At 39.3% G+C, this 72,089-nt stretch overlaps 4 protein-coding genes and 1 pseudogene across 4 annotated transcripts; 2 read left to right on the forward strand and 3 right to left on the reverse strand.

Moving 5' to 3' along the window:
* Positions 1–3,265: 3,265 nt before the first annotated feature.
* Positions 3,266–7,811, reverse strand: LOC139187231 (olfactory receptor 52R1-like). The gene is made up of 2 exons (XM_070803246.1): positions 7,787–7,811; positions 3,266–4,230 (listed from the first exon to the last, which is right to left on the reverse strand). The coding sequence occupies exons 1-2, from the start codon at positions 7,809–7,811 to the stop codon at positions 3,266–3,268; spliced, it is 990 nt and encodes a 329-aa protein (XP_070659347.1).
* Positions 7,812–18,489: 10,678 nt separating this feature from the next.
* LOC139187232 (olfactory receptor 52R1-like) lies at positions 18,490–26,459 on the reverse strand (annotated as a pseudogene).
* A 5,682-nt stretch (positions 26,460–32,141) lies between these two features.
* Positions 32,142–33,092, forward strand: LOC109569449 (olfactory receptor 51F2). Its single transcript, XM_019974807.2, has one exon. The coding sequence runs from the start codon at positions 32,142–32,144 to the stop codon at positions 33,090–33,092; it is 951 nt and encodes a 316-aa protein (XP_019830366.2).
* Positions 33,093–41,696: 8,604 nt separating this feature from the next.
* On the forward strand, positions 41,697–42,647 carry LOC109569334 (olfactory receptor 51A7-like). Its single transcript, XM_019974673.2, has one exon. The coding sequence runs from the start codon at positions 41,697–41,699 to the stop codon at positions 42,645–42,647; it is 951 nt and encodes a 316-aa protein (XP_019830232.2).
* Positions 42,648–48,285: 5,638 nt separating this feature from the next.
* On the reverse strand, positions 48,286–49,254 carry LOC109569481 (olfactory receptor 51S1). The gene has a single exon (XM_019974841.2). The coding sequence runs from the start codon at positions 49,252–49,254 to the stop codon at positions 48,286–48,288; it is 969 nt and encodes a 322-aa protein (XP_019830400.2).
* Between the last annotated feature and the right edge of the window lie 22,835 nt (positions 49,255–72,089).

Here is a 72,089-nt window from a genome sequence, read left to right on the forward strand (position 1 = left end):
AACTAGTCAATCTAAACACACTAGGACCACAGCCTTGTCTAACTTAATGAAACTAAGCCATGCCTGTGGTCATGGTGGAGAGATCTGACAGAATGTGGTCCACTGGAGAAGGGAATGGCAAACCACTTCAGTATTCTTGCCTTGAGAACCCCATGAACAGTATGAAAAGGCAAAATGATAGGATACTGAAAGAGGAACTCCCTAGGTCAGTAGGTGCCCAATATGCTACTGGAGATCAGTGGAGAAATAACTCCAGAAAGAAGGAAGGGATGGAGCCAAAGCAAAAAGAATACCCAGCTGTGGATGTGACTTGTGATAGAAGCAAGGTCCGATGCTGTAAAGAGCAATATTGCATAGGAACCTGGAATGTCAGGTCCATGAATCAAGGCAAATTGGAAGTGGTCAAACAAGAGATGGCAAGAGTGAATGTCGACATTCTAGGAATCAGCAAACTGAAATGGACTGGAATGGGTGAATTTAACTCAGATGACCATTATATCTACTACTGTGGGCAGGAATCCCTCCGAAGAAATGGAGTGGCCATCAAGGTCAACAAAAGAGTCCGAAATGCAGTACTTGGATGCAATCTCAAAAACAACGGGTAATAACTATAGGCTTGCTCAAACCATATACTCCTATCTGGATTATAGTGACATTCAGAAATACACACCCACTATCTAGGGTTTTATTTCCTTCTGCCTGGCCTGACCTTTGCAAATAGTCATATATTCTGTTTGAGCTACAGGCTCTCTCCCTCCTTTTTGCCTTCTGTATATCACTCTTCACTTGTGAGGATGTAGTCTCTGAGCCTCAGATGCACCAGCAAAAGCATAACTTGTACCATCTTCATCCCTGCCCTGAGCACTGGTGGAGAGTCTGGCTAAAGATATAATTTATCAGAGTGAACAATGATCTCTTTGATTGACTGTGGAAAGCATTGCTGTTTTTGTAGATATTACACCATACACTTTTACATTTTATTGTTTCTCTCACAAAACCTCTGCATCTGTATTTAAAATGAGAAAAACAGAGCTCAGTGCAGTTACATGATTTGCCCAAGACCACATAGTAAATTTGTGCCAAGTGCACAGTGCCATATCCAGTGCTCTGGGTGGTCCACAGCACTGCCTCTGCTAGGAAGTGATTGATTGGAACACCCACTCTGGTTGGTTACAGCAGAGATTGTTGCCCTGTCATCATGAAAAAGCCAGATAAAAAGGAGGTCTGTGAAACTGTATACTGAATTACATATAGATCTGCATTTAAACCTGGCTCCTTCCAAGTCCTGGGCTGGATGACTCTACAATAGGTTCCAGGCTGCTCTTCTGAAATCTCAGATTACATACTGCTTTCTCTAGGAAGGCATCTTTATCAGTGTCTGCCCATGAGCCTTAATAGCAAACTCACCTGTTCCACAAACTCTTTTAGGGGTGGTGACTCTCTTCTCAAGCAGGGTTCAGCTACTCATTTACTGTAGTTGCTTTCAAAAGCCAGTTTCTCTCTGCTGATTCTATTTCCCAGATTCTCCATTGGCCTTTTCAAAGACCAAAGTTCCCTCCTAAGAGATGCTTCTCAGCTTCCTCATTCCATTCACTGGCTCTGATTTTCAGCTCTCAGATCAGGAGCAGAGCTGAGTGGGAGATGGGAGCCCTTGAGAGGCACCTCTCTTTCCTCCCTGTACTTTCTGCTGAGTTCCTAGGGAATCTGGTGCCTTCACACTCACTCACTAGGTGAAATTTCAGTTCAGTCCAAGTTGCTCAACCCTGAAGGGATAAAGACTAAAATGGGCTGAGATCTTGCTAAGCAATAGCTTCAGGGAAATTTAGACTCTGTTTAGGGTAGCTAAAACTAAAGCCCAGAACAACAGTGCTAGAGCAGGGTGGGGATCAGATCCACTCTCCTTACTGAAGGCAGGGTTCTGTGGGATTTGGGTCCCAAACTACAGGCTCATGTTAAAGCCCCTCTATAAGGCACTGAAAGGACATGATCTTGAGCCCTGTACTCAAGATCAGAGGTTAGTATAATAGAGCAAAACTCATGAACAGAGGTTTTTATAATGTCCAAAGATTTAACATAGTCTGACTGAGAGACTTTACTTTCACTTTTCACTTTCATGCCTTTTTCACTCTCCTCTTTCACTTTCATCAAGAAGTTCTTTAGTTCTTCTTCACTTTTTGCCATAAGGGTGGTGTCATCTGCATATCTGAGGATATTGATATTTCTCCTGGTAATCTTGATTCCAGTTTGTGCTTCATCCAGCCCAGCATTTCACATGATGTACTCTGCATATAATTAAAATAAGCAGGGTAATAATACACAGCTTTGATGTACTCCTTTCCCGATTTGGAACCGATCTGTTGTTCCATGTCTGGTTCCAACTGTTGCTTCTTGACCTGCATGCAGGTTTTGCAGCAGGCAGGTAAGATGGTCTGGTATTCCCATCTCTTTAAGAATTTTCCACAGTTTATTGTGATCCATACAGTCAAAGCCTTTGGCATAGTAAAAAAGCAGGGTTGATAAGAAGGCTGGGGTCCCCGAGAAAGAGAAAGGGGTCTGGGGTTCTTGAGGAGGAGAACAGGACAAACTTTTTTTTTTTTTTTCCCTACATTCATTCATCTTAGTCACATAAATCAGTTTTTTCTTTAAGCACAGAGCTAATGATTACACAAAAAATCAACTCATCTTGTTCAAGTTTTTCCTTAAACTCTGTAAGAATGATTATGTTACAACAATGTATCCTGCTGGAGGACATGTTTCTCCTTAAGAACCTTCTGAATAATCCTGACATCTTAAAATGTATATTGTGGGAGTGGGTCTGGTAAGACCTTTACGACCTTGAGACATTCCTTTGATTTATGTAATAACCAATTGCTAAGGCTATGAGTGGGGCACTCTCCGCCCCCTTCTGATGTCTATGTCAGAAGTTTTCTCTGTCCTTTTTCACTGTAATAAAACTATCACCCAAGAGCTCTGAGTGATTAAGCCTGGTCCCTGATCATGAAGCTAAATCCTCTTCTTTGGAGATCACAAATCCAACATCATTCACTGTAAGCGATCAAACATAGGTAAAACTTGTATTCATTATCAGCCACCACTTTCAGGGTATCCGGAAAAGTGTTCCTCTTACTTTGGGAGGGTGGCTGATCTCTGAGCCAGTTGTTCACAGAGATGACTTTGTGATGATATGTGACATCCTGGCAAACTTCTGCATTTATATTCCCAGATCAGTGGGGTGATTGGGGTGGTTGAAGCCCTATGCTTTGACTCAGGGGTCTTTTCCACAACATCTCTGAATTACCCTGTCCCTGATCTGTTTGGTTCTAACTCCATAGATGATGGGGTTGAGCATGGGAGGTACCAGGAGATAGAGAATAGCCAACATGATGTGTACCACTCGGGGCACATGATGTCCAAAGCAGTGGGTAAGGAAAGTAAAGAGAGCTGGGATGTAGAAAGCCAAGATGACACAGATATGGGAGGCACATGTGCCAAAAGCCTTGAGCCGGGCTTCACCTGAGGGTAACTGTAGCACTGTTCTCAGAATCATTACATAGGATACACTGATGACAATAATGTCAAAGCCAACCACAGAGAAGGCCACAAAAAGCCCATATGCACGATTAACTCTAGTGTCAGCACACACCAACTTCAGCACAGCCATGTGCTCACAGTATAACTGGGGGATTATCCGACTGGGGCAGAAGGGCATCCTGGACACCAAGAAGCAGAAAGGACTCACCCACAGCAGCCCTCTCATCATCACACCTGCCCCAAGTTTACCCACAACAGATGGGGTCAGGATACTAGAGTGATGCAGTGGGAAGCAGACAGCCACATAACAGTCCAAGGCCATAGCCATGAGCAATCCAGACTCGACTGAAGAAAAGGCATGGATGAAGAACAACTGGATGAGGCAGGCATGATATTCAATCTCATGATCGTGAAACCAGAATATGGCCAGCATTTTAGGTTGTGTGGAAGTGGAGAGGACCAGGTCAGTGGTAGCCAGCATGGCCAGAAAGAGGTACATGGGCTCATGCAAGGTGGAATCAGTTCGGATTACATGAAGGAGAGTGATATTGCCGACTAGAGCCACAACATACATGGCACAGAATGGAAAGGCAACCCCAAACTGGGAATTCTCCAATCCTGGGATCCCAAGCAGGATGAAGGACACAGGATCAGAAGAGCTGTTCCCTGAAGTCAGCGTTGCACTCTGGCTTATATTTCCTCACTGGAAAGGTAATCTACTCTCTGCAGGAGAGTAGATTAAGATAATTAATTAATTAAGATAATTAAGATAAATCTTTATTATTATTTATTATATTTAGATATAAGAATTGAATAATAAGGTAAAAGTTGAATGGCAAACCAGAATAACTTCAGCTATTTTAATAAGTAAAATTTTGCAATATAAAATGATGCTAATCTGTGTTCATTACTTACATTTATGTTCTTGAATATGCGGCCAGAACACACCACTAGCTGCAACCATGATATTTTATAAGAAACAAAATTTTTTTGAAATGAGAACATGTAGAAGGAAAATTTAAAAATAATGCCATATTAATTCTGTCCCTGTGTTCTAGTAAGAACTGACAACTGATTTGCTTAAGCTTCCGCATAGGTCATTTCATCCCTGTTGGAAATCCCTAACTTAGGGATGCAGTTGGTTCACTACACCACAACGAGGAATCAGTTTCTGGAGGACACACGCTCTGAGGATGTAGGGATCAGTGATCTGTCCTTGCTGTTCCAGCCGGGAGAGGGCTCCTGCTTCTCTGAGGGGGGATACGTATGCAGCTGACCCCATCATCTCCCTGCTGTTAGCTTCTGAGACCCCCAAAGCCAAGGATCCTACTGTGTTCTTGAGGCCCCAAGAGGAGGTCCAGTCATGCCTTCCCCCTAACCCCTCCCAGGACAGGGCTGGTCTCTAGAAGGTGGGGCAAGCACACTAGCCAAGGGCACCAAGCTTGTTAGGGCCTGAGCACGGCTTCTACCCCACGTGCCCTGTTTTTCTCCTAATTTCATACACACTTGGACTGACCTGTATTACGAGTGTTCAGAGCCAGAATGTATTTGAATTTTTACATGAGAATCCCTTTTTTTTCTTCTATGGAAATACTTAGATGTATACACAGACATCCTGATGAAGTAGACAGAGATCTATAAACAACAGTCTCCATGCTGGGGCCTCACGCTCCTGAATTAAAACAGCAGCAACACTTATGCCACTTTTCAAAGTAGGAAGTCACTCTGGAAAACACTTTGACTTAAAGGACCATAGAGTATACGTATTTATTATTAGTTTTAATTCTAAGAAAATTACTGTGAAGATTTGGGTTGGTAGGTAAAGGACTGACCAATTGTGCACCTATAATGGATTTAGCATATGACTCCTCAGTTAGAGAATCAAAAAACTTTCCTTGGTCAAATCATGAATATTTTAGGCTCTGTGGGCCATAGAATCTCTGTTAAAACTAGTTAGCATAGGTATTGTAGCATGAAAGAAGCCTTAGTCAATATCTAACTTGTGGGTGTGACTGTGCTCCAACAGAACTTTCTTTTTAAAACTGTGCTATAAAGTGGAGCTGGTGCAGGCTACAGTTTTTAAATCCTTGTCCTAAGTGATAAATTTCATGAAGTTATCCCTGAGCTGTGCTCTCTTCCTAGAACCTCTGCTTTGAAAAGAAAGGGAATTAATCAATATTGGCTGAAGAAACTAACAAATAAAGGTCATTATTCAGTAGCAATGGAGTCATGAACCAATTTTCCCTATCTTAAACTGTCTGACAGAGTCTTCTACATTGGCTCCAAACCCAGAAGACAGTTATGTCCATTTCTCATGCTAGTGGTTGCCCTGCTGGCCAGGGTTTGACTTTGGGAACATCATCCTCTGCTGGTATTTGCTGGTATCACAAGGATTGATGCTTGTGTCTGATCCCACTGCTGACCACTGTGTATCTCAGAGTCAATGGCAAAAAACACATGTGGTTCTTACCCAGTATCTTTACACAATTTAATCTCAGTTGACACAAGTCTTTATTTCAAAACATTAGCTCTTACCTCCTTCGTAACAGAAAGATATAGTCAAGGAGAGTATCTTTTCAAGCCCCCTTTATCAAATCACCTCTGGGTATAGACAAATGTTTCATTCATTCACATGACTCAGTGGTTCCCAAGAAGGGTTTATGCATGATCTGAAGTAAACCTAGCGTCTTTCTGATTTTCTCTAGATTTGTAACATTGTGAAAGAAGTGGAACTAAGATTCTATAAGTCCTGCTCTAAATTGAAAACTTTATCATCCTTCCTAGATAGTAGATATTTGGGGCTTTCCAGGTGGCTCAGTGGTAAAGAATCTGCCTGCCAATGCAGGAGACACAGCTTCAATCCCTGGGTGGGGAAGATCCATCCCCTGGAGAAGAAAATGGCAACCCACTCTAGTATCATTGGCCTGGAAAATCCCATGGACAGAGGAGCCTGGCAGGCTACAGTCCATGGGGTTGGACACAACTCTGATGGGCTATAGTTCATGGGGTCTCAAAGAGTCGGACATGACTGAGCAACTAAGACACACACACACACACACACACACACACACACACACACACAAGGCTTAGCAATTAAAAACAAAGTCACCAATCATAAACAAAAAATGAAAAGACATTCAGAAACACATACATTATCTGGGCACCAGGGCTGTGTGTTATCCCCTTTGACCTGGCCTGATGTTCTCAAACAGTCATATATTGTGTTTACTCTAGAGACTCCCTCATTTTCCTCTTTTCACCTCCTGTATGTTACTCTTCAGTTGCAAGGACACAGTCACTGAGGCTGAAGGTCACTTGGAAAAGCATACTTGGGTCATATTCACTATTTCAGTGGGTACTGGTGATGATGCTGGATATAAATTTATCAAAGTGAATAATAATCTCTTTGATTAATTCTGAAAGATATTGCTATCTTTGTAGATACAACACTATACACTTTTGCATTTTATTGTTTCTCGCATAAAGCCTCTGCATCTTTATTTACAACTAGAGAAACAGAACTCAGGGTAGCTACATGATTTGCCCAAAACTACACAGTAAATTAGTGCCAAGTGCACAGCTCCACACCCAGTGGTCTTGGTGATCCACAATACTCCCTCTGCTAGGTAGTGACTGATTGGAACACCCATGCTGATAGGATACAGCAGTGATTGTTGCCCTGTCATGAAAAAGCCAGATACAAAAGGAACTTGTGAAATTGTTTAGTGAATTACAGATAGATCTGCATTTGAATCTGGAATCCCACTAAGTCATTGAACTGGATGCCTCTACAATAGGTTCCAGGTGGATTTTCTGGCATCTCTGAGTATAGGCTGCTGAATGGCATCTTCATTCAATCTGCCCACGAACCTTAATAGAAACTCCCTTGTTATATAAACTCCCTTTGGGGTGGTGACTCTCTTCTCAACCAGGGTTCAGCTACTCATATACTGTAGCTTCTTTCAAAACTAGTTTCTCTCCACTGATGGATCTATTTTCCAGACTCTCCCATGGCCTTTTCACAGACCAAAGGTCCCTCATAAGTGATGCCTCTCAACTTCTTCACTCTATTCTATTCTGTTGGCTTTGACATTCAGGTCTCAGATTTTATTTCTTGGGTCAACAGTGGAGGAGCAGAGCTGACCTGAAATTCAAGTCTGAGTGGAAGATGGGAACTTCTTGAGAGGTGCCTCTCTTTCCTCTCTGCACTTTCTGCTGTGTTCCTTTGAAATCTGGTACCTTCACTATCACTCACCTGATAAAATATCAGGGCAATCCATGTTGCTCAAACCCAAAGGGATAAAGACTAAATGGGCTGAGATCTTGCTAAAGAACAGCTTCCGGGAATTTTACACTCTGTTTTATTACTTTGGACATTTAAAACTAAGACCCAGAACCATAATACTAGAGTAGTATGGGGTCCTGATCCAACCTCCTTCCTGGATGGATTGTGTAAGGAGGTAGTCCTTCTACTTTTCTAGAATTTTCCTGGAGGACACAGAATAAGCAGCAAGCCTTCTTCCCATCTCAGGCTGGGGATCAGCAGTCATGATCTCTGGGCTTGGAGCCCCCAGTGAGTCAGGCCATTCTGCATAGAGCACACCATACCTCTAGCTCCTTGAAGACTCTGAGTCCTATTGTTCCCTGGGATGGGCAGAGATAACTGGGGCCCAAGGCACCCATCACTGAAAGCTCTGCTTTATCTCTCACCAACTCCAACTTTACTGGACACAACTCTAAATGGCTTCTGTAAAACAATTTGTAACAGAGAACACTGAATGGAGCCTCATTAAAACCTGTGAGTGTTTACACTTTCCCTTCCCCCAAGCACTAGTTCTCTCTGCCCTCCTAGGTCCCACTGCCTCATACATGAACTGACTTCCTCTAAGCCTGGAGACTAAAAGTGGAAGCATTAACCCCTAAATCTCCCTTCTTCTCTACATGTGTGAATTCTCTATATGTGTGCATTTGAATGTACACATAATAATGTGTGTTGCTGAGATTGTTTTTGTTCAGTTACTAAGACGTGTCTGACTCTTTGTGACCCAAAAGACTGCAGGACACCAGGCTTCCCTGTCCTTCATTGTCTCCTGGAGTTTGCTCAAATTCATGTCCACTGATCGTATGAGTGTAAGTTTATCTATATGTATGTACTTTTATTTTTAGCCCAAGTATGTATATTTACAAGTGAAGGGATATTTTGTGCAATGTGCAAGTGTGTTCATTTATCATGTATATTGATGTGTATATCTGAGTGATAGTAATAAATATGTGTGTCAAGGAGTGGATTTTCTTGAGCATGTATGTATGTGAAATTGTATATACGTGCAAGGACAAATAATTATTTGCATGAAGTATACATTTTAGTGTGATAGCAGGGCTCTGTGAGGGCAAGGTCACTATACATGTGGAGGAAACAACGTCACCTGCCATTTCAGTCAGAAAAGAATATTGCCTGCCATTAAGCCATCGAGCCATCAACCAGTGGACTCTAAAGTTATCCCCCTTCCTGAAACACCATTTCTTAATTAAATCTTTAATCCAATTTTCTGTTAATGGGCATGGCCCAAACTATGGTGGAGGTAATGAAGATAATGGTGACCTCCTTCAAAAGGTTTCATACACACACTGCCACACTCAGTGCACCCGACCCTTCAGCAGGCCACCGCTGACCCATGCCTCCATCTGAGACCCCTGGACACTCATGGGCAAATCTGAGTCAGTTTCTTGTGAGGTCTCTGCTCCTTTCTCCTGGGTCCTGGTGTGCACAAGGTTTTGTTTGTGCCCTCCAAGACTCTATTTCCCCAGTCCTGTGAAAGTTTTAGTGGCTCTATGGTGGGATTAATGGCGACCTCCTCCTAGAGGGCTTATGCCATACCCAGGTCTGCTGCATCCAGAGCTCCTGCCCTTGCGGCAGGCCACTGCTGACTCATACCTCCACACTCAAATGCAGGTCTGGCTTAGTCTCTGTGGGGTGTCCTGGTGTGCACAAGGTTTTGTTTGAGCCCACTGAGCATCTCTGATGGATGCAATTTCACCCCGTCTATCATCTTGCTGGAGCTTCTCCTTTGTCCTTGTCCTTTGTCCTTTTTTTGGTGGGATCCAACATTTTCCTGTAGACAGTTATTAAGAAGTGAGTTATAATTTTGGATTTCTTGCAAGAGAAGATGAGTGAAGATAAGTGCACGTCCTTCTATTCTACCATCTTGATTTAGCTTAGATGGACGGGTCATGGTGGAGATGTTTTGACAAAACGTGGTCCACTGGAGAAGGTAATGAAAACCACTTCAGTATTCTTGACTTGAGAACTCCATGAACAGTATGAAAAGGCAAAATGATAGGACACTGAAAGATGATCTCCCGAGGTCAGTAGGTGTCCAATATGCTGTTGGAGAAGAGAGGAGGAGTAACTTAAGAAAGAATGAAGAAACAGAGCCAAAGCAAAAACAACACCCAGTAGTGGATGTGACTGGTGATGGAAGTAAAGTCCAATGCTGTAAAGAACAATATAGCATAGGAACCTGGAATGTTAGGTCCATGAATCAAGGTAAACTGGAAGTGGTCAAACAGGAGATGGCAAGAGTGAACATCAACATTTTAGGAATCAGTGAAGTAAAATGGACTGGAATGGGCAAATTTAACTCAGATGGCCATTATATTTACTACTGTGGGCAAGAATCCCTTAGAAGAAATGGAGTAGCCATCATGGTCAACAAAAGAGTCCAGGATGCAATACTTGGATGCAATCTCAAAAATGACAGAATGATCTCAGTTCATTTCCAAGGCAAACCATTCAATATCACAGTAATACAAGTATATGCCCCAACAGGTAATGATAAAGAAGCTGAAGATGAATGATACTATGTAGACATACAAGACTTTCTAGAACTAACATCCAAAAAAGATGTCCTTTCCCTTATAGGGGACTGGAATGCAAAAGTAGGAAGTCAAGAGATACCTGGAGTAATAGACAAATTTGGCCTTGGAGTACAAAATGAAGAAGGGCAAAAGCTAATAGAGTTTTCCCAAGAAGATGCACTGGTCTTAACAAACTCTCTCTTCCAACAACACAAGAGAAAACTCTACACATGGACATTACCATATGGTCAATATCAAAATCAGATTGATTATATTCTTTGCAGCCAAATATGGAGAAGCTCTATAGAGTCAGTGAAACAAGACCAAGAGCTGACTGTGGCTCAGATCATGAACTCCTTCTTGACAAATTCAGACTTAAAGAAAGTAGGGAAAACCACTAGACCATTCAGGTACAACCTAAATCGAATCCTTTACAATTATACAGTGGAACTAACAAATAGATTCAAGGGATGAGATCTGATAGGCAGAGTGCCTGAAGAATTATGGACAGGCATTTGTGACATTGTACGGGAGGCAGTGATCAAGACCATCCCCAAGGAAAAGAAATGCAAAAGGGCAAAATGGTTGTCTGAGGAGGCCTTACAACTAGCTGAGAAAAGAAGAGACACTAAAGGCAAAGGAGAAAAGAAAAGATATACCCATCTGAATGCAGAGTTCCAAAGAGTAACAGGGAGAGATAAGAAAGTATACCTGTGATGGATTCATTTTGATATTTGGCAAAACTAATACAATTATGTAAAGTTTAAAAATAAAATAAAATTAGAAAAAAAAAAAAAAAGAAAGCCTTTCTCAGTGATCAATGTAAAGAAATAGAGGAAAACAATAAAATGGGAGACTAGAGATCTCTTCAAGAAAATTAGAGATACTAAGACAACATTGCATGCAAAGATGGTCACAATAAAGGACAGAAATGATATGGACCTAATAGAAGAAGAAGATATTAAGAAGAGGTGACAAGAATACACAGAAGAAGTATACAAAAAAGATCTTCACAACCTAGATAACCACGATGGTGTGATCACTCACTTAGAGCCAGACATCCTGGAATGCAAAGTCAAATGAGCCTTAGGAAGCATCACTATGGACAAAGCTAGTGGAGGTGATGGAATTCCAGTTGAGCTATTTCACATTCTGAGAGATGATTTTGTAAAAATGCTGCACTCAGTATGCCAGTATATTTGAAAGACTCAGCAATGGCCACAGGACTGGAAAAGGTCAGTGTTCATTTCAATACCAAAGAAAGCCAATGCCAAAGAATGTTCAAACTACTGCACAATTGCACTTTTTCACATGCTAGCAAATGAATGTTCAAAATTCTCCAACCAGGCGACAACAATATGTGAACCATGAACTTCAAGATGTTCAAGCTGAATTTAGAAAAGGCAGAGGAACCAGAGATCAAATTGCCAACATCCTCTAGATCACGGAAAAAGCAAGAGAGTTCCAGAAAACATCTACTTCTGCTTTATTGACTATACCAAAGCCTTTGACTTTCAGGATCACAGAAATCTGTGGAAAATTCTTCAAGATGGGAATACCAGACCACTTGACCTACCTCCTGAGAAATCTGTATGCAGGTCAAGAAGCGAGAGTTGGAACTGGACATAGAACAAGAGACTGGTTCCAAATCAGGAAAGGAGTACATCAAGGCTGTATATTGTCACCCTGCTTATTTAACTTATATGTAGAGTACATCATGTGAAATGCTGGGCTGTATGAGGCACAAGCTGTAATCAAGATTTCCAGGAGAAATATCAATAAGCTCAGATATGCAGATGACACCACCTTTATGGCAGAAATTAAAGAAGTAAAGAGCCTCTTGATGAAAGTGAAAGAGGAGAGTGAAAAAGCTGGCTTAAAACTCCACATTCAGAAAATGAAGATCATGTCATCTAATCCCATCAATTCATGGGAAATAGATGGGGAAACAGTGGAAACAGTGTCAAACTTTATTTTGGGGGGCTCCAAAATCACTGCGGATGGTGACTGCAGCCATGAAATTAAACGATGCTTGCTCCTTGGAAGTAAAGCTATGACCAACCTAGACAGCATATTAAAAAGCAGAGACATTGCTTTGCTGATAAAGTCCTAGTCAAAGTTATGGTTTTTCAAGAAGTCATGTATGGATGTGAGAGTTGGACTATAAAGAAATCTGACCCCTGAAGAACTGATGCTTCTGAACCGTGATGATAGAGAAGACTCTTGAGAGTCTCTTGGACTGCAAGGAGAGCCAACCAGTCCATCCTAAAGGAAATCAGCCCTGAATATTCATTGGAAGGACTGATGCTGAATCTGAAACTCCAATACTTTGGCCACCTGATGCGAAGAGCTGACTCATTTGAAAAGACCCTGATGCTGGGAAAGATTGAAGGCGGCAGGAGAAGGTGATGGCAGAGTTTGAGATGGTTGGATGGCATCTCCAACTCGATGGACATGAGTTTGAGTATGCTTCAGCAGTTGGTGATGGACAGGGAAGCCTGGCATGCTGTAGTCCATGGGATTGCAAAGAGTCAGACTTGCCTGAGCTATTGAGCTGAAGTGAACTGAACTGAACTGAGACTTGCACACAAAGAGAATGCCATGTATACATGAAATCAGAGATTATGGTAATATGTTTATATGACATGGTTTCCAGAAAATCACCAGAAGCTAGGAGAGATGCAAGATACAGGTTCTTCTTCAGAGCCATTAGAAGGAATCAGCCCTGCTGACACCTTAATCTTGGACTTCTAAGCTCCAAAACTGTGACACAATCAATTTCTGTTGTTTAAGCTACTCAGCTTTTGTTACATTGTTAAGCGAACCATTGCAAACCTATATAACAATAAATGCATTTTTATACATTATTCTAAGATATCATCTGTAAATAATTCACTTAACGTGATCCACTGGATTTTTTAATATAGTTCTAAGGAAATTGTTCATCTACATATGATCCTGCAGAACACACATGCTTAGTGTTCCACATACCCAAGAGGTGATCTTTTCTTTATCTGAGAATAGATCAACACACTGTGGAAGAAAATCAGGAAGAAATCAGAAACAGCCCCAAATATAACTAAGTAATTTTCATCAGAGAAATCAATGAACTTCAGTGACAGAAAATTATGTGGCTAGAACAACTGGGTATTTGTATAAAAAACAAAATGAAATTTAATTCCTACCTCAATATAAAACATTTTTATTTGCAATACAGTATAAACCTAAATTTAGAAGCTAAAACTATAAATATTATTGAGAAAAATTAATAGGATAATATTGTCATGAACTGAAGGAAAGCAAAGATTTCTTAGACACAAAAGAGATTTTGAAGAAAAAAAATCAGCATTTGAACTTTATCAAACTACAAAAGATACAAAGGTAAAAAAGAAACCCACAGATGAAGAAAATAATCACATTGCTTGTATCTGAAAAACAAAATCTCACAGTAGAGAGATAAAGAACTCATTAAAATCTAAGCCTGTGATTTAAGAGACACTTCACAAAGGGAAGTAAATGAACATCTAGTACATGCATGAAAATATGCTCAACTCATTATTCTTTAGGGAAATGAAAATTCAAACCACAAATAGATACAAATACAAAATCATTAGAATAACTAAGCAAAATGCATTGGCAACTCTAAGTGTTAAAAAAAACTGTGGGGCACCTGGGGCCCTCAGGCACTGAGGACAACCCGATCAGGAATCTTTTTGGCTACTTCTAACAAAGTCAGGCATATTTTGATAAAGCAGGTCCACTTCAAGTTGCATACAACAAATAATTGGTTAATACTTACATCAAAAAGTAAGAATATCATAACTTTGTGATTCAACTATATTTCAGTTGAGAAAAAGAGCATATTTAAAGTAGCTGTGTACATAATAACGGCTAAAATATAGAAACCCAAGTATCTGTCAATCAGAGATTAATGAAATTTTGCAACATTTGTCCCATAAAACAGTACTCAGTAAAGAAGGGAAAAAACAAAGAAAACGTATTTGTGAAAATAATATTGTGGAATTTCAGAGTTCCAGGATAAAGACTGGAGACTAAGGCTTTAAAATATGGAACTTATCAACTTCAAAAGAAAGACGACATTTAGTTTTAGGCTACTCAGGCCTAGTAACAAATGTGTGACATTTGTTTAACAGTTTCTCTGTGCCAGGTTGTACTCTAGAGGATTTTAAACTGTGTAGTTATATATTCTCTACAACAACCCAATGAAATAGGTATCAACCTTCTCACTGTACAGGTAGAGAATCTAAGGCACAGATAGGTTAAGGTTTTAGAGTGTAGACACACAGAACCAGAATGCTGACTTTACTCTCATTCACTGTATTTAACCTTAAAGTGTTCAAAGAAAATTATTTAAAGCCTAGTAATTCTGTATATATAGTCAATCTATCAATGGAGTGTAAATGGAAAAAAAACAGAGAGACATTTTACACCGGCAGAACACACAGAAAATTTATCATTTAAGCCTCAAATCCATATTTTTCTGATTAACATTGAATTATGTATTTTAGCAAAGAGAAACATATATGCAAAAAAGTTCAACAACCAATTAGAATTGTTAACTAAGTATAAATTACTGAAGGGTGCCATGTAAAGTAATCTCAGGAAAAGAGCATTCCAACATGCCTTTAAAAGTGCAGAATGTATTAAAGTCTTGCACAAAATAGGGCCTCAGAGCGGAACTGTTGTCAGAAATTCCTGATTCAGGCCTGCCCTCAGACATAATGAAAGAGAATTTTCATTTTAACAAGAAGTTTAGTATGTTTGCATGCTCATGAAATTTTGAAAGCTTTTAGCACCATTAAGAATAATTAGCAGAAAGTCATTAGTGAGATGATGCTGAAAGCTTGTCTTTATCCTCCTAGTGAGCAAAATGGAAGATAATTTGAATGCTAGTGATATGAGAAAGTTTTCCCAGAAATCCATGGTCCAATATAAATTAAACAAAATATGACATATTGAATCAAAGAAAATAATTTATTTTATTGAATAAATGCCTTCTTTTACAGTGATACGTGTTTGCTGCTTCTAAGTCGCTTCAGTTGTGTCCAACTCTGCGACCCCATAGACGGCAGCCCACCAGGCTCCCCCGTCCTTGGAATTCTCCAGGCAAGAACACTGGAGTAGGTTGCCATTTCCTTCTCCAATGCAAGAAAGTGAAAAGTGAAAGTGAAGTCGCTCAGTCATATCTGACTCTTAGCGACCCCATGGACTGCAGCCTATCAGGCTCTTCCGTCCATGAGATTTTCCAGGCAAGAGTATTGGAGTGGGGTGCCATTGATACGTGTTTAGTTATGTAGAATAATGTCATTATTTTTTCCTAGTCATAGTATATATTTTAGATTCTCTATTGAATAACATGTATTTAAATACATTTCAATCAAAACTGACTTGCTTTAAAGTTCAAATAAATGAAAAATGAATGTATCATATTTTATATAGATATAAGAGCATATGTAAATTAGGGCTGAAGGAAGGCAGAAAGATAACAATTGAGGTATGTAGAAAAAATAAAACATACTATTGAGCAATAATAGGAAATGAATCACTCATACACGCAATAGTATGGATGAATCTGAAAAGCTGTATTCTGAGCTAGAGACAAGGCTCAAGTTTTGGAAGGAAAAATAATAATATAGAGAGAAAGAGATTAGATCAGGAATTGCCTGCTTGGGATGAAGTGGGTGTTTGAATACAAAGAGGCAGCAAAAATCTTTACAAAGTGATAGAAATGTTCTATATCTTAATTGGGCTGGTACCCACACCGGCATTTACATGAGTCAGAACTCATTCTACTGGGGCTTCCTAGGTGACTCAGTAGATAAAGAATATGCTTGCAATGCAGGAGACACAGGAGACTTGGGTTCAATCCCTGAGTTAGGAAGATCCTCTGGAGGAGGGCATGGCCACATATCCAGTATTCTTACCTGGAGAATTGCATGGACAAAGAAGCCTGGCAAGCTACAATCCATAAGGTCACAAAGAATCAGACACCACTCAAGAGACTAAACATGCACGCACAAACTCATTAAACTATGTATTACAAATATTTGCATTTTATTGTTTCAAATTATACAGCCATAAAATAATTTTTAAAAGACAAAGAGAGAGAATCAGAATTATTTATTGATTTGCTAATAAGGGGATCATGGTTCCTCAGAACTCTAAAATTTAGGAATTCAGACAATGGTCCTTCAGAATTCACCCATTCATTTCTGAAGGGTTCTCCATTAGCTGTTTCTCTTGTGAAAAACAAATACTCCTGATTTCTCTTAAAGCACCTTCATCTGATGTTGGTTTTAATACCGTAAAAGTCTCTATTTTAGGACCTTCTTCACCATTGGCTTTGACAAGAGAGTAGTGCATGAGAATAAAAACACAGATACAGTAAAGGTGACACATACGTTTATCACCTTGATTGTGGTGATGGTATCAGAGGTATACACCTAAGTCCAAGCTCATCAAAATGTATGCAGTAAATATGTGCAAATATATGTATGCTTCATACAACTCAAAAAAGTTGAAAAAAATAAGAAAAAAATGAAGGACATGTAGTTTTTAATATACCTTAAATTTTTCATTTAAAAGGAAATTCAATATTAATAAATAACAAAATTTGTAGTGACCTTCTTACTACCTTCAACTCTATAACAGTTATTTTCAAGGAGATGCTCCTTCCTCAATTTTTTTCCAAAATTTCATTTGAAATCAGTTATCAGCAGAGCATCAGCAAATTTTGTTAAGAGAGACCAGCATTTAGTCTACCTAATTCTCAGTATTAGCAGTCTCAAGATACTGTGAGCAATATTATGTATGGCAGCAATGTTATGTCTATATTTCTGGAAATTATTACCGAGTCCCTAATGCTCTCATATTGTCCACGCCGCCCCCCTAGGCTTTGGCATTGAATTAACCTCTTCTGTATAGTTTTACTGTTACTTCAACTACTTTTTTTTCTCACACTGAAACTAAACTTTTCAATCATGAATAATTTTGAGAAATACAAAAAGGTGCAAAAAGAACATCAAATTCCACAAATCTCAGTACTATCATTAAAGTTATAGCATTTGGATTCATTTCCTGAATCCATTTCTATGCACCTATATTCCTTTTTAGAATTGAAATCAGCCATATGGGCAATCTTTTTTCAGTTTCACATTATATCTTGATCATTTCCACACCATTACACATTTTGAAAATACAGTATTTAAATGATAAATAACATTCAATTGATCATTACTATATCTGGTTTCTTATAAATCAATATTTTAATGTTTTCCTGCTCTTATTTTTATAAATAATGAATCCATGTATGTCTTTGTACATCATTTTTAACATTCTATTACTATAAATAAATTCCAAGCTTGGGGAAAATACAGAACTTTTAAACAGTTTCCATGGAAATTTCTAAATTCCTTTATCACAAGGTATACCAGCTTATCTTTCTACCAACCATTCAAAAGGAAATGTCATCTTGTTTGTCTGTGGAAGATGATATTCTTTTCAGATCTTCACAAATTTGATAGGTGAGCATGTCTTTTACTCTTTTCTGATGATGATGAACATAGGTCAACCCTGTGTTCATTATCGATAACCTCTTTCAGAGAATCATATTCAGGATATCCTGAAAATTGCCCCTGTTGCTTCAGGATGATGGCTATTTTCTGAATCAGTTGTTCATAGAGATGATCTTCTGACAATATGCAATATCATGTTGCTGCTGCTACTGCTGCTAAGTTGCATCAGTCGTGTCCAACTCTGTGCGACCCCATAGACGGCAGCCCAACAGGCTCCTCTGTCGGGGGATTCTCTAGGCAAGAATACTGGAGTGGGTTGCCATTTCCTTTCCAATGCATGAAAGAGAAAAGTAAAAGTGAAGTCGCTCAGTCATGTCCGACTCTTAGCAACCCCATGGATTATAGCCTACCAGGCTACCAGGCTCCTCCATCCATGGGATTCTCGAGGCAAGAGTACTGGAGTGGGTTGCCATTGCCTTCTTCATGCAATATCATGTTAAGCCTTCTATATTTATGTCCCCAGATCAGTGGGGTGACTGGGATAGTTATATCCCTAAGCTTTGACTCAAGGGTCTTTTCTACAACGTCCTTGAGCAACCCTGTCCATGATCTGTTTCGTTCTAACTCTGTAGATGATGGGGATGAGCATGGGAAGTACCAGGAGACAGAGAATAGCTAACATGACATGTACCATTCAGGGCACTTGATATCCAAAGCAGTGGGTGAGGTAAGTAAAGAAAGCAGGGACATAAAAAGCCAAGATGACTTGGGAGGCACATGTGCCAAAAGCTTTGAACTGGGCTTCACCTGAAGGTAACCACAGCACAGTTCTCCAAATCATCACAGAGGATACACTGATGACAATAACATCAAAGCCAACCCCAGAGAAGGCTGCAAAGAGCCCACATGCATGATTAACCCTAGTGTCAGCACACACCAGCTTCATTACAGCCATGTGCTCACAGTATGACTGGGGGATGATCCAAATGGGGCAGAAGCGCTTCCTGGACACCATGAAACAAAAGGGACTCACTCACAGAAGCTCTCTCATTATCATACCTGCCCCCAGTTTACCCATGACGGATGGGGTCAGGATACTAGAGTGATGCAGTGGGAAGCAGATGGCCACGTAACCGTCCAAGGCCATAGCCATGAGCAATCCAGACTCCACAGAAGAAAAGGCATGGATGAAGAACAACCGCATGAGGCAGGCATGGTATTCAATCTCATGATTGTGAAACCAGAATATGGCCAGCATTTTAGGTTGTGTGGAAGTAAGGACCAGGTCAGTGGTAGCCAGCATGGCCAGAAAGAGGTACATGGGCTCATGCAAGGTGGGATCATTCCGGATTACATGAAGGAGAGTGATATTGCTGACTAGAGCCACAACATACATGGCACAGAATGGAAAGGCAAACCCAAACTAGGAATTCTCCAATCCTGGGATCCCAAGGAGGATGAAGGGCAGAGGATGAGAAGAGCTATTCCATTAAATCAACCTCAGTGGATGGTGAATGTTTCTCCACTGGGAAGGTAATCTACTCCCTTCAAGGGATAACATTAAAAGCAGTCACGATTATTATTTATAATATTTTGGATGGAATAATTGAACAATACAGCAGCTGGAGTTAATGTTAAACCAGAATATTTTCAACTATCTTAATAAATAAAAACTTGCAATATAAAATAATGCCACTCATTATTATTTATTCATATTTATGTCCATGCAAAGGGGGTCAGAATATACAAGCTACATTAATAATAATATTTCATGAGTAATGTTTCATAATATTTCATAAGAGTAATAGCTTTTTGAAAATAGAATCTGTGAAAGGAAAACTATCTTGACAAATAACATCATAATATTTTTTCCCTTCTTTTCAATTTAGAACTGACAACTCATTTGTTTAACCTAAGCATAGGTCCCTTCATTCCTCTTGAGAAGTCCTTCCGCAGGGAAGCAATTGGTTCACTACATGACACCACAATACCCGTTCGTGGTGCTCTGAGGATGTGGGGGGCAGTGATCTGCTCTTCCTTTCTGGCAGGGAGAGGGCTCCTACTTCTCCATGAAGGATGACTATGCAGAAGACCCTGTCATCTCCCTGCTGATATGTTCTGAGACCCCCAAAGCCAAAGACCTTACCATGTAGAGACCCCAGGAGGAGGACTGGACTGTACATTCGCTCTGACCCCTCCCAGGACAGGGCTGATGTCTGGGAGGTGGAGCAAGCATGCTAGCCAAGGGCACCAGCCTGGCAAGGGGCGGAATCAGGCCTCCATCCCATGTGCCCTGTCTTTCTTTGGACTTCATGCACACTTTCACTGATCAGTTTGCAACTGGTCAAAGTTGTTCAAAGTCAGAATGCACTTTAGATTTTACATGAGAATCTCCTTTGGTAGAAATATTCAGATATATATTCAGACAGATGACCAGATAACAAAGGCTGAGGTCTATCAATAACAGGCTATATGCTGTGGTCTTCTGCTTATGAATTAAAACAATGACGCAACACTTGAGGCACATTCCGGGTTGGAAGTCAGTTTGAAAAACTCTTTGACTTAAAGGCAGATAGTTAACCTCAGTTGACTTTACTGATATTAATCTGTATCAGTATACTGATACAATACTGAGTATTTACTGATACAGTAAATACTCAGTGTATTTACTGATAATGAATTAGTTTTGACTCTGAAACAATTACCGTGGGGATTTGGAATGGATGATAACTTGACTCAGCAATTGTGTACCTGTAATGAATTTAGGCTATGACTCTTACTATTTGGAAGATAAGCAAACTTTTTTTTTTTTTCCTGAAAAATCAGATCTTAAATGTTTTAGGCTTTGTGGGTCATGTGATCTCTGTTGTAACTTCACTTAGCCAAAGCAGCTACCATGGTCAATATATAAATACATGAGTATGGCTGTGTTCCAATAAGAGTTTATTTATTAAAACAGGCTGCAAGTTAGATTTGGTCTGTAAGCTATAGTTTTCCTAACCCTGTCCTAAATGATAAATTTTCATATTGCCATCCTTAAGCCATGTTCTCTTTCTAGCACCTGTGTATGCCATAGAGTAAGAGTTTAATAAAGGTTTGCTGAAGAAAATAACAAATAGAATCCATTATTCAGTAGCAATGGGGTCATTAATACATTGACCACATCTTAAAAATGCTTCCCAGGTGGCTCAGTGGTAAAGAATCCACCTGCCAATGCAGGACTCCTGGGTTTGATCCCTGGGTTGGAAAAAGCCCTTGGAGGAGGAAATGGCAACCTAGGTGAATATTCTTGCCTAGAGAATCCCGTGGACAGAGGAACTTGGTGGGCTAGAGTTCATAGGTCACAAAGAGTTGGGCATGACTCGAGCGTGCATGCTTGCGTGCACATCTTAAAACGGTCTGACAGAACCCTCTACTTTGACACCAGGCCCACATGACAGTTGTGCACTTTTTCATACTAGCCGTTGCCCTGCTGACCAGAGGATGACTTTGTGAACATCATCCTCTGCCAGTATTTGATGGAATTATTTGGGTTAAGCCTACTGTTTGTTCCAGTTGGTGACTCTTAACTAAGAGTCAGTGACTCGAAAAATTCATCTGGAGCTCACCTACCCGACACTTTTTCACTATTCAATCTCACTTGACCTGAGTCGTTGACAATTCTTAAATTCTTTGGTTAATTCTTAACTCCTTTATAACAAAAACATGTAGGCAAGAAAGATATCTTTTCAAATCCCATTTAACAAATTTATTGACAAGTGTTTTATTCAACCCAACCCAAAGGTATCTAATAGGGGTTTCTGTAAGACATGTAATAAACCTAGCTTCTTTCTGATTTTTCCTTAGATTTGTAACAATTTGAGAGAGGTGTGGCTCTGAACTTGTCTTGCTCAAGTTTGGAAGTAGATAATCCTATTTAGATAATAGCTATAGATTTGCTCAAAACAAACAGTCCTATATGGAGTATAGTGAAAATTCAGAAATACACACCCATTATCTGGGCACTAGGGCTTTGTTTAATCCCCTTCTGCCTGTCCTGGTCTTACCAAATTGTCACATATTCTGTTTGAGGTAGAAGATTCCTCCCAAATTCCTTTTTGCCTCCTGTATGTCATCCCCTCACTTGTGAGGATGTAGTCACTGAGACTCAGTGGCAGCAGCAAAAGCACAAGTTGTACCATCTTCACCAGGTTGTACCATGGGCACTGGTGAAGATGCTGGCCAGAGATACAATTTATCAAAGTAGATAATAATCTATTTGATTAACTGTGGAAGACATTGCTATTTTTGTAGATATGCCTTTACATATTATTTTCCTCTCACAAAGACTCTGCATCTGCATTTAAAATGAGAGAAATAGAGCTGAGGCTAGTTACATGATTTGCCCAAGACCACATAATAAATTTGAAACTGAAAGTTGTTCAGTCATGTCTGACTCTTTGTGACCCCATGGACTATATAGTCCATGGAATTCTCCGGGCCAGAATACTGGAGTGGGTAGCTTTTCCCTTAGCCAGGGGATCTTCCCAACCCAGGAATGGAACCCAGGTCTCCTGCATTGCAGGTGGATTCTTTACCAGCTGAGCCACAAGGGAAGCCCAATAAATTAGTGCCAAGTGCATAAATCCACACCCAGTGATCTTGGTGGTCCACACCACTGCCTCTGCTAGATAGTGATTGATTGGCACACTCACTCTGGTAGCACACAGAAGAGATTTTTGCCTGCCCTGTCATGAAAAAGCCAGATACAAAGGGGACCTGCAAATTATAGGGAAATCTGCATTTGAATGCAGAACTCTGCTTTTTATTGGACTGGTTACCTCTATAACAAGATTCCAGGTTGATTTTCTGGCATCTCTGTGTATAGACTGCCTTCTCTAGGATGGCGTCTTTATTGCCTTCTGCCCATGAGCCTTAATAGAAAACTCACCTCTTCTGTAAACTCCTTTAGGGGTGGTGACTCTTCTCAACCAGGGTTCAGCTATTCATATGCTGTAGCCCCTTTCAAAACCAGTTTGTCTCCACTGATTCATCTATTTTCCAGACTCTCTAATGTCTTTTTTCACAGACCAAAGTTCCCTCAAAAGAGATACATCTCAGCTTCTTCATTCTATTCTGCTGATTCTGACTTTCAGATCACAGATTCTCCCCCGCTTGGGTGGATAATGGAGAAGCAACGCTGACCTGCCACCCAAGTTTGAAATGGGAGAGGGGAGCCCTAGAGAGGTGCCTGTCTTTATTCTCTGCACTTTTTCCTGAATTCCTACAGAATCTGGTGCCTGCACTCTGACTCATGAAGTGAAATAGCAGTTCAATCCATGTTTCTCAAGCTCAAAGGGATAAAGACCTAAATGGGATGAGATTTAGCTAATGAATACCTTCAGGGAAGTTGAGACCCTGTTTTTGTACTTGGGGGCACTTAAAACTAAGACCCAGAAGAATAATTCTGGAGTAGTAAGGGGTTCAGATCCAACCTCCCTCCTGGAGGGTTTGTGTATGGAGGAAGTCTTCCTACTTTTCTAGAGTCTCCCTGGAGGACACAGAACAAGCAACATGTCTTCTTCCCATCTCAGACTGGAATCAGCCGTCATAATCTCTGAATGTTGAAAGTTGTCTTTATCCCTTTATCTTCTTAGCAGGCAAAATGGAAGATAACATGAATTCTGGAGAAAGCAAAATGTTATCCCAGAAATCCATGGTCCAGTGTAAATTAAACAGAAATGTGACATAAATATGGGTAATTGAATCAGAGTCAAAGGAAAAAAGTGATTTTATTTTGTTGAATGGATGCCTCCTCTTACAGTGGTGTGTGTTTGCATGCTCCGTCACCTGAGTCATGTCCAACTCTTTATCACCCTGTGGACTGTAGTGCCCAGGCTCCTCTGTCCATGGTATTCCCTAGGCAAGAATACTGGAGTGGGTTGCCATGCTCTTCTCCAGGGATTTTCCCGATCCAGAGATCAAACCCGCGTCTCCTGCATCCCCTGCATTGTGGGTGGATTCTTTATCCACTGAGCCACCTAGGAAGCCAGATATGTGTTTCAGTTCAGTTAAGTTCAGTTCAGTTCAGTTCAGTCGCTCAGTTGTGTCTAACTCTTTGCAACCCCATGAATCACAGCACGCCAGGCCTCCCTGTCCATCACCAACTCCCGGAGTTCACCCAAACTCACGTCCATCGAGTCAGTGATGCCATCCAGCCATCTCATCCTCTGTCGTCCCCTTCTCCTCCTGCCCCCAATCCCTCCCAGCATCAGAGTCTTTTCCAATGAGTCAACTCTTCGCATGAGGTGGCCAAAGTACTAGAGTTCCAGCTTTAGCATCATTCCTTCCAAAGAACACCCAGGACTGATCTCCTTCAGAATGGACTGGTTGGATCTCCTTGCGGTCCAAGGGATTCTCAAGAGTCTTCTCTAATACTACAGTTCAAAAGCATCAATTCTTCGGTGCTCAGCTTTCTTCACAGTCCAGCTCTCACATCCATACATGACCACAGGAAAAACCATAGCCTTGACTAGATGGACCTTTGTTGGCAAAGTAATGTCTCTGCTTTTTAATATGCTATCTAGGTTGCTCATAACTTTCCTTCCAAGGAGTAAGTGTCTTTTAATTTCATGGCTGCAATCACCATCTGCAGTGATATGTGTTTAGTTACACAAAATTGTATGTTATTTATTTTTCTAGACACTTCTTGGGTTTTAGATTCTGTGTTGAATAATGTTTATTTCATCATATTTCAATCAAAATTGATTTGCTTTAAAGTTCAAACAACTGAAACACAAATATAATATGTTTAATAATAGCTATAAGACCATACTAAAAAGCCACTTGATGAAAGAGGAGAGTGAACAAGTTGGCTTGAAGCTCAACATTCAGAAAACTAAGATCATGGCATCTAGTCCCAACACTTCATGGGAAACAGATGGGCAAACAGTGGAAACAGTGTCAGACTTTATTTTTGGGGGCTCCAAAATCACTGCAGATGGTGACTGCAGCCATGAAATTAAAAGATGCTTACTCCTTGGAAGAAAAGTTATGACCAACCTAAATGGCGTATTGAAAAGCAGGATATTACTTTGCCAACAAAGGTCCATCTAGTCAAGGCTATGGTTTTTCCTGTGGTCATGTATGGATGTGAGAGCTGGACTGTGAAGAAAGCTGAGCACCGAAGAATTGATGCTTTTGAACTGTGGTATTGGAGAAGACTCTTGAGAGTCCCTTGGACTGCAAGGAGATCCAACCAGTCCATTCTGAAGGAGATCAGTCCTGGGTGTTCTTTGGAAGGAATGATGCTAAAGCTGAAACTCTAGTACTTTGGCCACCTCATGCGAAGAGTTGACTCATTGGAAAAGACTCTGATGCTGGGAGGGATTGGTGGCAGGAGGAGAAGGGGACGACAGAGGATGAGATAACTCGATGGCATCACCGACTCGATGGACGTGAGTTTGAGTGAACTCCGGGAGATGGTGATGGACAGGCAAGCCTGGCGTGCTGTGATTCATGGGGTTGCAAAGAGTCAGACACAACTGAGCGAATGAACTGAACTGAACTGAACTGATAAGAACATATGGACTTCTCTGGTGGCTCAGACGGTAAAGGGTCTGCCATATATAGATTTATATAAATATTCAGGAAAATATTATGGTGTAGGTGACTATATTAATATCTAGGAATGAAGAAAGGAGATAAGGATAAGGGCATTTCTTGTCTGCACCCTGCACAGCACTAAACAAAATTGAAAATTAATGGAGGAAAAAAAGACTGTTTACATTTATGGAACATTTTATAAAGATAGTGAAATAACTAAAAGGGAGATGGCAAACATATTATTTAGATTTTCTTCAGTCTGAAACATACTATTAAGTATTTCCCAGGTGAGCCTCCTGGGAAATTCTAGTCTTCCACCTAGGATTATGCTGCTCATTTAATTTTACTCTCTCCAAGCCTCAAGGTTCTCTTGGCAGTAGGGCTGAGTCACATGCTGGGCTCCTCAGAAGGCTGGGTCTGACAGCTACACTGTACAATTGGCTGAGCAGTAGAGGAAAAGGCAGCTACCCCTCTGTTGGGAGCCAGGTAAGATGCTAAGACCAGAAAGTGCAGACCAAGAAGAGGGACTGTTGAAAGCTCATCAGAAGGGCAAGGGACAGAGCAGAGGGAGGGATGGGGAGAGAGGAGGCAAAAGACTGCACACCTGAAAAGGGAGAGTAGAGTGATCACAGTGACAGCCCCAAAGCTAGAGCTTGTGAAAGTTAAGTGATACATTTGCAAGCACATATATGTCTACAGGAAAAGCATTAAATTCAGTTCTATCAAGAAATTGAGTGAATTGTACTTCTCTGTGGCCCCAATTTGATATTTATCTTATATTTTATTGTTATTTCACACAGCTTTTAAACTTGATTTCTGTCTCCCTATTTGTTAGAAAGTAAGTTTTTTGAATTCTTTCACTTGGCATCAGTTCCACCTTTTTTACAGGATCCTCACAGTCTGAGCTTCTAAGAAACCTTTTATGTTTAGAAAGAAGTACTTCAAATACATCTTGGCATTTGATCATTATCGAAACAACTGGATATTGGCAGACCAGGGAGTTTATTTTTTAATTGAAATATAGTTAATTTACAATGTTGTATTGGTTTCTAGTGTACAGCAAATGATTCAGTTATACACATATGTATAAATATTATTTTCAGATTCTTTTCCATTATAAGAAATTGAGTACAGTTCCCTGTGTTATACAGTAGGTCATTGTTGGTTAGCTATATTATATATAGTAGTGTGTATATGAGATAAATTAGGAGTTTGGAACCATGGATATTTAAGTCCAAGGTTTATGGGTAAGGAAACTTAGATGGGAATGGGTTACCAAGGTCTACCTCTCACCAATGTCAATGTAGGAGCAAGGACTCGTACCTTCATCTTTATTATTATAGTGGGCCAGAATAATACATCCCAACATCCATGATCAAAACCTCTGGACACAAAAATTTGTTAAGTGTTATTGTTCCTGTTCCCAACTCTCTAACCATGTATCTAACCACAGACTGTCATCAAATAAATAACACATGCACAGTCTACTTTAAATCAGATGCAGCAGTATTCTCTGGCTTTGGCATTATAATGTGTATATTTGCTGTACAACTTATTTTACTTACACGTATCTTTTGTAACCAGTTGTATTTAAGTTTGACATAGTGTGTTCTGTACTGGTATTTTACTTAACTGTTTTCATTTCATCTTATTTAAGAAGGCACTCCCTAAAAAAATATGCATTTTCCCTTATTTATTCTAATATTAATTATTATAGCTTTTTTTTGGTCTTGAAATTTTTAACCCAAGTACAGAGATGTGTGAAATAGGGATCCTTTCATATTATTATAAACTGTTAACCAACTGACCAAGTATTATCTATCATATCAAATTTTTCCTGGTAACATGCCACTGTCATTATATTCTTTATCTTCATTTAAACATTTTTTGGAAATACTCTTCTATTCTGGGGGTATATATTTTAAACCTTTGACCATTACATTTTTTTAATGATAATAACTTTCAATTACATTTTGACATATCAAAGGGTATCCCATCTTTGTTGCTTTAATATTATACCAAATATATTTGCACATTTATAGTACCTAATGCATTTTATAATACATCTGTCACTATCCATTACAAACTTTTGTGTTATTGATTGATAACACTTTGAATTTATGGGAGTGTTAATGGGAAAATTCACATCTTTTCACTGTTGAATATTCATTCTTACTTTCAGGAAAGGAATAAAGGACTTAATGTTCTTCAGTAAATTTTTACAGACCTCCCCTATCTCTACCAGACACAAACTTCTGTCATACGAATACATTTTATAGCTTTGTAGCTATTATAAATAAATCATTACTTTTATAAAATTTCCTCAGCAGTTAATTTCTTTTTTAAAAAAAATTTTATTGGAGTACACTTGGTTTACAATGTTGTGTTATTTTCAGGTGTACAGCAAAGTGAATCAGTTATACATATACATATATCCACACTTTTTAAATTTCTTTTCTCATATAGGCCATTATAGAATATTGAGTGGAGTTCCCCGAGCTGTGCAACAGGTTCTTAATAGTTATCTATTTCACACATGATAGTTTGTCAGTCTCTATCTTCTAGTTTATCCCTTCCCCACCCCACCTTTAGCCTCTGGTAACAAGTTTGTTTTCTACATCTGTGACTTTACTCTCAGTGGTTAATTTCTGTGGCAGAAAAAGCTATTAATTTGTGATATTGATCATCTATACCATCACTTTGGCAGATTCTGTTTTTAAGAGTTTTCAGTCTATTCTTTTAAATGATTAGTTAAAACCTAAATAAAGACATTTTTGTTTTGTCCCAAAGGTAAGACATTTTTGCTTTGTCTCCTTTTATTTACTTGTTTTTTTTCATTTATGAAGACTGCTCCATTAAATGTTGAATAGTAGTTGTGTTAATAAATATCACTGGGGCTCAGGGCAGCCCATCCCAAAATACATTACAATGGCATGTTGATTATTTTGAATTAAAAGTTACTTTAGAAACAACCTTTTGCAAGAAGGACACACTGAGTGTCTTCTCTGTTTCTTAAAGTAGGAAATAAATCTCCCACGTGAAACCTTCCCTGTACTGTAGGGTAAAGAGAGGACCTTATCATCAGAGACAGTGAATTCAGAGCCCAGAGGGCTGTACAGACAGACCTCGCTACTTCTTTACTAATTTACCACCCCAAACCAAAACTCTGTTTAGATGTGTCACTAATTAAGCACCCAAGCCTAAGTTTCTTTGTCTGGTCATTTCCTCACAAATATGCTGTTTCTTTGTCTTAAGAGTATAAAGCTGCCAGCTTTGGCCATCTCTTATGTTCCATTTCTATGAGACCTCCATACTCCACATGTAGAAATCAAATTTAATATGTGTGTGGGTGTGTGTGGGTGCACTTCACCTGTTAATCTGCCTGGTGTCAATTTAATTACTAGATTGTCCAAAAACTAAGTATGGGTAGGGGGGAAATTTTCCCCTCCCTAACAATATCTTTATCTTGTCACTAACTTTAACTGATCTACTTTTCACAGGTCACTGGTAAATACATTTGCTCCAAATTTCTGAAAGATATCTTTCATTTGGAACACTATTTGCATTTTATATATTAAGAATTTTATCATAGATTGCCATTGAATTTTCTGATTTCTTCCTCATCTCTTGAGAAAATCATCATTTGCTTCCCTTGCTCTGTTGGTATAGTCATAGCATGGATAGCATGGGCCCATTTGGTGATTGTTTTTCTATAAATGTTATCTATTTTGTATCTGTTGCCGAATATAGTATTATACTTATGCATACTATTCTATTATAAAGTTTTATTTCTCTGTTCTTATCATTTCTCATCCAGTTAATCATGCTTTTTCTAAATTTTCTTGAAAAATGTTACATATTTTCTTTTTAAATAATCGACTTTGGTTTTATTGTTAATGCATTAATTTGTGCTCATTTTCTGACTTTTATTTAAATATTTTCCTAACATCTTAAGCTGAAAACAAAAAATGGTTTATATCATCGCTTTCTGCATTTAATAAAAGAAAGTTTCATTAAAACAATGAGGTTTTGACCAATATGAGCTGTGCTTAGTTGCTCAGTCGTGTCTGACTCTTTGCGACCCCATGGACTGTAGCCCTCCAGGCTCCTCTGTCCATGGGGATTCTCCAGGCAAGAATACTGGAGTGGGTTGCCATTCCCTCCTCCAGGGAATCTTCCTAACCCAGGAATCAAACCCAGGTCTCTCCTTGCAAGTGGATTCTTTACCATTTGAGCCACCAGGGAAGCCCATCATTGTTTTCTAATAAATGTATATTTTTCAGGTTAATATACTGCACTCCAGTGCGTTGCCTCACAGGTTCTGATATGTGTTTTTCTAATTCAGCTTAAAGTATTATTTTTTTTCATTTATATTTTTCTATCATAGAAAAGATTTTTAATAAATGAGTGTTGCTATTGATGTGGAATCCTTTGGTGGGGGTTCAGGGGGAAGTTGCTGAGTGGTGGGAGGAAAATAATAGAGACTTATGCCATATAATATATATAGAAAGGAAATTTCCAGAAAGAAGGGGTCGTCAGAATAATATGTAAGTGGTAGATAAATGAGATGGTCACTAAAATGATTCAACTGAATTTGGCGGTTCTATTATACTTTGGCATTGTTTTCCATACTGGGTATATCCTCAACATCTAATTCTCTGGGCCCTTTGCACACAAAACTATTCATGATGAGATTCTTTTCTTGAGAAGCCTAAGCAGCATCATACCCACACAACTGACATGGAATTAACACATTAGGTGTCTGAAAGTAAACATCTAAAAAATATTTGTCATGGACATTTGTCGGACTATGTTAGAGACCACTTCTCTATGTGCCTCAGCCTCACTGAATGAGGTCAAACATGCACTGGGGTCATACTTGAAAGTTCCAACTTCAGCTCTTCTATGTCTAACTCCATAATTTGGGGCAAATTAACTTAACCACTTTAAGCATCAGTTTCCCCATTTATATATTAGAGATAACATTTTTTGGTACTTGATTGGATAGTTATGATTATTACATCAGATTATGGATATGAAGATAATAACATCTGTCACATGGTAAGAAATGCTAGGCTTTGTGGTTCAGTAATTGTTTAGTCGCTAAGTCATGCCTGACTCTTTAGTGACCCCATGAACTGTAGTCCACCAGGCTCCTCTGTCCATGGGATTTCCCAGGCAAGAATCCTGGAGTCAGTTGCCATTTCCTTCTCCAGGAGATCTTCCTGACCCAGGGATAGAACCCATGTCTCTTGCTTTGCAGGAGGATTCTTTACCCCTGAGCTACCAGGGAAACCATTTTAGCAGTAGCTTGGCAAATTTATCAAAATGAGATGTTATTGGACTTTGTTAAAATAATTGCAAGTTTTGTCTTTTTTTCTTCCTTCCTTACTTTCTTCTTCCTTCCCTTCCTTCCTTTTATACTTTCCTTCTTTCCTCCACCTTTGCTAAGTATGTGGTTTCTCTCAACAATTGTTATCTTTATCTTTAAAGATTAATCTGAGGATTATTTAATTAAATCTTCATTTCCTCATATGCCATATATACATTTATACATACTACCTACCTTCTAGAGTTAGTGTATGGGTAAAATCATATAGTGCTTACTAGTATTTGTCAACAACACAGGGAAATTTCAATGAATGAGAGATATACTAATTTTTCTTAGTGTGATTCTTTGGCCCATCATCACATATATAAACATGTGAGTCTTGGAGATGCCTTAGACATGTGTGTGTTAGTCACTCAGTTGTGTCCAACTCTTGTGACCCCATTGACTATAGCCTTCCAGGCCCCTCTGTCCATGGAAATCTCCAGGCAAGAGTACTAGAGTAGGTTGCCATTCCCTTCTCCAGGGGATTTTCTCTACCCAGGGATTGAACCCAGGTCTCCTGCACTGTAGTCAGATTCTTTACATACTTCTGGATATATCCCAGGAAAACCTAGTAATATCCACATTTCAAACATGAACTTATTTTTTGGTTCTTTATTCTAGGATCAATAAATTATTTAAAAAAATCCTGGAAACCAGATTTATCAGCATATTGTTTAGGTATTCTAGTGGGGACTCTTATAGTTAAGAAAAATTGAACTGTGTTATTGTTGCCACCAATTGCTAACTGCTAAGTCACGTCAGTTGTGTCCGACTCTGTGCGAACCCATAGATGGCAGCCCACCAGGCTCCCCCGTCCCTGGGATTCTCCAGGCAAGAACACTGGAGTGGGTTGCCATTTCCTTCTCCAATGTAAGAAAGTGAAAAGTGAAAGTGAAGTTGCTCAGTCATGTCCGACTCTTAGCGACCCCCACGGACTGCAGCCTACCAGGCTCCTCTGTCCATGGGATTTTCCAGGCAAGAGTACTGGAGTGGGTCGCCAGTGCCTTCTCCAAAGACAATTATATATAGACTTAAGAAAATGTTATGTAAAATAATTCAGGGAATCTTCAGTTCTCAAAAATGAGAAATACTGAGAGGCAGGGAAAGAAACTTGTGGCTCTATAAAACTCATAAAATACTAAAATTCCTAAATCAGCAATAGTAATTTAGTGAATCTCAGAGTGTCTAATGATAAGCTATATTTTTATCATATGTTATGTTTAATTATTCAAATATCCCTGTCTTCTCAGCCCCTCATTATGTGGGTCCTCAACAATACCAGTGCTCAACCTCTGACCTTCCTCTTGACGGGTATTCCAGGCCTGAGAGCGGCCAAGATCTGGGTCTCCATCCCTGTTTGCCTCCTGTATGCCGGCGCCCTCTCTGGGAACAGTATGATCCTGTTTGTGGTCCTCCGTGAACAGAGCCTTCATGAGCCCATGTATTATTTCCTCTCTATGCTTTCAGCCACAGACCTGAGCTTATCCCTGTGCACACTTTCCACTACCCTTGGTGTCTTCTGGTTTGAAGCCCGAGAGATCAATTTAAATGCCTGTGTTGCTCAGATGTTCTTTCTCCATGGATTTACTTTCATGGAGTCTGGGGTTTTGCTGGCCATGGCCTTTGACCGTTTTGTGGCCATCTGTGATCCACTGAGATACACCACCATCCTCACCAATGCCAGGATCGCCCAGATTGGGATGAGCATGTTGACAAGAAATGTTGCTGTGATGTTGCCAGTTGTGCTCGTTGTCAAGAGGCTGTCCTTCTGCAGTTCTATGGTCCTCTCACATTCTTACTGCTACCATGTTGATCTCATTCAACTCTCATGCACAGACAACAGAATCAACAGCATCCTTGGTCTGTTTGCACTCTTCTCCACGACAGGGTTTGACTGTCCTTGTATCTTGCTCTCCTATGTCCTGATCATCCGATCTGTCCTCAGCATCACCTCCATAGAGGGCAGGCAGAAAGCCTTCAACACCTGCATTTCCCACATCAGTGCTGTTGCCATCTTCTACATCCCTCTCATCAGCCTGTCTCTTGTCCATCGCTATGGCCATTCAGCACCTCCCTTTGTCCACACCATCATGGCCAATATCTTCCTGCTTATTCCTCCTGTACTCAACCCTATCATCTACAGTGTGAAGACTAAGCAGATTCAAAAGGCTGTTATCAAGGTCTTAATTCAGAAGCGACTCCAAATCTAATCTTTAGCTGTCTCAGAGTTAAGTGCTTTGAATGAATGCTTTGGTAGAAAGGTGTAACTGTCCACCAAATGCCTAGATATGCCTTCAACAGTACAAACTATTCAACTTATAGGTTGTATGATATTTGCTTAGCTTCTTATTCAGTAAGTTCATATTAATAACACCAAAATTATTTTTGTTTTTAAGATAAAGTGAAATAATGTATATAAACAAATATTTATATTTGAAAGTAGTATGAGGCCTGAATAAAATATTCACCAGACTCTGCAATAATAAAAGCTCAGATTTATGTAGGTAACTTTATTAACAAGCCAGTTCTTTTCTGAATGATATACAAAAAAACACTTCTAATAATTGAAATTTTTCCTTAAAATTCTCAATTCTCTACATGCTTCCAAAACAGATATATATAGAGTGGATCCTAAAATATACATCAGTGTAACCTAACATTGGATCTTATGTAGGTAAATTTATTTTTGTCCTTTATTATGTTATAGGGGCATACCCAGTGTGAATGTAAAATTTCATATCAAGTGCTCTGGATCAGTTTTGCTGCTGTTAGCTGAACATTAAACACTTGTAATAACATTTTTAACATCCCAGGAATGAGGATTGTACTGTTTCCCCATGATCAGCCTTGAGAAAAGAGAGCTCATACTTTTGGCTCATGCTTTATTTCTAACTCTGCCATTATGACTCCATCTATGGGCCCACTGGACCAGCATCAGTGGAGCTAAGGCCCAGTGATATTTCTATGTAGGTTCTCTCCACTTGGTTATTGAATTCCTCCACACTGTTTGGTGGGTAGTAGCATGAGATTTGGTGGGTGGTAGTATGAGGTAAGGACCTTCCCTTATGACTCAGACGGTAAAGAATCTGTCTGCAATGCTGGAGACCCAGGTTTGATCCTTGGGTCAGGAAGATATCCTGGAGAAGAGAATGTCAACCCACCCCAGTATTCTTCCCTGGAGAAGCCTATGGGCAGAGGAGCCTGGCGGCGACAGTCAATGGGGTCACAAAGAGTCGGACATGACTGAGCGATTAACACTTTCACTTTCAGCATGAGATAAAAGGTTTTCACTCTTTATGACCCTCTTCAATATGTACTTCACATACATATTCTACAGACTTCCTTTTTTCTCTTCTTTCAAAGTTGCTTATTCTGTCCCATGACCAACTATCCACACCTTTCAGAAAAGTACAGAAGTCCATGTATATCCACATAAGTCAGATAACCTCTCTTGATAACCAAGAGAACCGCACATTATGATATTTTTTTTTCATCTTTTTTTTTTTATGACCACCATGTGTGGGACTGTTTTGCTGTTGTATTATATTTTGTGGCTCAGACCATAAAGAGTCTGATTGCAATGAAGGAGGCCCAAGTTCTGTCCTTGGGTCCGGAAGATCCCCTGGAGAAGGAAATGGCAACCCACTCCAGTATTCTTGCTTGGGAATTCTTAAGAACAGAGAAGCCTGGCAGGCTACAGTCCATAGGGTCACAAAGAGTCAGGCATGACCGAGTGGCTATACTTTGCTTTTAGCACCAAATTGTCCACCAATCCACCCATAAAACCAGTGATAGATTCCATAGGATTCTAGGACAACCATTCATTCACATAATTTATTTGTGCTTTGTATAAATAAATTATGTGAATGTGACCTTGCACTTTGTCTTTCCCACCATAATGGTTTAAACATCCCACATAGAGTAACAACATGAGATTTCACCAGCTACTAAATGTAATTTTGCCACTTATATACTCAGGCATCTGTGTATATAACTGTGCATCTCTACACAGGTAGAACTGAAAATCATCAGGTTCACTATGAGATAAACTTGGTCCAGAATTCCATCAATCATCTTGCTTCAATAATCTCATACTTTAACCAAACAAGAACATGATGGTATATTTGGTTTCCCATACCAGTGAGATATTGTATCCTATATCAATAGTCCTCAAAGAATCTGGGTATTTGTCTTTCCCCAGTGAACAAGAACTTTTGTAAATGGACATGTGTCTACTTGGGGAAAGACCTGGGTATTTTTTGCTGTTGTAGTTGTGTACTTATAATGGCATGGCAGGTTATTTCATCTAGGGAACCAAGACTCACATCCAGTTGATGACTACCCGGTATGTGAAGTGATTTAAATCTTTCAGATAATCTGAGGAGTCATAGCTTCCTGTTAGAGTGGTTGACGCCAGTCTGATGGTCAGAAGTTCTCTGTTTTAAATGTATTTCAAGTAATGCCTAGTCACTGTCTACTTAGCTTGTCTTCAATGCCATCCTCTAATGCAACCAATCATTATGGGTGCTGCCACCCTGATTGTCATTAAAGACTTGCTACTCTCTACTGCAGTTAGTTAGCTTACTTCTGATTGTTAAGTACTGCCATGTGGTCTCAAAATCTCTGGGTTTGGCCCCAGATATTTGAGATGTACATGCCCGGACTCTTGTATCTTCTTGTATATAGAAAACTACTAAATTCTGTAGCTTGAGATAACTAGTCTATTTTTAACAGTAATCTTTTGATCTGACCACCTGCCTTTGTTGCTGCCTTTGTTTGCCTTTGTAGCTATATATCCTAGCTACTCCCCCCACAACTCCTCAGAGCAGTTTTCTCAGTTACTTGAGATGCTGCCTCGTGGGTTTGAAGTCCTCAGTAGGTCTGTTGAAAAAAAAAAAAAAAAAACAAAACCCACAACTCTCAAATTTTAGATTGTTATTTATTTATTTTTTTTTTCAGTTGACACTCTGAACTCTAGATGCCAGAGAAGGCTATGACTGTCAGGTGCCACTTGAACTAGATTACGAGGAGGTTGCCTAAGCCTCAGCCTCAGGTAGTTCCAGGCTGCCTTTCTGGGAGGAGGTTTCGGTGGCCAGGTTGTTAGACAGCTCACCCTGTACTAAATCAATGTACAGCCACATAGCCAAGGCTAATGAGAAGATGTAGGGAAGCTGTTTCAGCTGGGGTGCTGGTCCATTCTGGCTGGGCCCCTGGTTATACCCCTGCTGTTCCACTGGAGAGCTGGAGAACAAGCTCAGTGTGTGAATACTGGAGGGAGCTATGCACTGCTGGAGCTGAGCACTGAAGAAACCTCACGGTGCCAGGCAATGGGGAACTGACATGTTCTGTGAGTCTGGCCTGCAAGCAACACAGAAAGCAGGGAGAGAAAACCCCTCTTGCTCTGGTGTTCTCCTACCACCCTCTAGTGACAAGTCTTAACATTGTGCCAAGTGACAGAAGAGAAATAGTCACAGAATCCAACACCGTCATCAAGGAGCAGGCAAAAAGAAATCTGGAGCTGAGAGATGATGAATCAGTAATAAGCCAGATACTATTAGGGGTGACTATTGCAAATCCTGCAGCTCCATTACTGAAGCCTTATCAAATATGCCTTATGATACTCTATCCAGGAAAATAAAGTGGGGAAGATTTCTCCATTGGATCTTATTTGGTCAAAACTGACCCTATTTGTTGTTGATTGTCCCGTACTTCTGGGTTGCAGATTCATGAACACTTAGTTATTGTTGTTGTTTAGTTGCTAAGTTGTGTCAAACTCTTTTGTGACCCCATGGGCTGCAGCCTTCCAGGCTCCTCTGTCCATAGGATTTCCCAGGCAAGAATACTGGAGTGGGTTGCAATTTCCTTCTCCAGGGGATCTTCTGGACCCAGGGATCAAACCTGCATCTCCTGCATTAGCAGGCAGAGTCTTTACTGCTGAGCCACCAGGGAAGTGGTGAACATGAACACCTAGTTCAGTTCAGTTCAGTCACTCAGTCATGTATGACTCTTTGTGACCTTATGGACTGCAGCATGAACACCTAATAGTACTTATGAAAGTCTCACTCCTCAGTGTCAGCCCTGAGGCAAGAAGCAAGAGGTGCATGGTGCAGGCCTAAAGCAGTCTAATATCTTGTTTTCTCTGTGTGAAATAAATGAATGATGGGGCTGCTTACTGCACCAGTGACTAGACAATGAGGCTGAATGATTTGAATGGTACACTGTAAAAAACTGACTTTTAAGGCAAACTCAGACCGTGAAATTCTAGCCTGAAGAGTTTGTAGGTTGAAAGATTTGGTTGTCTCAGAGTAAGGTTTGGGCCATCCTGCCTGTTGTACTGTAGTTACCCTTAATCATTTTTGTTTTTTGTGCAAGTTGTATTGCCCCTTTAAATCCCCATAAGTCAATTGTTGTTGTTTAATTGCTCAGTCCTGTCTGAGCCCTCCAGGCTCCTCTTTACATAGGGTTTTCCAGGCAAGAATAACGGAGTGGGTTGCCATTTCCTCCCCCAGTGGATTTTCCTGACCCAGGGATCAAACCTTTGTCTCCAGGAAGATTCTTTATCACTAAGTCACCAGGGAAGCCCTATAAAGTCAGTTAGGGTCATATATTTATAAACTTCTGTTCCTTTATATTTTAAACCTCAGAGAAGAAAAATGATCCAGAAAAAGGTTTTCATAGGCAACATGCTTTAAAAAGAATGAAAGTAGCTCCAGGGCAATGGGGAAATGCTATGAGTACATGATGTAGACAGAAGTGGTCTCAGAAAGACCACTCAGAGCAATCCCTTTTATCAGAAATATTTGTTGTTAAATTCATGGCCTTTTCCATTAAAAGAATAATATTAACAATAAGAAAAAAGGAACAAGGGGAAAATAAATGAAAGTGGCAGGGATTAGGCAGCAATTTGAATTGGAAGAAGAAAGTAATATATTTTATTTTATATTTTACCTGACTTTACCTAAATTTACTTAGATAAATGTACCTTTTACTTAAAATAGACCCTATAGGTCCAGATTTCTCCTGCCTTCCTTCCTGAAAAAACAAACAAATAAACAAAACACATTTTTTTTTCTTTTTTTTGGTTCCAGCTGCTTTTCCTCCTGGTCCCAATTTGTTACCTGGAGACCAATGGATTTTCAACTCAAAACAATGCAGATACCTGTCAAAAAGTGATGGGAAGAAGTAACATAGTTGAACTTGAGCTGTATAATTGCATTATGATCCTAGAGTGATATGTATATCAAGGTTAGACATTTATATTACTTTATTTAGTACTTTAACTGGAGTAAGCATTTTTGGAGGGGAGTAGAAAACCAAGATTAATAGTCTATGGGCAATTTTCTTCAATTTCCTTCCTGATCTGATTTGATGACTGTAGCCCCATCCCCAGCACATTCCCTCTTCTACTAACCTGGAGACAGAGTCATCATTGTTGGCTCATCAAAACTGATTCATTTATCTCTTCTTACTTTTTCAAGAGTAAGATGTTTTACTAGATCTTATTTTCTACTCTCTGCCTGAAAAATCACGTCATCCCATAAAATATTATTAAAATTACACCTTTTATTTACTTTCAATCTTCAAAGTTAAGGGCTTGATAAAAATTGATTTTCTCTTCTAAACTTGAGAGTCCAAGATACTAGGACTACTTGTGACCCTTGGCTTTCCGCTCTGTGAGATTAAATGCCTTTGGTTGCCAGTAAATGTGAAGATAATGAAAAAAGGGGGAATCTGTGATAAATTTGAGAGTTCATAAGCTATTTAAATGCATTAGCATTAAAACTAAAACATTGTGATGACCAAATAGAGTTCTGTGGACAGAACTCCACATAAGGTCTGTAATAGTCTAACACTGAGTCTGCTAAGGTACATACTTTATCTTGGAGCTACAGCTGGATATGGCTGCCTTACCAACATCTGAGACTGGCATTCCCAAAGCCTGCACCTGATGTGGGAACAGGGTCACAGGAGTTAAATCTGACTGTGAGACAGAAACTTGCTCTCTGCATTTTCTTAGGAGAGGTTATTATTGACAGACAGTGATCAAGCGAGTGGAGTCAGTATTCCCAGGGGCATAGTATCTGTTCATTCTCATGAGGATGTGCTTGTGCTTCCTAGAGATGTATATGAGAGCATAAAAAAGGATACGATTCCCAGCAGGCGCTGGAGCAAAGAAGCTGCTGAACCTGAATAATCTGAAACCTTGCCACCCTTGTTCTGGGATAAGGTAACCAGGAGCCTGGTAGGTGTCCTGAAGACTCAAACTAAACTTCCTTAAGATGATTTTATGTTTTCCAAGGAAAACTCTGCAGTTTATAGGCATCAACCCAATGCCTTTCAGAGGGCTATAGATAAAAATGTTTCATAGGTTCTCCAGCCAAGGGATCAAGCTATGTTTTGGACAGTGTTGATGGCTGAAAAGATTAAGGTCTATAAGTGGGACAGCATACATCTTTGTATTTGCATGATGAACAGTTGAAAAAAATGATATTATCAACAGTAGCTCATTTGTTTAGTTACCTGAATTAGGTTGGGAGCTTGTCAATAAAAACCTCCGAACTTGGAACTTGGAACTTGGAAATGACCCATTTTGAAGGGACTTAGTGAGTAAGGATAGACAAGGGGTTATCTTTTTTTCTCTGGCTCTGAATTCCATTCACCCACAAAGGCAGACTGTCAGCTGCATCACTGGGGCTTCTCTGGTGTAGAGTTGTTAAAAGGAGAGTCACCCAAGGTGTTGGTGATGCTGATGCCAGGGCCAAGTCTAAACAGCAGAGATAAGAACCTGAGTTTCAAGTCACCAATCTAAGGGCATTCACAGAAAAGCCAATAACAATGGGAAAAGAACTTGGAAGAGGGAGAAAAGAGCAGTATCTGTGGCTTTTATGAGCAGGACCAGTAGCAATTGCATGAAAGGATGTGAGGTTTTAGGCAACAACAAATAATGACTGTGATATGTGCTGCATGCCAAGGGAACACTAACCACACCTGAAAGGCTGAGACACAGTGCACACTCAGGACTGTGGTGATTGATTTTATATTTTCATACACATGTTCCATGAACAGTACTATAAGATTTAGGTCTCCTTTAACTCCTGTTACTATAGCATCTGTGGTTTGTTTGAGTACATGACCATTGACAACATCCATGATGTTATAGTTTTTCCAGATTGCAATATATTCCAATTTAGTTTTCAGTTAAGTTCAGTCACTCAGTCATGTCTGACTCTTTGTGACCTCATGAACCGCAGCACGCCAGGCCTCCCTGTCCATCACCAACTCCTGGGGTTCATCTAAACTCATGTCCATTGAGTCAGTGATGCCATTGAACCACCTCTTCCTCTGTTGCCCTCTTCTCCTCCTGCCCTCAATCTTTCCCAGCATCAGGGTCTTTTCCAATGAGTTAGCTCTTCATATCAGGTGGCCAAAGTATTGGGGTTTCAGCTTCAACATCAGTCCTTCCAATGAACACCCAGGACTGATCTCCTTTAGGATGGACTGGTTGAATCTCCTTGCAGTCCAAGAGACTCTCAAGAATCTTCTCCAACACTGCAGTTCAAAAGCATCAATTCTTCAGTGCTCAGCTTTCTTTATAGTCCAACACTCACATCCACACATGACTACTGGAAAAACCATAGTCTTGACCAGACAGACCTTTGTTGGCAAAGTAATGTCTCTGCTTTTTAATATGCTGTCTAGGTTGGTCATAACTTTCCTCCCAAGGAGTAAGCATCTTTTAATTTCATGGCTGCAGTCATCATCTGCAGTAATTTTGGAGTCCCCCAAAATAAAGTCAGCCACTGTTTCCATTGTTGCCCCATCTATTTGCCATGAAGTGATGGGACTGGATGCCATGATCTTAGTTTTCTGAATGCTGAGCTTGAAGCCAGTTTTTTTCACTCCCCTCTTTCACTTTCATCAAGAGGCTCTTTAGTTCTTCACTTTTTGCCATAAGAGTGATGTCATCTGCATACCTGAGGTTATTGAGATTTCTCCCATCAATCTTGATTTCAGCTTGTGCTTCTTCCAGCCCAGCGTTTCTCATGATGTACTCTGCATAGAAGTTAAATAAGCAGGGTGACAATATTCAGCCTTGATGTACTCCTTTTCCTATTTGGAACCAGTCTGTTGTTCCATGTCCAGTTCTAACTGTTGCTTCCTGACCTGCATACAGGTTTCTCAAGGCAGGTCAGGTGGTCTGATATTCCCATCTCTTGCAGAATTTCCCACAATTTAGTGTACTTGATTCATAAACCTCCAAACGTGGTGGCTTAAAAAGAAGAAAAAAGAAAAGTTATTAAGGCACTCTACTACTTCTATAGATGGGCTTCCTAGATGGCGCTAGTGGTAAAGAACCCACCTGCCAATGAAAGAGACAGAAGACACTTGGGTTCAGTCCTTGGATTGGGAAGATCCTCTGGAGAAGAACATGGTAACCCACTCCAGTATTCTTGCCTGGAGAATTCCATGGACAGAGGAGCCTGGCATGCTACTGTCCATAGGGTTGCCAAGAGTCGGACACAACTGAAGAGACTTACCATGCACAGACACACTTCTATAGAGTTGTTTAGAAGTATATAAGGAATAAAGATAGACTTGAAGAGTATAAAGGTCTTAGATAAAAATGAATCTATTTAAATTTACTCATTTTTCTTTATATAGGAAAAGTTATATAACATTATTTCTTGATACCTAAATGTGAACTGTGTTTAATTTAACTGACAACTAAAGTGAGTTGTGTTCAGTAAACATAACTGAGAATAATAATTTGATTATTTATCTACCAAGAGCAGTATGTAAGAGACCTATTTATGATGCTTCCTCTCAATGCCTCAGAAGCTGCAGTCTCCACATTCCTGTTGATTGGGATCCCAGGGCTTGAGGGTGTGCACATTTGGATCTCCATCCCTGTCTTCCTCATGTACCTCATGGCTATCCTGGGAAACTGCACCGTTCTATTTGTCATCAGGACAGAGCCTTCTCTGCATGAGCCCATGTACCATTTCCTCTCCATGCTGGCATTATCGGACCTGGGCCTGTCCTTCTCTTCTCTTCCCACCATGTTGAGGATCTTTTTGTTCAATGCCATGGGGATTTCTGTTGATGCCTGCATTGCTCAGGAATTTTTCATCCATGGATTCACAGACATGGAGTCCTCGGTACTCCTGATCATGTCTTTTCATCTCTTTGTAGCAATTTGCAACCCCCTGAGATACCGCTCCAACCTTACTAGCTCCAGAGTTTTGCACATTGGGTTAGCATTTGCTTTTAAAAGCATTCTCCTAGTTCTTCCCCTCCCTTTCACTTTAAAGAGACTCAAATACTGTAATAAACGCCTGTTATCCCACTCCTACTGCCTCCACCAGGACATCATGAAGCTGGCATGCTCTGACAACAGAGTTAACTTCTACTACGGTCTGTTTGTTGCATTCTGTATGATGTCAGACAGTATGTTAATTGTTGTCTCCTATGTGTTTATTCTGAAGACTGTATTGGGTATTGCATCTCACAGGGAATGGCTTAAAGCTCTTAACACCTGTGTGTCCCACATCTGTGCTGTGCTCATCTTCTATGTGCCCATCATCACCTTGGTTCTCATGCATCGCTTTCCCAAGCATACACCCCCTGTGGTTATGATTCTGATGGCTGATGCATTCTTGCTGGTACCACCCTTGATTAATCCCATCTTGTATTGCATAAAAACTCAGCAGATTAGAGTGAAGGTTCTGGAAAAATTGGAAAAACTGTGTCTGAAGTCTAAATGATGAGGCAAAGGTGGAAGTTCCATTTTCTCTGCATCAAATTGTCTCAGGAGTAGGACAACATTTCTTTCAAATAGAAGCTGCTTCCATTTACTTTAGAGTCCTTAATTATATTAGCCAACTAGTTAAGTAATCAATTAATATCTATCATGGATGTCACACACCACAGCTTTTTGATATTAAGGAAGAAGAGGCTTACAATTTATAAAGTAGGTAGTGATCCTGTTGTTGTTGTTGGGGGAGACTGAGGCCATCTATCCTCAGGTAAAAGAGTAAAGAAGACATCTAACATCAGAGAAGCTTGTAAGTAGGAGTTCAACTATAATTGGGAGAATTCTGCAAGATTCTGGACCATTTAGCATCTTTATATTTGCCTCTTGGTATTTGATTCCTCCTCGTGATTTACATTAAATCCTTTCCAATGTGATTAGGTTTGTCTAAGTAAGTTTTCTTCCTTGCTAACCAAAGGGTGGTGCACTGATGTGCCTCAGCAGCATCTGGGAAATAATAAGAATCATAGGATCTCATCCTTCTTCAAGCCTATTAAGTCAGAATCTGTCTTTTAACAAGATTCTAGGTGGTTGGTGTGTACATTAATGACTGAAAAATACAAAATACTTTCCTGGGATAATGTGAAAAGGAAACCTAGAGAGTGTGTCTTTTGCTAAAGCCAATGTGGAGGGAAAGTGTAGGAGGAAATCCTTGGGGCACAAAAGATGGAGACCTACATACATCATCAACATTCATACATCTCTCTCATTAATGCACTGTGAATTTACACAAGGAAAGAGTTATGAGTGATTCAAATTTAAAAGTCTCTTCAAGATGAAATACTTCATCCATTGTATATGCTTGGCAGGTGTATCTCAATTTGAACTAAAAGAATAGTCTAAATGGAAGGGTGTGGGTAAAATGGCTAGCATAAAGAAGTGTAATAAACATTAGAGAACAAATTATGGTTCCAGAAGTTCTTATTAATATCTCTATCCCCATATGTGCTGTTGAGAGGAGAAAGAACATTTAAGTTCTTCCTGAAACTTATGATTCAAGTTGGTGTGGAATGATTTTCAGAGAGAGAACGGTGCTATGAATGGTAATAGTGAGCCCTGAAAACCAAAGATGTTACAGGATTGATGTGGGTGTGGCCAGTGCTGAGGAGAGAGTGAGAGCCAGGGGAGAGCAGTTGAGGCCCTGCTGTGACATGAAGAGCTCTTTGCTCCCATCTCTTCTGTCTCTCTATGTCGCTTCAGTCGTGTCCGACTCTGTGCGACCCCATAGACGGCAGCCCACTAGGTTCCCCCGTCCCTGGGATTCTCCAGGCAAGAACAATGGAGTGGGTTGCCATTTTCTTCTCCACTGCATGAAAGTGAAAAGTGAAAGTGAAGTTGCTCAGTTGTGTCCAACTCTTAGCGACCCCATGGACTGCAGCCCACCAGGCTCCTCCGTCCATGGGATTTTTCAGGCAAGAGTACTGGAGTGGGGTGCTATTGCCTTCTCCGTCCCATCTCTTAGTAAAGTAATAAAAACATGGAGGCGGTCAGTGATTCTGCATTTAGTTCATCTACCACCAAGTTACAAAGGGCCATTCAAATGCTTTCAGTAGTTTCGTGTATACAATGAGGTGGTAGGAACTTAAAGAAACTTCCAACTGTAAAATTCTTTATTCAGATTAAATATGCATATGAAGTTTAAATATAGTTATTTTAATTTCCATGATTAATTCCACAAAACTATCATTTATTGAATATTTTGTATGTTCAGACACTATGATAAAGAGACTGGACTGCATGAAATCCTTATTGCACCTATTTTACAAACATGGAATAGCTAGTGCCAAATCACTCAGGAATAATGGACTGAGGACTCAGCCAGGCCAATGTGACTCCACATTCTTTATATCCAACATTCTACTCTCGGTAAAGAAATGGGAAGATGGATGTTGGTGTTCCAGGGAGGAAGAAAGAATGGGCTTTGGGAAAAAAAAAAAAAAAAAAAGTTTCTCAGAGACCTCATCACTGTTCTTCAAGACCAAGCTATTTCTCCATTCAATAATTTTAAAAGAGTATTTTGTAGCAGGGGTTTTGAATTAAGGCAAATCTGAAAATAAATTCTGTTTAGTAACTAATTTTATAGACCTGGGGCATTCTCAAAATCTCACCCTCAGTATTCTCATTCATGAAATTGAGAGCTGCTGCTGCTGCTGCTAAGTTGCATCAGTCCTGTCTGACTCTGTGCGACCCCAGAGATGGCAGCCCACCAGGCTCCTCTGTCCCTGGGATTTTCTAGGCAAGAATACTGGAGTGGGTTGCCATTTCCTTCTCCAATGTATGAAAGTGAAACGTGAAAGTGAAGTCACTCTGTCCTGCTCAACTCTTCATGACCCCATGGACTGTAGCCTACCAGGCTCCTCCATCCATGGGATTTTCCAGGCAAGAGTACTGGAGTAGGGTGCCGTTGCCTTCTCCATGAAATTGAGAGACTGACATCTAATTAGTTTATTAAGAGAATATATAGTATATCTTAAAGAATAGTTTGATAAAATATGAAGCTATAACTGTTTCTGTATTCCTAGAATATGTTCTAATATATCACTGTGTATTCTTACCTTGTTACTAAATGGATTTGATCTTAAATTTTGATTTTTTCACTTTTCATTTAAAATGTGTTCTTCTGTAATCACAAGTAACAAGGATGTTTCAACTGCTCAACATATTAAAGTAGAGAATTATTATTGTGTTAGTGAATGCTGAAAATGCATTTAATAGGATTCATTAAGTAAGCTTATTAAAAATTTTTAAAAATACAACATAAATGAACTATTAAGTGTTATAAAGTGTATTCAAAGATCTAGCAGTCAACCATCTAGCAGTGCCAGTAAGTGAAACACTAAGGCCATTTAAATAAAATGAGAAACAACATTTTTTGTTCACTCTTAAACTTTCATAACAGATTGGACATTCCAATGAATTTAATACAATAAGAAAATAAAATAATTTATATGAATATTAGGGGAACATTACCTATCATCTATTTTTACTTATGAATGCTATTAATAAATACAAATAAAATACAAAAATTTTAAAATGGTCCTAAAATTTTGTGATAATTTGGTAAAGTACATACTAATGCAAGATTAAAAAATGTTTTTCTAAATCTAGCAATATATATGTGGAGATAGAAATGGCCAATTATCTCAGTTGATTAGAGTTTGGTGCTATTAACACCGAGGTCCTGGGTTCAATCCCTGTGCAGGCCACAGAAAGTTTTCCTCCTTACTACCCAAGGTGATGACATATTAAGGGCTTCCTAGGTGGTGCTAGTGGTAAAGAACCTGCTTGCCAGTGGAGGAGACTCGAGAGACATGGGTTTGATTCCTGGGTGGGGAAGATCCCCTGGAGAAGGAAATGACAGCCCACTCCAGTATTCCTGCCTGGGGAAACCCATGGAGAGAGGAGCCTGGCAGGCTACAGTCCTTGAGCGTGACTGAGCACACACACACACACACAGAAATGGTGTAATGTTTTATTTATAATAGCAACACAATCATACATTTAAAAAACTACATAGAAATAGACTTAAATAAAGTGAATAATTTTATTGAAAAGTGTAGAAATGTTCTTAATAAATGAAATACATAAATTGTTGGATGTGGAAACATCGTGAATGCTGATTTGTTTATATTTAATCTACTAAAAATGTAGTTCTTGTTAGAATTTGATAGTTTTTCATTGCTTTTGAAAGAGGATCACTTTACACCACATATTAACCAAATCACACTATGAGGCTGGTCTAATAGATCAGTGATATGTGAACATATATGACACATATATATATATTGTCCAGTTGCTCAGGTTTGTCCGACTCTGTGACCCCATGGATTGTAGCACACCAGGCCTCCCTGTCCATCACCGATTCCTAGAGTTTGCTCAAACTCATGTCCATTGAGTTGATGATGCCATCCAACCGTCTCATCCTCTGTCATCCCCTTCTCAGCATCAGAGTCTTTTTCAAAGAGTCAGCTCTTTGCATCAGGTGGCCAAAGTACTGGAGCTTCAGCATCAGTCCTTCCAATGAATATTCAGGGTTGATTTCCTTTAGAATTGACTGGTTTGACCTCCTTTGCTGTCCGAGGGACTCTCAAGAGTCTTCTCTAGCACCACGGTTTGAAAGCATCCATTTTTTAGTGCTCAGCCTTCTTTATGGTCCAACTCTCACATCCATATATGATACTGGAAAAACAATAGCTTTGACTATATAGACCCTTGTCAGCAAAGTGGTGTCTCTGCTTTTTAATATGCTGTTTAGGTTTGCCATAGCTTTTCTCCCAAAGAGCAAGCGTCTTATAATTTCATAGCTGCAGTGACCATCTGCAGTGATTTTGGAGCCCAAGGAAAGAAAGTCTCTCACTGTTTCCATGGTTTCCCCATCTATTTGCCCAGAAGTGAAGGGACCAGATGCCAAGATCTTCATTTTTTGAATGTTGAGTTTTAAGCCAGCTTTTTCATATATATATATATATATATATATCATACTCCATAAGATTTCTAAAGCAAAGTCCATATCCATACACACACCTAAAATATGACATATATGCTGCTTAGTCAGTCATGTCTGAGTCTTTTCGACCCCATGGACTATAGTCTGCTAAGCTCCTCTTTTCATGGGATTCTCTAGGCAAGAATCCTGGAGTGGGTTGCCATTCCCTTTACCAGGGAATATTCCCAGTCCAGGGATCGAACCAGGTCTCTTGCGCTACAGGTAGATTCTTTACCATCTGGCCCACCAGGGAATCAAAAAATATGACATACATAGTTTTTTATTTCAGTGAGAAAAAGAGAATGTATGTAATAGATGATGCTACTATGAGTACATAATTACCTTGTTAACATAAAATTGGACTTAGAAAGAAAAGTCATTATAACAGTTCTTTTAAAACAGGTTTAAGAGAATATGTGCAGGACAAGTTAAAGACACTTGTTTTAAAAGCAACACATGAAAAACAAAAAATATAAAGATATATAAAAGTGGATTTGATCATGTAAAACTGTATTTACTTGAGATTTGGTTGCTTAAATAATGAAAAAGGCAATTACTATATTGGCAAAGGTATAAAAAGGATTTTACATGAAGGATTTCTTGCACATTTTGTTTTTAAAACCATAAACAATCCAGTAGAAAAATGGATGAAGGCTTTTTGAAGAGACTTTCATAGAGGAAGAAACAAAATAGCCTACAGATATGTGAAAGACACTGTTTCTATTAGGAAAATCTGATGTAAAGTAAAATTCATCACTAATAAAATTGATGAAAATTTGAGAATAATGGTAACAGGGAATTCTGATGGACATGCAGAAAACATACACTCCTAACAATCTGAATGGTTGTGACAAGACTTAGATTCTGACTGTTTCTGGGCCATGGATGTGATGTTAATAGGGGCTCACAAAAGACCACTCCCCTTCTCTAGGGCTCATAAACTTTCATCAATATGCACATGAACACTTCAAGGGACAGAAATATACATCCATGTACATGGACTTTTGTGTACCTGAATGACATTTTATGCATGATGAATTGAGTTCTCAGTCATGGAAACCTTTGTGTCAGGTAACCAACAATTATGGAGGAAACATCCTTCTCACTAAGCACAACCCACCTTCCTGGGCTGCAATCTCTTGTGGATTCTCTCTCTAATCTCCTTCATCTTGACACTATAGAGAATAGGGTTTATCAATGGGGGAAGCAGGAAGTGGACATAGGAGAGAAGAGTACGGGCAGGCTGAGGGATTGGCATCCTGAGATGATCAATGAGAGCCAGGAGGACCATTGGCACATAGAAGAGAAGCACAGCAGAGAGGTGGGCAGCACAGGTTTGGCCAGCCTTCCAGCGATTCTCACAGGATCCCAAACCTTGCAACACCCTGCCAATTAGGCCATAGGAGAATAAAATAAGCAGAGGATCCAAGCCCATGGCAGACAGGACCACAAAGAGGCTGTAGACTGCTCCCCCACCTCCAGGGCAGGCCAAACGGGCTATATCCGGGTGCAAGCAGTAAGAATGGGTCAGGACCTGCGGACGGCAGTAAGGCATGTGGGCCAGGAGGAATGGCAGGGGCAGGTGGAGACCCAGGCATCGGAAAGCAATGGCCACACAGATCTTGCTGATGACACCATTGGTGAGGAGTGTTGGGTAATGGAGAGGGCGGCAAATGGCCAGTGCCCGATCCAAGGCCATGGCGAGTAAGACAGAGGACTCCATGACAGAAAAGACATGGACAAAGAACATCTGGAGGAGGCAGGCTGAGGCAGAGACAGCATGAGTATTTGCAAAGGCAAGACCCAGCAGGGTGGGCATCAGGGCTGTGGACAAGCCAACATCAGACACGCTGAGCAGGAAGAGGAAGAAGTACATTGGGCGGTGCAGTGTGGGCTCCAGGGCAACGATCCAGAGGATAGCACCATTGCCCAGGGCAGACAGAAGGTAGACAGTGATGAGGGGTACTGCCCACCAGGAGGGTACAGCTGATAGGCCTGGCAGGCCCACCAACAGGAAGGTGGGGGCCATCGAAGTGCTGGCATTGGGAGTTGAGTGGGTGAGGAATGTTGACATACTTCAGGATACCACTTTGAACTCTGGAAACTGAAAACGGATTAGAAAGATTTATTTAACCTTATGACACATTTGCATAAGGCTTTCTAAAACTGCCTGGCCCTCCCTCTCCTGCCCCAGGCACACATACACATACTCATTCTGGTATCTATGCCACAGTCATCCCTTGCCTTGGAGCGTTTTCTATAGCTGTCCACAAAGCTCTGATTCTCTCTTTAAATTATTTTCCCATTTTCCTCAACCCTGTTTTTCACTGTAGCTTTTTTCCTAATTTCCTCCCTCCTTTAACGGAAAACACCCATAAGGGGGTCTATACTCCTATGAGCACGTTTTTTTTTTTTTTTTTTTTCTTTTTTAAATATATTTGGCTATGCAGGATCTTAGTTGCAGCATGCAAACTAAGTTGCAGCATGTGGGATCTAGTTCTCTGACCAGGGATTGAACCCCAGGCTCCCTGCATTGTGAGTATGGAGTGTTAGCCACTGGACACCAGGGAAGTCCCTAAACATGTATTCTACTCCTCCCAGGCCCAGGCAATCTGACTTCTGTGCTGCCTCAACACACATTTCAATTCACTTTAACTGCTCTCATTAGTCATCCATTACTCCTTTGTTACTAAATCTAGGGGCACTTACATTTCCTAAACTGATGTATTTCTCAAAGAGCTCTGGCTCTTATGAAACACTTTCTCCTTTCCTTTTTAATTCTACCTCTCAGAAATTACATTCTTAGTTCTCCATGCACTTTCCCATCCAATTTATACACCGGTATTTTTGAGAATCTTTATTCGTCTATTTCCTTTTTCCTCAGGGACATTCCTCCAGAGTTCAACTAAATTTTATAAATTGATGAATCATAAATATATCCCCAGATCATTCTATATTTACTCACCCAAATCTCTACTTGGATGTCATAAGCATTTTAAATTCAAATAATCCAAATCAGATCTTAACAACTGTATTCACATACAAAATATTAAATTGTACTAGGTTCTTATACTGCAAACAAAAATCAACTCACAAAGGTTTAGAGATTTAAACTTAAGACCAGGAACTACTAGATGAAAATATAAGGGGAAAGCTTCATGACATAGGAATTGGTGATAATTTCTTGAGTATGACACTGAAAGCACATGTGACAAAAGCAAAATTGAAAAGTGGCATTAAAAACTGAAAAACTCCCGTGTAGTGAAGGAAACAATCAGTGGGGTAGAAAGGTAACCTATAAAATGGAAGAGGGTAGTTTTAAATCATATATCTGATATATCTAATATCTAAAATACATAAAGAGTTTCTACAGCTCAACAGAAAAAAAAGGAATAACTCCATTTTAAAAATGGGAAATGTGACAAAGGAAGCAAGAATATACAATGGATTAAAGACAATCTCTTTAACAAGTGGTGCTGGGAAAACTGGTCAACCACTTGTAAAAGAGTGAAACTAGAGCACTTTCTAACACCACACACAAAAATTAGCTCAAAATGGATTAAATATCTAAACATAAGACCAGAAACTATAAAACTCCTAGAGGAGAACACAGACAAAACACTCTCCGACATACATCACAGCAGGATCCTCTATGACCCACCTCCCAGAATATTGGAAATAAAAGCAAAAATAAACAAATGGGACCTAATTAACCTTAAAAGCTTCTGCACAACAAAGGAAACTATAAGCAAGGTGAAAAGACAGCCTTCAGAATGGGAGAAAATAATAGCAAATGAAGCAACTGACAAACAACTAATCTCAAAAATATAGAAGCAACTCCTATAGCTCAATTCCAGAAAAATAAATGACTTGATCAAAAAATGGGCCAAAGAACTAAACAGACATTTCTCCAAAGAAGACATACAGATGGCTAACAAACACATGAAAAGATGCTCAACATCACTCATTATCAGAGAAATGCAAATCAAAACCACTATGAGGTACCATTTCACTCCAGTCAGAATGGCTGTGATCCAAAAGTCTACAAGCAATAAATGCTGGAGAGGGTGTGGAGAAAAGGGAACCCTCTTACACTGTTGGTGGGAATGCAAACTAGTACAGCCACTATGGAGAACAGTGTGGAGATTCCTTAAAAAACTGGAAATAGAACTGCCTTATGATTCAGCAATCCCACTGCTAGGCATACACACTGAGAAAATCAGAATTGAAAGAGACACGTGTACCCCAATGTTCATTGCAGCATTGTTTATAATAGCCAGGACATGGAAGCAACCTAGATGTCCATCAGCAGATGAATGGATAAGAAAGCAGTGGTACATATACACAATGGAGTATTACTCAGCCATTAAAAAGAATACATTTGAATCAGTTCTAATGAGGTGGATGAAACTGGAACCTATTATACAGAGTGAAGTAAGCCAGAAGGAAAAACACCAATACAGTATACTAACGCATATATATGGAATTTAGAAAGATGGTAACAATAACCCTGTATGCTGCTGCTGCTGCTGCTAAGTTGCTTCAGTCATTTCCGACTCTGTGTGACCCCATAGATGGCAGCCCACCAGGCTTCCCCGTCCCTGGTATTCTCCAAGCAAGAATTCTGGAGTGGGTTGCCATTTCCTCCTCCAATGCATGAAAGTGAAAAGTGAAAGTGAAGTCGTTCAGTCGTGTCCAACTCCTAGCGACCCCATGGACTGCAGCCCACCAGGCTCCTCCGTCCATGGGATTTTCTAGGCAAGAGTACTGGAGTGGGGTACCATTGCCTTCTCTGATAACCCTGTATACGAGACAGCAAAAGAGACACAGATGTATAGAACAGTCTTTGGACTCTGTGGGAGAGGGAGAGGGTGGGATGATTTGGGAGAATGGAATTGAAATATGTATAATATCATATATGAAACGAGTCGCCAGTCCAGGTTCGATGCACGATACTGGATGCTTGGGGCTGGTGCACTGGGACGACCCAGAGGGATGGTATGGGGAGGGAGGAGGATTCAGGATGGGGAACACATGTATACCTGTGGCAGATTCATTTTGATATATGGCAAAACCAATACAATATTGTAAAGTTAAATAAAAAAAAAATAAATGGTTCAAGGCTAAAAAATAAATAAATAAATAAAAACGGGAAGTGAGTCTCCCAAGATTACATACAAATGGTCAACAGGTTCATGAAAAGATACTCAACATCAGTAATAATCAAAGAAATATAAATAAAATCTTAATTATATAATAACCTCAAACTTGTTAAGTTGACTATAATTTTTTTTTTTAAAAGATAGGAGTTGGCAAGGATATGAAGAAATTGAAAACCTTGTACACTGTTACTGGGAATGTGAAATGGTGCAGTCACCAAAGAAAACAGTACAGTGTTCCTCAAAAATTTAAAAATGAAATTGCTAAATGATCCATTTAATCTGTTTGGGGGTATATATTCAAAATATTGAGATCAAAATCTCAAAAGGTATCTGCATCCCCATGTTCCTTGGAGCACTATTCACAATAGTCAATATTTGGAAACAACCTAAATGTCAATCAGTGGATAAATGAATAAAGAAAATATGGTAAACACGCAGGAAGGCTGTTTCCATTGTTGTTATTTAGTCACTGAGTCGTGTCTGACTTTTTGCGACCTCGTGGACTGTAGCCTGCCAGGTTCCTCTGTCCATGGGTTTTCCCAGGCAAGAATACTGGAGCAGTTAACCATTTCCTTCTCCAGGGGATTTTCTTGATGCAGGGATGGAACCCTGTGTCTCCTGCATAGCAGGCAGATTTTTTTTTAATCACTGGGTCATTAGGGAAGCCCACAAGGAAGGCTATTCAGCCTTAAGAATGAAGGATGACTTGCTATATACAACAACATGGATGGACCTGTAGACAGTATGCTAAGTGAAATAAGCCTGTCACAGAAGGACAAATACTGCATGATTTCACTTATACGAAGTATATAAGTAGTCAAACTCATAGAAACAAAGAGGAGAACGGCGGTTGCTGGGAGAGGGGCAAAATTCTGTTTAATGAATAAAAAGTTTCAGTTATGCAAGATGAAAGGTTCTAGAAATCTTCTGTTCAACATTGTGCCTACAGTTACCAACTTAAAATTTCAAGAGGTTAGATGTCATGATTCATCTTAAAATAAAAAATTCCACAACAACAACAACAAAATCTAATATAACCATGGTATTTTATATGAGGTTAAAAGATTAGGGAAACAATGGAACAGAGTGTCCCTAAATGGAACAATATTTGCAGCTTACATTACTGAATGAGGTTTAGAATTTGAAATACATTAAAAAACTACAAATAAATAAGAGAGATGAGTAATCTAACTCCAAATTTGGCAAAATATGATTTTTTTCTTATAAAAATAAATACAAATGCCGAACAAATATACAATAAAATCAGTCCCAGTGGTCACAAAAATAATACACATTTTCAAAATAATAAAACTTTTCCTACACATCACATGGAATAAATCATAAAATTTGATAAAATTATATTCTGGAAAAGATTAAGGGCCTGGCTCTTAATCAAGGCTGTAAGACTATAAAACTGTGTAGCCCTTTTGAGAGCAATTTGGCAGAATTCATTAAAACAAGAACTTTATTTGGCAGTTCTAGTTTTTGATTTATTAACCAGACAGAACGACTCTCATATGCATAAGGAGGCATAAAAAAGATTTTTGTTTGCAAAAAGAAAAAAGTAGAGTCCTTTATAATTCTTTAATTAATTAGTTTCGATAACTAATTAATCAGGGAGATGGTCATGGTGAATAACAATCTTAATAGTTAAGAAAGAAAATAAATTGTTGAGTTAAAAAATGTATAGTGATTTCTATACAATGGCATCAGTTTAAAACCCTCTTAAAGTACTCTGTCTCCCTGATAGCTACATTTGTACTTAAATGCCTAGAAGCCCCAGAAGGATTTGCATTCAATTGATTTGATTAGAGTAGTAAAATCAAAGCTGTGGAAAAGGGACTAATACTGGATGGAGGATAGGAAGTCAAAGATGACTTTGGCCTTAAGCCTAATACTTTATTTTTTCAGATAGATTCTCTTATCAAATGAGTAACTATCAATTACTTGGTAAGCTCCATTGTTTCATATCAGATATTTCTCCCTAATCCAATTCATTCACTCATCAACAATGCTGTGGTCTTTGCTGAGGCTTATATTTACACTATCTCAATTGGTTTCCCTACTACTAATTCTTCCTTTTAATCCTTTCACCATACAGATCTCACAGTGTTATTTCCAATTTGCTGTCTGATAATGTGGCTGTGATGACTTTCCTCAAATCCATCTGGTTTTCTCCTGCTTTAGAACAGAGTCCAAAACCGTTTTACCATCTGGTCCCAAACAACGTTTACTGTTTAATCCAATTCTATTCTATTTCTACTCATCCGTTTTAGCCTTCCAGCCCTACTGTGACTCCTCAGGTATGTCACTGACTTTCACACCTTCAAAAATACAATACATAAGTGCAATTTTCTTCTCTCTCTATCATCATGCCTCATATATATCATGGAGTTCCAACACAGATACTGTTTCTCTCTCCCCTGGACCCCTGCAGACCACCTTTTCTCCCAGGGTCCAGGATAGATTACTTACCCTCTCCTGTCACACTCTGGCACATTCCCTAATATAGTCTCTAACATTCTCAGTTCAGTTCAGTTCAGTCGCTCAGTCGTGTCCGACTCTTTGCGACCCCATGAATTGCAGCACGCCAGGCCTCCCTGTCTATCATCAACTCCCGGAGTTCACTCAAATTCACGTCGTCGATCGAGTCGGTGATGCCATCCAGCCGTCTCATCCTATGTTGTCCACTTCTCCTCCTGCCCCCGATCCCTCCCAGCATCAGAGTTTTTTCCAATGAGTCAACTCTTTGCATGAGGTGGCCAAAGTACTGGAGTTTCAGCTTTAGCATCATTCCTTCCAAAGAATACCCAGGGCTGATCTCCTTTAAAATTGACTGGTTGAATCTCCTTGCAGTCCAAGGGACTCTCAGGAGTCTTCTCCAACACCACAGTTCAAAAGCATCAATTCTTTGGCGCTCAGCTTTCTTCACAGTCCCACTCTCACATCCATACATGACCACTGGAAAAACCATAGCCTTGACTAGATGAATCTTTGTTGGCAAAGTAATATCTCTGCTTTTGAATATGCTATCTAGGTCGGTCATAACTTTCCTTCTAAGAAGTAAGCCTCTTTTAATTTCATGGCTGCAATCACTATCTGCAGTGATTTTGGAGCCCAAAAAATGAAGTCTGCCACTGTTTCCACTGTTTCCCTATCTATTTGCCATGAAGTGATGGGACCAGATGCCATGATCTTCGTTTTCTGAATGTTGAGTTTTAAGCCAACTTTTTCACTCTCCTCTTTCATTTTCATCAAGAGGCTTTTGAGTTCCTCTTTGCTTTCTGCCATAAGGGTGGTGTCATCTGCATATCTGAGGTTACTGATATTTCTCCCAGCATTGTTGATTCCAGCTTGTGCATCTTCCAGCCCAGAGTTTCTCATGATGTACTCTGCATAGAAGTTAAATAAGCAGGGTGACAATATACAGCCTTGCCGTACTCCTTTTCCTATTTGGAACCAGTCTGTTGTTCCATGTCCAGTTCTAACTGTTGCTTCCAGACCTGCATATAGGTTTCTCAAGAGGCAGGTCAGGTGGTCTGGTATTCCCAATATTCTCAGTTATTGATATTTCTTGCTATGCTTTCCTTCTCAATGAACTCTTACTTCCTCAAGATAATCTGGTTCTTTATTTTATTCATTATAGTGATTCCAATTTCTAATTTACGTGTGGGTGTTCAGTGTGCTCAATTGTGTCCAACTCTGTGACCCCGTGGACTGTAGCCTACCAGGCTCCTTTGTCCATGGGATTTTACAGGCAGGAATACTGGAGTAGGCTTCTGTCATTTTCTCCTCCAGGGGATCTTCACAACTAAGGGATCAAACCCACATCTCTAGTGTCTCCTGCATTGGCAGGTGAATTCTTTACCACTGTGCCACCTACGGAGCCCTTTTATTAATAGTTTATATTAAGCTGCAAATAAATTTGATTCATAAGTATTATACTACTATTTTGCAATTCTGCAATTCTGTTTCTCTAAACTTTCTTCTGGATTTGATCACTCTTTCTGAAATGCCCTCTTGATTTTATTATTCCATAATTGTCACCTTTCTCAAAATCTTCCCATCCACTCCTAATGCAGAACTAAGTTTCTCCAAAATGTTATTCTTTCCTTCAGTGGAGTGCTTTCTTCCCAACCTATTTCTAGTTCACACCTTCCCTTTCTGTTTCTTGGGTTCTCTGCCTCTCTATCCACTAGATGGAGCTTCCGAGTATCAGGGCTTGCAATCAGAATGAAGGTTCCTGCTATATACCATGCATTTCACGGAGCATCCCTGTTCATTAAAACAGTTCAGGTAATGGGTTATGCTTGATAGATGTAAGGTAGAAATATGCTTGGGACATGTTTCTGTTGTGGGGATATTTAAGTCACCATATTTGGCAAATTCACTGAGGAATGAAAGTAAGTGAAAGTTGCTCAGTTGTGTTCAACTCTTTGCCACCCCATGGACTTTATATATAGTCCACGGAATTCTCCAGGCCAGAATGGGAAGCCGTTCCCTTCTCCAGGGGATCTTCCCAACCCAGGGGTTGAACCCAGGTCTCCCACATTGCAGGCGAATTCTTTACCAGTTTAACTTTTCAGAATTGTGAAAGTCTTCTCATACATACGTAGCAAGTATACAAGAAGCACTTATATCATCTCCCATTTACACTATTCACACACAAAAGGACACTCACATCTGGTAATCAATGTACATGCCCCCACATAACACAGACATATACATATGCACTCATACATGTTTATTCATACTGATATACAGAAACACATACACTTTCATATACTCATGTAAAAAAAAGTTTATTCATGGACAGAGGTATTTTTGAGGCTGATGCATATTAAATTAGCATATATTTAAACAAAATGTAATGCATACTCATGCAAACACTCAGCCATGCAGAGATATACAAAATGCTCATTCCCTAAGATGGAAGCACTTCTGAAAATGTACTGATATATATACACATATTCACATAAAAATACATGTGGAACAAAAGCACCCGTACATCGATGTATTAGTATATTGTTATCATACATACACTCATCTCCACAGATTGTGAGTGGCAAGTGCCCTTAACCAATCTTTTGCTGCTTTACACCATCAGAGCCAAGTAAATACAAAGACTCAATCATTTTCCATAAACACACCTGCAGACAATGAGTAAGTCTACCTCTTCACATACACATATTCCTCAGATGTTCAGAAACTTCCCTCAGTATGCAGCACACAATCATACATCTGAAGCCTTTAGGAATGCAGGTGATCATAAACACGTATCTAATAATCACATCTCACATCACTCATTTTTATCAATATTTTTCTTAGGGCATTTTTTATCCATATTTTACTTCAAATATCTGATAGGTTACTACAAAGACAAGTATAAGCTCCATTTTTCTCATACTGAAATCTTTCTTTCTATAGATTTATTTCTGTGATTCAAAACTGAAAGTGGGGACATTATCAACAAAAGACGTGTATAAATACTTAACGATGTTTTCAGGGAGAGGACAAGTTTCACTCATTACCGGCTTAGTTCCCTGCCATTTGAAATACAAGTGACTCAGGCTACTAAAGAGATAAAACATGGGATATTTGGTTATAGGGGAGATTTGAGGCTGGCACAATGGAGATATTGGAGCAGCCATACAGAGATGGCAGAGTATTATGAACAAATCTTCGCAATTTATAGTTGCATCCAGACCAAGATTGGCTATAGGGTTCTCAGTAAAATTCTCCTTGCTACTTATCAGGCCAGCATTGAAAAATTTATGTGTCAGACAGGGTCTTCAGTTGCAGATGAATGCTACAGAATTAGAAGTGGCCAATTTGAGAAATTGCTAAGTTAGATCACAGGAGATAAATCACAGTAGGAAGAAATGGCTAAGGGATTGGACTTTTCTCCGAGGTGATGATATATTTCCTGAGAGACCTCCGTTTGTCTCCATATTAACCTTGACTGTACTGAAAGAGATATTTTCAGGGCCAAGAACTAATGAATCTGCTGGAGGCTGGTGGTATATCCATATGACTAAGTAAGAGATCAAATCAGATACGTTATGAAATTTGAATATGCAAAAGACCTAGGCATATAAGAAATATTTTTAAAAGGGTGTCACATGTGGGATTGAGAAATAAAACAATCCAGGGAAAAAAAGTGATTTGGTAAATTATAGAGTCTAACTTTTGGTAATAAGCTCTCTATTTTTGGTCTCAAATCTGTGGCTAGTTGGAATACAAGGTAGGGGTCAGTTCTGCTACTCCGTATATTCAGAGTATATTCAGATTCTTTCTCACACTCTGTCTTTGTGAGGACACCCATGCGATTTAGTTTTGCTCTGAAGAATCTGGGGAAAAGGACTCCTGCTAATCTTATAAGGAGTGTAAGGTAGGCAGAAAGCCAGCCCACATATAGGGAATAGAGGATACTGCTACTGAATTTTCAAAATTCCCCAAGTTCCACCATCCAGATTTTGGCCACGAGTAAGCTTAGAAATATACTACATTAATTTTTGCAGTAACTTTTTCATTTCTATTGGAGTATAGCTGATTAACAATGTTGTGATAGTTTCAGGTGGATAGCAAAGAGTCTCAGCCATATCTATACATGTATCCATTCTCCCCAAACTCCCCTCCCATCCAGCCTGCCAAATAATATTGAGCAGAGTTCCCTGTGCTATATAGTAGGTCCTTGTGGGTTACACATTTTAAGAACTATACTATATTAATTTTAAGACATCTCTCAGTGATATATTTGGTCTTCGTAGTCTGCTTCAAGTGACTTCCTATCTCTAAAGTATGGTGGTAACTGTAGTCCTTTATGCCTAGTCTCCAAGACTTTAACCTAATCCTGAATACTGCATGCTGGTTCAGAATCCATGTCTGTACTTGGACAGTTATTTCTATCTTCACTCCATTATCCATCTCAGGAAACAATTTATTCTTATAAGAACTCATCTGCTACCAGTTCCCATAGACCTGCTAATGTTAATATATTACTCACTGCAAACAAATCACTTATTATTCTCTTAACTTTACAAATCCCTCTAGCATAAACTAGTGCATTATTATAACACTTTCCATGCCTTCCTGCTACTCTGTGAGCTGTATAAAGACATATCATCTTTTATATTTTTCATTCCTATAATAATGGTATCTTTCCATTATACATGAAATGTATTTGTTGAATTCCATGAGCTGTTTTACAGTCTGCTTATATAAAGATTGCTCTCATTGTCCAGATTCTGAACCCATAGCTCCTTATAAACGGCATTGTGCTTTTCTAATCTTTCTACTGCTCCATCCCAATTCTCCAACCCAATTCTACATTTCCATGCTTCAAAAATGGAAGTGACTTTCTGCAAGTGGTCAAATTCTTTACTCTATCTTCTTTCTTCCCTCTCAGGCTCAGAAACAGTAACTTTCACACCTATTTATCCTTCTGCTTTCCTCATTCTTTTTTCATCTCCCCAGTTACTACCCTCTCCCCATTTACTTTATCACTCTTACCTCGAGCCTTATGGTCCTTTTTCACACCTGCTTCTCCCTTTGTGCAGTGCACTCACTTGGTCCTCCCAGTGACCCTCACACACTTTGGGGTTCTATTGGACTGCCTCAGATGTATTCTTTATGCTTCTCTTGTTGTACAGCTTCTGGGGGAGTGGGTGGCATGTGGGGTACAGGAAAGTAGAGCACAGGTGTCCAGTCTCTTGTTGCCAGACCCCCATGGGGATCCTGAGAATGCTGTAGTTAGTTAAGGGTCTGTGGTTCTGCCTAGAGGAAGTATCATGATAACTTTTGAACTGTAGCTGGAATGGAAGAATCCTTCCATCCCCAGCATCAACTCCTGCTTTCACAGCCTGTAAAACAAGTCTCTTCCTACCTCACAATAACTCTGAGCTCATAGGCCCACTAGGTTCTGATGCCCTATTTTGTCCTGGCCTTTCTGCTCTTTGGCAGTTTACAACCTCTCCCAAGCTTTTATTTTTTTTTTTCAAAGAGCAGATAATGAGCCCCAGAGAGTATCCCAGGTTTAGTCCATAGGGGCACCTTCTGGATTTGTTGCTTGTCTTTGTTTTGACTAATTGCCATGAGCTTAGTGGAGTACCACAGGATGCTAATGGCTGTACAGGTTCCATCTCTACAAAGATCACTTACTCACTTTGCTTTGTAACTTCAGGCTAAGGGCTGAATCGATTCAAATAATCCATTCAAAGAGGGCTGTTGAATGATCTTTTATCCTTGTTATGCTTTGATGCTCATCCCCAACCACGCTCACTCTGCTACACATAAAGTCAGATCTCTCTGAAATACAGCAGTGAGCCTGGTTGGATCCCCTCACTCCTCTGGCCCAAATCAAGTCATTTGCACTCACTCTTTTTCTCTCTCTTCCCTATATTTGCCCTTTCTCATTCTCCCTGCCTTTTCTCATTCTTTACAAATGTCCTGTTTGGTGGATCAAGTATCAGACACTCCCACTCCCCACACCAGCTTGTGGCTTTTCCTTCACACCTTGGACATAATTAGCCCAAATCTCTGTAAAGAACCTAGGGACTCATGTGTGTCATGCCACCCACTGCTCTTCCCCTACCTGAAGACTTTCAAGGATGTTTTTGTTCCTATAATCCCTAAGGCAGACCTGGGTAACCAGATTCCAGCTTGTGGATTTGTACTGGCTCATCCCTGTTACTTTTATGCCTCTTGAAGAGATTGTGCATTACTGTCTTTATCCCCAAGGTATAACTAAATTTCTCCTAGACTCAAGTTACTTCATCCTTCCTCTCATTTTCTTCCAGCAATTTCCAGTAGGTGTGATCTATTGGACCTGGAGGCTGCCCTCAAACTCTCTGGACTAAAGCTTTTTTTTAATCCCTGAGGATTGGAACTAGGACCTTGATAAAGTCAGTTTTACCTCCTCAGAACACCCACAGTCCCATAACCAGTCCTGTAATAGGTTCCCTGCTCAATTCAATCTACCATTCCCTATACTTTCATGCCTTTGGGATCCAGGGTTGTCTCTTCTCTCATCTCTAAACCATAGAAATGGTCCCATATCTCTGTACTCTGGTCTTCCTAATGTTCAGGATAACTATTTTCTAATGTGATAAGTAACTCTGACTTAATAGCTTGGAGGAAGAGACAGAATTAAACCATACCTGGATACTTTTTATCTCAGATCAACATGTCTGTCATCTGCTGTCATATTTCAGGAGCCCACAATATGGCATTATGACTTTCGTATTTAGACCTAAGTTCAGTTCAGTTCAGTCTCTGAGTCTTGTCTGACTCTCTGTGACCCCAAGAATTGCAGGATGCTAGGCCTCCCTATCCATCACCAACCCCGGGGGTTCACTCAAATTCACGTCCATCGAGTTGGTGATGCCATCCAGCCATCTCATCCTCTGTCGTCCCCTTCTCCTCCTGCCCCCAACCCTCCCAGCATCAGGGTCTTTTCCTGTCAGTCAACTCTTCACATGAGGTGGCCAAAGTATTGGAGTTTCAGCTTTAGTATCAGTCCTTCTGATGAACACCCAGGACTGGTCTCCTTTAGGGTGGACTGGTTGGATCTCCTTGCAGTCCAAGGGACTCTCAAGAGTCTTCTCCAACACCACAGTTCAAAAGCATCAATTCTTCGGTGCTCAGCGTTCTCCACAGTCCAACTCTCACATCCACACATGACTACTGGAAAAACCATTCCTTGACTAGACGGATCTTTGTTGGCAAAGTTAACGTCTCTGCTTTTGAATATGCTATCTAGGTTGGACATAACTTTCCTTCCAAGGAGTAAGCATCTTTTAATTTCATGGCTGCAGTCACCATCTGCAGTGATTTTGGAGCCCAGAAAAATAAAGTCTGACACTGTTTCCACTGTTTCCCCATCTATTTCCCATGAAATGATGGGACCAGATGGCATAATCTTTGTTTTCTGAATGTTAAGTTTTAAGCCAACTTTTTGACTCTCCTCTTTCACTTTCATCAAGAGGCTTTTGAGTTCCTCCACACTTTCTGCCATAAGGGTGGTGTCATCTGCATATCTGAGGTTATTGATATTTCTCCCGGCAATCTTGATTCCAGCTTGTGTTTCTTCCAGTCCAGCGTTTCTCATGGTATACTCTGCATATAAGTTAAATAAACAGGTGACAATATACAGCCTTGACGTACTCCTTTTCCTATTTGGAACCAGTCTGTTGTTCCATGTCCAGTTCTAACTGTTGCTTCCTGATCTGCATACAAATTTCTCAAGAGGCAGTTCAGGTGGTGGTATTCCCATCTCTTTCAGAATTTTCCACAGTTGATTGTGATCCACACAGTCAAAGGCTTTGGCATAGTCAATAAAGCAGAAATAGATGTTTTTTCTGGAACTCTCTTGCTTTTTCTGTGATCCAGCGGATGTTGGCAATTTGATCTCTGGTTCCTCTGCCTTTTCTAAAACCAGCTTGAACATCAGGAAGTTAACGGTTCACGTATTGCTGAAGCCTGGCTTGGAGAATTTTGAGCATTACTTTGCTAGCGTGTGAGATGAGTGCAATTGTGTGGTAGTCCGAGCATTCTTCGGCATTGCCTTTCTTTGGGATTGGAATGAAAACTGACCTTTTCCAGTCCTGTGGCCACTGCTGAGTTTTCAAATTTGCTGGCATATTGAGTGCAGCACTTTCACAGCATCATCTTTCAGGATTTGGAAGAGGTCAACTGGAATTCTATCACCTCCACTAGCTTTGTTCGTAGTGATGCTTTCTAATGCCCACTTGACTTCACATTCCAGGATGTCTGGCTCTAGGTCAGTGATCACACCATTGTGATTATCTGGGTTGTGAAGATCTTTTTTGTACAGTTCTTCTGTGTATTCGTGCCATCTCTTCTTAATATCTTCTGCTTCTGTTAGGTCCATACCATTTCTGTCCTTTACTGAGCTCATCTTTGTATGAAATGTTCCTTTGGTATCTCTGATTTTTTGAAGAGATCTCTAGTCTTTCCCATTCTGTTGTTTTCCTCTATTTCTTTGCATTGATGGTTGAAGAACGCTTTCTTATCTCTTCTTGCTATTCTTTGGAACTCTGCATTCAGATGTTTATATCTTTCCTTTTCTCTTTTGCTTTTGGCTTCTCTTCTTTTCACAGCTATTTGTAAGGCCTCCCCAGACAGCCATTTTGCTTTTTTACATTTCTTTTCCATGGGGATGGTCTTGATCCCTGTCTCCTGTACATGTTTACCAAAGGGAGATAAATTATGAGTTTGGGGACTAACATACACACACTATTAAATTAAATTTCACTTCATACATTAAATTTTCTCAGTCTTCCCCACTCCCTACCAGCTAACAGTGATCCTCCTGATTTTAAAAGCCTTATCTTGGTTTGTGCTCTTTGTACAGTACATAACACATTTAACTTTCTTATATGTATTTTAATATTTGTATCATTTCTAAATTTATTATTTCGATAGAAAACATATAAGGAAATCTACCATGCTAACCACTTTTAAGTATATAGTTTAGTGATACTAAGTATATTCCCATCGTTGTGAAATAGATTTCCATAACATTTTGTCTTCTGAATCTGAAACTCTATAACCATTAAACAGTAGCGTACTTTTTTCCTCTCCTAAAGCTCCAGATAAGCACCATTCTATTTTCTGTTTCTACAATTTTGACTACTTTTGATACCTCATATGAGAAATACAGTATTAAAAGGGGTAGTATTATAGTTTCTGGTCTTATGTTTAGATCTTTAATCCATTTTGAGTTTATTTTTGTGTATGGTGTTAGAAAGTGTTCTGGTTTCATTCTTTTACAAGTGGTTGACCAGTTTTCTAAACATAAGACCAGAAACTATAAAACTCCTAGAGGAGAACATAGGCAAAACACTCTCTGACATACATCACAGCAGGATCCTCTATGACCCACGTCCCAGAATATAGGAAATAAAAACAAAAATAAACAAATGGGACCTAATTAACCTTAAAAGCTTCTGCACATCAAAGGAAACTATCAGCAAGGTGAAAAGACAGCTTTCAGAATGGGAGAAAATAATAGCAAATGAAGCAACTGACAAACAACTAATCTCAAAAATATACAAGCAACTCCTACAGCTCAACTCCAGAAAAATAAATGACCCAATCAAAAAACGGGCCAAAGAACTAAATAGACATTTCTCCAAAGAAGACATACAGATGGCTAACAAACACATGAAAAGATACTCAACATCACTCATTATCAGAGAAATGCAAATGAAGACCACTATGAGGTACCATTTCACACCAGTCAGAATGGCTGTGATCCAAAAGTCTACAAATAATAAATGTTGGAGAGGGTGTGGAGAAAAGGGAACCCTCTTACCCTGTTGGTGGGAATGCAAACTAGTACAGCCACTGTGGAGAACAGTGTGGAGATTCCTTAAAAAACTGGAAATAGAACTGCCTTATGATCCAGCAATCCCACTGCTGGGCATACACACTGAGGAAACCAGAAGGGAAAGAGACACGTGTACCCCAATGTTCATCGCAGCACTGTTTATAATAGCCAGGACATGGAAGCAACCTAGATGTCCATCAGCAGATGAATGGATAAGAAAGCAGTGGTACATATACACAATGGAGTATTACTCAGCCATTAAAAAGAATTCATTTGAATCAGTTCTAATGAGGTGGATGAAACTGGAGCCTATTATACAGAGTGAAGTAAGCCAGAAGGAAAAACACCAATACAGTATACTAATGCATATATATGGAATTTAGAAAGATGATAACAATAACCCTGTGTACGAGACAGCAAAAGAGACACTGATGTATGGAACAGTCTTATGGACTCTGTGGGAGAGGGAGAGGGAGAGGGTGGGAAGATTTGGGAGAATGGCATTGAAACATGTAAAATATCATGTATGAAACGAGATGCCAGTCCAGGTTCAATGCACGATACTGGATGCTTGGGGCTAGTGCACTGGGATGACCCAGAGGGATGGTATGGGGAGGGAGGAGGGAGGAGGGTTCAGGATGGGGAACACATGTATACCTGTGGTGGATTCATTTTGATATTTGGCAAAACTAATACAATTATGTAAAGTTTAAAAATAAAATTTTTAAAAAAGGGGTAGTATTTTTAGTGATGTTCATTTATTAAGAATACATTAAAATGCATCTTTTTTCCTTAGAAATGAAAATTTACAGGATTAAATATCTGAAATTTAGCCACTGATTTAAGAAAAAGCTCATGAGATATTCCATATAGATACTCAAAGATAAAAATTTTATTATTAAAGAGATTAGTAGTTACTCTTGATCATATTTTTTTCTATATATACATATCTTTCAAAAAGTCTTAAACAATTTAGTGGATGAAAGGTAAAGTTACACATGGTTATATAGAAAGCTTTTGAAAACAAAGTTCAACCCAATGTTAATTTGTTTTATACAAATGAAATGAAAAGCTTTGAAAAATATTGAACATATCTGCTAAAATAAATCAAAACTGAACAAACAAAACAAACATATCATATAGTTGCAAAAACACAAAGCTCTGTTTTTATTCCATTGGTACCCACACAGTGGAGTCAGTATTAATGAAAAATAAATAGTATAGTCTATTTATACACAGGATTATTATTTTTAATTGCTCAGTGCAATGGGGCAGAGATAATAACTAGATAATTCACAAGTTTAATATATCTTGTTTTTCAATGTTTTTGACCAATATAGACCTGATAATGCAATGCAGCTGCTAAATAATGACAGAAAGACATACCTAAAATTTATCATTCAAACATTTTAAGCAAGATAACTGCAAGTCAGAAAAACAAATCATTTCAATTTAGCGAAAGTATTCATAAAAGATAAAGTAGCTTAATATTTACTCTTTGGAGTGTATGTTCCTTTTGACTACAAACTATCTCCTTACCTAATAGTAAAGCACAATTCAGTTATGGGATTTGGCAGAGTCATTAAATATTTCTAGATGAAAATGCAGAGGAAAGGATATGAAGTACAGTTTTGCCTTTCTGTTCTAGAACATTGACTTCACCTTTTCCTTCAACATGGCTTTTTGCTCTCTGGGAGAAAGATGGTGGGAAAGCACTTGCTGCTTTTGTTGGCAGGTTGGTTATATCAGATCGTCAGATAGGGAAAGTGTGACTCACAACAGAAGTCAGAGTGCCTGACACTTTGCCTTTAAATGCTGATATGCAAACAAATGGTTGAAAATTATTTTAAAGGAGAATTCACAGCTAGGTAACAAACAAAACTTGCATCTTGTGCATGCTAGGAGTGAAAGACCCTCAAGAAAAGGGACAAAAGTCAAATTCAAAATGAAAGGAAAAGAAAAAGAGAAGTTACAATTACCTTTCTTGAGAATTTGGAGTCTTTCTTCCATTCAGGGATATCCTGTGTGAAATTCCCCAGAACAATTAGAAAGAATGAATAACCCCAGAAGAAGAAAAACGATGGAATTAAAGTGGATATGACCATGATGGACAATGCTGCCTAAGCAATCTGGATACCACTCTCTCTTCTTTTGAAACAATATTCACTCTAAACTCCCTAGGCTGAAACTCAAGAAGGAAATTTCCAATTTGTGAAGCAACCTGAAGATTTGACTAGAAATTGTTCCCCCCCCACCCCCCAAAAATAGAAAGATTCAGTAAATGTCATTTTTGCCTGCTGCCAATGTTGTTTTAGAAATGTAGCACTGAGAGGAATGATCCACTCCAAGTTTTATTGCACATCCTTAGATTTAGTATACACCAATACAACAGTGAGCAAATGTGTTGGTATACAATATTGGTAATTTTTCTAGTTCCCTACTAGCTAATATTCCCTGAAATATATATGGCAATGAAATTCAATATTTCTGCCCATAAAAGAGCTTCTCTTAAGCTAAGAGAGCTTCATGATGGAAAGGGCAAACCAGACTCAGTCTGCATGCTCCCCAGTTTATTGTTAGCTATTGGTTGGGGATCGCTATCGTATCCTAGATCCCTGCAGGTAGTCTCCTTCATCTTCAAAGCCAGCAATGTCACATTGGCATTCATGGCAAAAGTTCCCAGGACATTAGGAATACAACAGGAACTTTTCCTAATTTCATAAAGGACATCTGCAGAAAGCTTCCTGTAACAGCTTTCTTAATGATGAAAGACTTATGCTTTCTCTTTGAGATTAGGAAGAAAAGGCAAGAGCCTGTTTTTCAACACTCTTATACAACACTGTACCAGAAGTCTTAGTCAGTGAAAGTAGAAAAAGAAAAAGAAAAAAAAAAGAAGATGGAGACATATTGATATAGATTGGAATGAAAGAAATTGAACTGCCTTTTCACAAATAGCATGAGAGTCTATGAAGAAAGTTCCAAGAAATCTACAAAATGCTCTTAGAATTTAAAGGTGATCTTGGCAAGATCATAGGAAGCAAGGTCAATATACAAAATCTGTGATATTTCTATACCTTAGCAATGGATAATTGGAAATTGGAAATTTTTAAAGTACCATTTAAAAAAGAGCATCAAAATGAGTCATTTGGGTATATATCTAACACAGTTTGTGCAAGATTATTATGCCAAAAACTATAAAGCATTGCTAAATCAAAGATGATCTAAAAATGGAGAGAATAAATTATGACTTATTATTAAGATATCAGTTCTACCCAAGTTGTTCTAAAGATTTAATGCCATTTCAATCAAAATTCTTGCAGTGCTTTTTTGAAGATATAGACTAGCCAATTCTAAAATGTCTATGAAAAGTCAAAGGAACTAATACAAACAAAACAATTTTGAAATAGATGAGCAAATTTCAAAGGCCCACAATAACTGACTTTTAGACTTCTTAAAAAGCTACACTAATCAAGTGGATATGGTTTTTGCAGGGGGATAGATGTGTAAATCAGTATGTCCAGATGATTTTTGAACCAAAAAACACATAAACCTAAAAGTAAATCATAATACTATAAAACTTTTAGACGAGAACATATGAGAGTGTCTTTGAGAATTTTTGTTATACAAATAATTCTTAGACACCAAAAACATAACATATAAAAGGATAAGAAAGATAAATTAGACTTCATCAAAAGATATTTTTTAATGTTTGATGAAAGACATTGTTAATAGAATGAAAAGACAAGACACAGACTAAGAGAAAATATTACTAACCATATGAACAAAGGCTTTGTATCCAGAATGTGTATTAAAATAAAAACATTCTAAGTTTAACAATAAGAAAAAATAGTAACCCAATAAGAAATATGGACAAAAACTTGAACAGACACTTCACCAAAGAAGAGGTATGTATGGCAAATAAGAAGCTCAACATTACATGTTAGTCATTGCAGAGATACAAATTAAAAGTATCATGGTGAGATGCCACTATATACCTATTAGAATGATAAGAAGATAATTTGAGGTCAGAATACAAAACAGCTAGAATGTTCATACAGTGGAAATGCTACATAACACAAATACATTGAAAAACAATTTGGTATTTTCTTAGGAAGTTAAACATATACTTAACATATGACTGGGCAATTCATTTCTAGGTATTTAACTAATAAATGAAACATGCACATATAAAATCCTATACTTGAAAGCTTACAGCAACTTTACCTACACTAAAGTTCTTTCAACTACTGAATGGGTAAACAGAGTATCATCTATATCCACAGAGTGGATGTCCATACAAAGGAATACTGTACAACAGTAACAGGATAAATATCAAATACATTATGTTAAGTAAAGAATTCAGTTTGAAAGATTAGTTACTGTATAATGAGCCATAATTATTGAGTTAGACAACAGATTAGTAGTTGCCTTAGGTCTTTTGATGAGTGAAGAGGCTGACTACAGTGGGGTAGCATGAGAATGGGCTTTGGATTGATGGAACTTCTTTGTATCTGGATTAGGGTAGTGGTTACATGACTGTGGGTTTTGTGTTTGTCAAAACTCATAGAATTGTACAAAAGAAAGTGATTTTCAGTATAATTTTAAAGTGTTAGTTGCACAGTCATGTCCAACTCTTTGTGACTCTATGGACCGTATCTTGCCAGGCTCCTCTGTCCATCAAATTCTCCAGGCAAGAATACTGGAGTGGGTTGCCATTCCCTTTTCCAGGGGATCTTCTCAACCCAGGGATCAAACCCAGGTATCCTGTATTGCAGGCAGATTCTTTACCATCTGAGCCACCAGGGAAATCCCATAAATTTAAAAAGCATCTGAAAACTATAAACTCTTATATGAACATTTGGCAGTTTCACTTCTTTAAAATGTACCTATATGAGGCTCATTCTTCTTTTCTTATATGTTCCCTGTCTTTTCTCCCATTTTTTTCATTATAATATCGTCTTTCCTGGGTTTTCTGCTTCTTTCCTTTCTTCTTTCTTCTATCCTTCCATCCTGCAATTTTTCTATACAACAAATATTTCTTGATCAACCCTGACCATACAATATATATTAGCCCTGGGTTATACTCTGAAGGATCTGTATTTGACACATTGTAATAATCCAGTTTTTGAAAGGCCTCAGAAACATATTAAGAGTGAGTCAATAAGAAAGAATATGTTTTGGGAAAAATACACTCATGAATGCTGAAAATTATCTTGACAGTATGAAAACTGCTTAAGGATAGACAAGATGTATTATACAGGCTTACAAATTATTTCAAATGTACTTTTGGGTGTTCATGATTATGATTTTTCATATGGCTTTCATAAATATCAAATTTATGTGGCAATTAAATCATTTAACTAGAGGCAATAAGAGATCTGTCTAATTCAAATTTGGTTAGTGCTAAATATTATTAGACTAATATTTTCTAAAGAAGCTGACAAGACATAAGAGAAAGTGATTTCTCATTCAAAGTAAAAGAAAGAAGGAACAGGGGAAAAAAAACAAGAAGCAAAGTGATTTATTTTCATGTGAATAAGAAACTTAAAATGTTACTGAGGAAGTCCACATAGCAAAAATAGAGATTCTGGAATTGTATAATATTGTTACATATGGAAAGAAAAGAGCGATAATAGAAATATTTAAGAGGTCAAACCATTGGGACTTATGATTTATTGGGTGATTATATTTTCCTAAACCTTGTTTACTAACCCAAGCCCAAATCCCCTCTGTATTGTCAGTTTTCACAAATGCATTGTATCCTTGTCTAAAAGGCACAAAGGTTGTCTGCTTTGGTCAATTCTTTGAGTCTCATATTATTTTATGAACTCCTATACATGCAGATTAAATGTTTTTCTCTTCTTAATTTGTTTTATGTCAATTTAATTATTAGGCCAATCTAGAAGGGAAGAAGGGAAAAGTTTTCCACTCCTCCAATGGCCACCAGGCAGATAATATATTATTATCTGGAACTCATCATAAGGCTCAGTATCAGAGATGTAGATCTGAAAGGACTCTGATTATATATGAAGTTGAATATATATATATATATATATATATATAGAGAGAGAGAGAGAGAGAGAGAGAGAGAGAGAGAGAGACCCAGCATCTAGAAAAGAGCCCAATGTTAGGAAAGATTGAAGGCAGGAGGAGAAGGGGAGGACAGAGGATGAGATGGTTGGATGGCCTCACCGACTCAATGTACATAAGTTTGAGCAAACTCCGGGAGATGGTGAAGGACAGGGAAGCCTGGCATGCTTCAGTCCACAGGGTTGCAAAGAAGAGGACACGACTAACCAACTGAACAATGATGAGAGAGAGAGAGAGAGAAAGAGAGTCACTTCACTGGGAGTGGTGAGTGGGGGTACTATTGAAATTGGGAAGGGGCAATTTACTGAAATGCTAAGAAGGGAAGGATGGGTGTGGATGTATTTCAAGAAGTAGCTAAGACATAAACAAGAAGGATATATTGTACAGCACAGGGAACTATAATCATTATCTTTTAGTAACTTATAATGGAGTGCAATCTGCAAAAATACTGAATTATTATGCTGTACAAAAGGGGCTTCCCTAGTGGCTCAGACGGTAAAGCGTCTGTCTGCAATGTAGGAGACCCGGGTTTGATCCCTGGGTTAGGAAGATCCCCTGGAGAAGGCAATGGCAGCCCACTCCAGTATTCTTGTCTGGAAAATCCCACGGACCGCGGAGCCTGGTAGGTTACCATCCATGGGGTCGCAAAGAGTCGGACACGACTGAGCGACTTCACTTCACTTCACTTTACACATGAAAATAATATACTATTGTAAATCAACTACGCTGCTGCTGCTAAGTCGCATCAGTCGTGTCCGACTCTGTGCGACCCCATAGCCGGCAGCCCGCCAGGCTCCCCCGTCCCTGGGATTCTCCAGGCAAGAACACAGGAGTGGGTTGCCATTTTTTCCATTAAATTAACTAATTAATTAAAAAGAAGTAGCTAAGAGGAGGACTTTTGATAAAAATGGAGTTAGTATCCAATCAAGGGAGAGTAAACTAATTAAAAATAGATTCTCTAAATATATAGGACTGCAGCCATGAAATTAAAAGACTCTTACTCCTTGGAAAGAAAGTTATGACCAATCTAGATAGCATATTCAAAAGCAGAGACATTACTTTGCCAACCAAGGTTCGTCTAGTCAAGGCTATGGTTTTTCCTGTGGTCACCTATGGATGTGAGAGTTGGACTGTGAAGAAGGCTGAGCACCGAAGAATTGATGCTTTTGAACTGTGGTGTTGGAGAAGACTCTTGAGAGTCCCTTGGACTGCAAGGAGATCCAACCAGTCCATTCTGAAGGAGATCAGCCTGGGATTTCTTTGGAAGGAATGATGCTAAAGCTGAAACTCCAGTACTTTGGCCGC

The sequence above is a fragment of the Bos indicus genome, chromosome 15, assembly GCF_029378745.1.
Source record: "Bos indicus isolate NIAB-ARS_2022 breed Sahiwal x Tharparkar chromosome 15, NIAB-ARS_B.indTharparkar_mat_pri_1.0, whole genome shotgun sequence".
Classification (NCBI taxonomy): domain Eukaryota; kingdom Metazoa; phylum Chordata; class Mammalia; order Artiodactyla; family Bovidae; genus Bos; species Bos indicus.

Bases quoted from the DNA above. Each gene is read 5' to 3' on its own strand.
- LOC139187231 (XM_070803246.1), bottom strand. From the start codon at position 7,811: ATGGATTGCCCTGATATTTTATCAG. The intron at 4,231-7,786 runs GTGAGTGATAGT...CTTTCCAGTGAG, and splicing joins TTGCCCTGATATTTTATCAG to GAAATATAAGCCAGAGTGCA.
- LOC109569449 (XM_019974807.2), top strand. From the start codon at position 32,142: ATGTGGGTCCTCAACAATACCAGTGCTCAACCTCTGACCTTCCTCTTG.
- LOC109569334 (XM_019974673.2), top strand. From the start codon at position 41,697: ATGCTTCCTCTCAATGCCTCAGAAGCTGCAGTCTCCACATTCCTGTTG.
- LOC109569481 (XM_019974841.2), bottom strand. From the start codon at position 49,254: ATGTCAACATTCCTCACCCACTCAACTCCCAATGCCAGCACTTCGATG.